This window comes from Chiloscyllium plagiosum, unplaced genomic scaffold (assembly GCF_037043375.1).
Source record: "Chiloscyllium plagiosum isolate Xiang-an unplaced genomic scaffold, Cpla_swu_hap1 HiC_scaffold_17, whole genome shotgun sequence".
Classification (NCBI taxonomy): domain Eukaryota; kingdom Metazoa; phylum Chordata; class Chondrichthyes; order Orectolobiformes; family Hemiscylliidae; genus Chiloscyllium; species Chiloscyllium plagiosum.
Genome location: NW_028270155.1, coordinates 47,963,043 through 48,035,131, shown reverse-complemented (window position 1 = coordinate 48,035,131; position 72,089 = coordinate 47,963,043). Strand labels below are relative to the sequence as shown.

Genomic DNA, 72,089 nt, shown 5'->3' with positions numbered 1-72,089 from the left:
CACAGTAAATAGAGATAGCTTTTTCTACAATAATAATATGCTTGAACACCACGAAAATCACATGAGAGCTATGCCAACAGAATGCTAATAATGTCTCTCCACAATGAGATTCACTTTCACAAAGGAGCCATTGTTGTGCTTCCTTCCAGCTATTTAAAACATTTAGTTAACTTCAATTTCTATTTCATGCATAATAAAAGCATTAAAGTTAATATTTTTACAAATACTGGCCATGGCTTCAGTCTTTCTGTTTTGACATTACCTCAGTCACTCTGAAAATTGAAATAATAATTCATTTCTGTTTTAAAACTGTGCTTCAGTTTTAGATAACACAAATGTGCTTTCGCACTTTGATAAATCAACCACAAGGTTCCTCACAAGTGCAATTCAAAGCGTTCTTCGATGAATTGTTAATAGAGTTCTACAATCTGGATTTCTTGTGAGGCCAAATAAACAATATGTGATCAGAAAACCAATCCAGCAGATTTGCAGTGTTTTAAGGGTTTATAGGAGGCTGAAGATAGTGTTCCCTTAAAATTAGATAAATCAAGACCTACACAAATTGTTGTTGTGATAACTCCTTGCTTAATTGAATGTAGTTTTATTTTGTGTCATGTACATGTGAAGCTTTTATTAAATCAAATCCAGTATAGGGTCACCAGAAATGATTTGCGGTGCACTTCTTTCAGTCATCTTCAGATTCAGAATCTGCTCCCCTGATTTATGATAATACCAGAATTGTATTACAATGTCACAGTCTGCTAAATATCCCAATTGTATAAGTAATTTGAACATCATTTAGCAGTCTCAGGACCACTGCTGTCTTTCTTTCTACAAAAAAATAGTAAGAACCTACGTCCCATTTAACTTGCACCTATTTTCTGGATGAACATCCCATCCTCTAAACTAATGTGTGCACTCTCGTCCAGGATGATAAGATGATAACAAAGCATATATCAATTTGCCTCAGATGTGAAAAAAAACACAACACACAATGCAGGATATTGCAGAATTATTGCAAAACAAAAACAACACACCATGCAGAATGTACAAACGTTCACTTAAAAAGTAGTCATTTTGCCTTTTCATGAGAGAAAATATTTCAAATGTCCCCTTTTTTTTCAAGATAGCTATTCTGTCTTTTAGTTATTTCAAACTGACTTTTTAGTTTCTTTAATCCGCTTATCTAAGTAGGAGTTACATGAGCATATAACTGGCGATTGGCTCGTAGTACAGTATAATTGCTTTCCAACAGTGCCCTAATTTAAGTTCATTGTACATATGCTGCTTTACAAGAGATGAAAAGGACCACAATTTGTGCAGAGCAATTAGAAGGACTTGAATATGCAATTTGGAAAATAACTAGCAAATTAACCTCTAATGCTGATAAGCACACCATCATCTGTGAAAAATGTCTCCTTGTCATTAGCACAGTAGACAGACTTAAATATGCAGTTCACTGATATTATAATATTTGATGTGTGTAATTTTGCAGGAAATTGTTATGCCCGTTCTTCAAATTTTCGTATAGTATTTAATGAGAAATAAGAAGCAGCAATCATCATATATGCCATTCCGAATTAATCTAAATGGATGTTAATTTTGATGCTTGTTAAATAGAATTGAGAGTACATGAAAATATATGTTTTTAGCAGGAAAATATTTGCCATCTTTTAAATAAAATGTATAATGCAAATATCATGAACTGAATATTTCACTGACATCCGTGTGATGTAATATTTGGAATAAGTGAAGCAATTGCTTAATTGATAAATGGCAGAAATGAATTCTGCTCAGCAATTGATGAAAAATAATGCTGATAGATGGATCTCAGAAATAGATCAACAATTACATGTGTGTGTTTCAGAAAATAATTTTAAACAATTGCATTCATAATTTAGCCATGATTGCTATAAATTAATTTCATATTTTGCTGATACTCATTTTAAATGTGTACTTTTTCTTATATACTGATTTTCTTTCTCAGGAAAGGGCAACAAACCTATGGGGCTAAGACGGGTAAATGTAATATGTACAGATCAGCCAAGATGCAATTGAATGACTGAGCAGATTCAAGAAGCTGAATGCCTGACTTCCAGTCCTTTGTTCCTGCAAAGAAATACTGTAAACATGGGATTTATCGTACTCCCTGTTACTCCCAGAAATAGTTGCAAACCATAACCAAGCTTAAAAATGGGTGATCAATCTTTGCTAATCCACACCCATTTATATGTAGTCAGTATTTTTAGCATGTTTTGGACAGGGAACAGAAACTCTAGTCTGAAAATGGTAGAGGTTTTATTTACATATGAAAATAGGACAGGATAAACACGATCTGTTGGCACTCTGTACAAACAGTGTTGAAACATCTGTGAAGAGAAAGCAGAGTTAATGTCTTTGGGTTTGGACCTTGAACTGACAGTAGCTAGGAAAAGCTCATATACAATGCTGAAGACAAAAGGTAGTGGTAGGTGTGGAGGAGTAAGTGATAGGTGAAATATACCAGCTTCTCTGACCTACCATCAGTTTTGATGAAGGGTCATTGGATCTGAACCGTTAATTCTGCTTTCTGTCCACAAATGCTGCCAGACCTGCTGAGTTTCTCCAGCAATTTCTGTTTTTGTTTCAGTCTTCCAACCTCCGCAGTTTTTTGTTTAGTATTGGTATGAGGGAAGGATGTTTAGCAGCTTTTCTCATCATTTAACTTTTGTTGGGATTTTGATTCTTCTAGGATTTTACATCAGTTTTTCACAAAAAAAAAGCAATTGCCCCTGTGGCAATTCCCCGACTTGAATTTTTGAGAAGATGGGAAAAGACCACTAGAGAATGCTTGCGAGTTCATCCACATCTGAAATTTTATATTCTCTTTTGCCAGTACCCATACACTATATTAGCAGGTATTCTTTTACAGAGGTTCTTGTTTCTAAAGATACTAAGGAAGCAGACTCAATTTTGCTACCACAAGACATTCACACTGCTACGAGGCAAAGACTATAAACAATACTTATAGGTTCTAGTTATCACAAAACTAAAGTCATGCTTGGACTTAAAAGACTCATATAGCTACAATGCTATACCGGCATAGTTAGCCAATGGCAAGAGCAGTTAGCTGTGATATTGTTTGCCCCCATTGTCTTGCAGGCATATTGCAATGTTGCTATGTTAATGACATCACAGAATAACCAATAGTGTACTCTCAGCACAACCACCTCCTATGACACCATTGCCACTTTAGCAGCTAGGAAACGTGTCTCAGTGCTAGTGCATTGTATCATTTACCTACAGACTAAATTGCTGTTTCTTGCCTTTCATTTTTTCTTATTATTTTTTATCCATTTCCCCATCAGCTTTAGCTGAGGTTGCTATTAGTTGCATTGTCCTACAAGATTTTCCAAAGAGTATAAGAATTTCTGCCCATTTAGTCTACTACATTTCCTTTAGCTTACAATTCACTGACGTTCAGTTTTCGCAACTAAGACCAGTGTGCTCCCTGCAATTCTCCAAATTTGAACAGGAAATTATGAATGATTATGAAAATAAGGGCATTATAATGCATTTGCATTCTGGCAGGATTTTCACAACTCCATAACAATTTAGAAATAATTTGCGCCAGTGTGCAGAATCAGAAATCTTTTTTCAATGCGCAGAGAGTCAATATTTTGTCAATTCTAACATAGGAATATGCTGGCTATAAAACTCAAAAGGCAATGTCTACTTCACTAAAGAAATAGGTCACAGATTCAATTACAATCGCTGAAGCATGGACTCAATCTATCATGGCAAATTAAGTACATTTTAGTAACCTACTTTCCTCCTCTGACCAAAAGTAAAGAACATCCACAGGCAGAATAAACTCAAGCTGTTTGCATTTTAATTACTGCAAAGTCATTTATAAAGCATTTTGATATTCCTGTAAGAATTGTAGATTTTACATTTGATTGCCTAGAGAAGCTTATTATCATTAAGACTGACCTTGATTTTGTTAAATTTGTTCTGAAGAGATCCAAATCCAATGAACCTAAAGCCAGAATTGAACCACTAAAATGTTATTTCAGTCGTAGAAATGGATAGGAAAGGTACAAGCCTTTCAGCTAATATTATTATATCAATGTTTTACTTAAATGTATCTCACTGTCTGCCTGCTCTGTACTGCTACAATTCAACCTTTTGTTATAGTGCCCTCTGCCAGTTTCATAAGACTGTGATCACTGATTGTAGGCTTTCATATACAGTGCTGTTGAGAAGGAGCTAATTATGAAATGACATCATAATATGCAATATTACAAATTGTGTAATTTGATGTTAGTCCTTGGAAAATATTTCAATGTGAGTTAATTTCTCTTATTAGTTAACAATAACAAACAGTGATTATCTCCACTTAGTTTTCAATATAGATCAAGACCCATTAATAATCATTGAGCAAACACTCAGGCAAAATGGAAGATAAGGATTAGATCATGCAACATATTAGAAATGTACAAAATGAATACTATTTAAAATTGTGACGTGATCATGTCTATCACATTTGGTCATTGTATCAAGCTTTAGGTAAGTAGTGGAGTAGAGTAAGGAACAAACAATAATGAAATATCATAATGGGAAGAGGGCTGAATTCAATGGGATGTGAACAGAAACAAATAATGCAAAAAACTCTAATGATACAACAGGATTTTTTTACTGGAGGAAATGCGTGGAGATATGGACTAAATGCATTTCACGAGGGAAGAGAAGTAGCAAAATGGAGGGCAGGACCCGATTCATAATAAAGGAGATAGAGATTATGAGGAAACAAAAGAAGATAAATGAATGATGCATGCCAGCTTCATTCTTTAAATTAGAACCAGGCCAAATATGTAAACTTGAGAGAAAATGTGAAGAGAAAATAAGACTGTCAAAGAGAAGATATGAAAACAAAATGGCAGTTATCAGATTAGGGCAAATCCAGAAATATTCTACTGGCAAATACTATGTAATTAGAGAGGTGAGGTGGGTCCTTCTGGGATGAAGTATGTGATATATGTTCAGAGGCACTATAATTATTTGGTATGGTCTTTAGCAAGGAAGAAAATACTGACAAAGTATTGATAGAAGGTGAGACAGCAGAGACAATAGTATGAAAACAAATAGGTGAAATTAATTGGAAATTATAGCAATACTTAGAGTGGATAAATCATCTGATCTGGATGGCATGCATTTCAAGTTGATAATGGAAATGGGGTGGGGGAAGCTGAGATCTTGGAAAACTTGCCATAATCTTCTAATCTTTTTTAGTTATAGTGTGTGTTCCAGAGGATTAAAGAGTGGCAAAAATGGCACCCTTATTCAAGAAGAGTTTAAATTCATGCCACGTAACTATAGGTTGGACAGTTTAACATCACTGATGGGCAAAGATTTGAAAACAGTAATGAGAAGAAAGAAAAAACAGACACTTGGAGAGGTCTGATTTAATCATGAATAGCCAGCATGGATTTGTGAAAGGGCGATCATGCTTGATTATTTTCATTTTTTATATAATGAAGTTACAGAGAAGATTAGTAAAGGGAATGCAATGGATGTTGTCTCTATGGATTTTAAGAAAATGATAAAGTACCACATAAGACACTGGTTGACAAAATCAGGGTTCTGAGGAGTGGCAAACAGTGAGGATGACAGGATTAACTGCAAGAGGATATAGATATGGATAGCAAGATTGACCGACAAGTGGGAGATGAAACATAGAACATAGAACATAGAACATAGAAGAATACAGCGCAGTACAGGCCCTTCGGCCCTCGATGTTGCGCCGATCCAAGCCCACCTAACCTACACTAGCCCACTATCCTCCATATGCCTATCCAATGCCCGCTTAAATGCCCATAATGAGGGAGAGTCCACCACTGCTACTGGCAGGGCATTCCATGAACTCACGACTCGCTGAGTAAAGAAATTTCTTGAGAAAAATAATTCACAGGGTTTGGGAAGAGAAGCATTTATTGTCCATACCAATTTCCCCTGAAGAAGCTGGTGGTATGCTGTAGGCTGTCTGTTGAAAGCACTTTTACAAAGTTGTTAGATGTGAAGTTCCATGCTTTGAAGCCAGTGTTGACATTTTGATTGGATTTGATTTGAATTATTGTTGTCACTTTACTAAGTACAGTGAAAAGTTTTGTTTTGTGTGCAGTACAGGCAGATTATAACATACATGGAAAGTAGAGTGATTGACCAGAATGAGGAATACAAAGTTACAGTTGCAAAGAAGGTGCACAAAAAACAAGATCAATGTTAGATTTGTAATTTGAGAGATCCATTCAGAAGTCTAATAACAGCAGGAAAGAAGCTGTTTTTGAACCTGTCAGTACGTATGTTTAAAGTTTTGTATATTCTGCCTGATGGAAGAGGTTGGATGAGATTCTAACCTGGATGGAAGGGGTCTTCGATTATATTGGCTGCCTTTTGAGGCATCGAGAAGTATAGATGGAGTCAAAGGATGGAAAGTTGGCTTGCATAATGTTCACTTTTTTTTACAGTTTCTTAGGTCCAGGGCAGAACAGTTGCGATACCAAGCCGTGATGCATCCAGATAGAATGTTATCTGTGGTGCATCTATAAAAGGTGTGGATGGAGGATACCACATGAGCTGTTATTCCTGGACTACACATCCTGTTCCATGGGAGCTCCAGGACGTTTAGATAACCATTCATGCTGGAAGTGACATCTCTGCAACAACTTGAACTCTGGATTACAGAGATTGACCAGCAGCTGCTATTACCACGATGCATTCATCAGATTAAGAACTTTGTGAACAGTATGTTTATAAACGTGGTTATGCTGCAGTTTAACAGCATGCTGGGAGAGAGAAAGTAAGTAATCATTGCAATAGTTACTAACCCATTATGAGGAGCATTTGGAAATGGTTGATCCCAGTTGACACTGGTCGACTTCTCCACCCTTTGGGTGTAGTTGGTAGCATTCTGCTTCTCTATTATTGATTAGAAATAGTTGTTGTGGTTACTGGGCAGTTGGCTATTGCTCGCATTAAGCTTGTGAGGAGACAACACTGGGGCACTGCATTGGTGCTGTTACGTTTTTAATTTAATTGCATCCGCAATATGATTTTAAGCTTTATTTACATTGATGAAGTCCACTCATAAAAAGGGAAATAAAATTAGGCATGACCAGAATGGAGTAGACTTGCATGTGCATCATATACAATTATGGAAAACCTCAAGGAATTCAAGGAGACACCAACTTTATTGGTCAGAAAACAAAATAAACACACAAATAAACACCAAAATGTGAGTGCACAAATTAAATCATAAATGAAAGCACACATAAATCAATTAAACGCTTCTTTTCACAACATTTACATACAATTCATTTCCAAGAAAAGTTACTTCTTGTTGAGATTTTGACTTTATACTGGAGATAATGTGACATTCACTGCAATTAGACTTTGTGTTATATGGATGAAGCAATCTGATGGATAGGGACAATAAAAGAATTAAGGAAGGTTCCACTGAATAACCAAGCAAAAATAAGTTCCAACAGAAAAACTCAGTTGAGCAGGAGTAAATCAAGGATACAGCAGCAAATTTGTCACCTAACTTAATTACTCTCACTACCGTTTCTCTATTTCTCCACCAATTTTTGCAAAGTAAAATAGCAAACAAATTTCAATACAGGTCCAAAGACTTAGTGAAAATCTTGATGTTGACTGTTGGCTGAAATCTCACTCTCTCTTGTCTCCAGCATGCATATTGCATGTACTTCACTCAATATTTTGTGCACATATATCTGCAAAGAAAATACGATAAAATCAAAAGAAATTCCAATGCGGGCCCAGAGATATGCCTGCAGATTTTGAATGCTGATTGTAGGCTGCAATTGCTTTTCAGCTCTTTCTTCTTCTCCCATGTCTCCAGTAGTCACACAGCAATTGACTAGTTCCTTGTAAGCTTTGATTCAAACTAACCATCTGTGCGGAGCACTGTTCACACAGATGAATGGGCCCTTAGCTTCACTGAGCGCTGCTGGCCAGTCAACACATGCAGGGTCCAGACATCCAGTTTCAAACTGTGAGTATCAAGAAGGAACAAACAGGTTTTGCTGGAGTCCTCTGAGTGAATCTCATTCTCCATTGGTATCTCATTCTGAATATTGATAAAAGTGAAGATCCATCTGCAGAATACAGCCAAAGTCCCTGGCACAATGGCAAACGCGCTTTACCAAAGAAAACTGGGAAAGCAATAGTGGTAAGAGATTTGATAGCTACGGGACGTAAAGGTAATTCTGTGGCTGCAGATGCAAATCAGGATGGTATGTCGCTTCCCTGGTACCAGACTGAAATATGTCCCTGAATGGCTGCAGAATATCCTGAGGGAGGAGGGTGAACAGCTGTAGTTATAATCCAAATTAGTACCAAAGCTTTAACCAGAAAGAGGAATGTGGTCCTGCAGTCAGAATTTAGGGCACTAGATAGGAAATGAGCAAGCAGGGTTATAAAAGCAATAACCTCCAGTGTATTCTCAGAAACATGTGCGAGTGAACATGTAAATAGAGTTATAGTGCTAAAGATTCTCCAGTCATTGGGCTCAGAAGAGCAAGGCTGAAAAGAAGGGCTTATGCCCGAAACGTCGATTCTCCTGTTCCCTGGATGCTGCCTGACCTGCTGCGCTTTTCCAGCAACACATTTTCAGCTCTGATCTCCAGCATCTGCAGACCTCACTTTCTCCCCTCAGAAGAGCAGGGCCTATTGTGGTCAGACCCGCTGCACCTGAAGTGATCCAGGACCAATTTCCTAGTCAGGGAGGAGAAAGTGAGGACTGTAGATGCTGGAGATCAGAGCTGAAAATGTGTTGCTGGAAAAGCGCAGCAGGTCAGGCAGCATCCAAGGAACAGGAGAATCGACATTTCGGGCATAAGCCCTTCTTCAGGAATGCCTGAAGAAGGGCTTATGCCCGAAACGTCGATTCTCCTGTTCCTTGGATGCTGCCTGACCTGCTGTGTCAATTTCCTTGTCAGGCAATTTGCCAGTGATATCAGGGAGCGATAAATCAAGCTTAAAAAAAAGACGTAATCGTGAAGAGCAAGATAACATTGCAAATAATATTTGGAGAGGCAGATAGTACTAGAATAGGAAACAGCAAGATATTATAGAGCTCATATTCTAGAGAAAGTGAAAAGACTGGTTCATTAGGATGGTGAGGTGTTCCATTCCATCCCCCACCTGAAGTGTCAAAGAGAGAATATGAGAACAGACTGGCAACTAACTTTGAAGAGATTCCTCAAGTCTTTCAAAGGGATGTATGTAGTAAAAGGGTGGCAAGAGGAGGAGAGGACAACTTGGGACCAAAAAGTGGATTTATCGATGGAGACAGGGTGTACAGCTGAGGTATTAAATGAATATCTTGCATTTGTATTTTCTAAGAAAGAAGATGACGTGCAGGCCCTGGTAAAGGAGGAGGTTATTTAGATGGTCAAAATTATTTAAATTGGTAAGGGAGAAATTTAGGTGAGACTGTCTGTATTTAAGGTGGTAAGGCACCAAGAATGAATGAGATACATCCAAATGAAAAGAAATGAGAGTGGATGTTGCACAGGCACTGGTAATAATTTTTGATTCTTCATTAGACTGAATGGTAGTGTCAGAGGACTGTAAAATAGCACATCTTACACACTTATTTAACAGTAGTCAGCCAGGCAGATGAGATGAGACTGTCTGCTCTTGAATTCAATGCTACATTTGCCCAAGTTGGCCACCAAGGATCCCGAGCTAAACTGGAGCTAATGGGAATGGGGCTGGGGCAGGCGGAATATCTCCATTCGTTGGGTCATACATGGTACAAATGAAGATGCATGTGATTGTAGGAGGTCAGTCATCTTGCTTGCAGGATATCTCTGCCAGAGTTCCTCAAGGGAGTGTCCTAGACCAAACATCTTCAGCTGCTTCATCAATGATCTTCACTCCACCATAAGTTTAAAATTGAAAATGTTTGCTGACAATTGCACAATATTCAGCAGCATTGGTAACTCCTCAGATATTGAAACAGTCTGTAGCCAAAGACATATTAGCAAGACCAGGACAATATTCAGGTTTGAACTGGCGAATAGCAAGTAACATTCACACAACACAAGTGCCAGGCAATGGTCATTATAGTGATTGGAACAAAGTCAGCCAAGTAGGCTTTATAGAATATGAGTTCCCTGATTGGGACTGTTAGCAGATATAAATTGAAGTGTCAGGGGTTCTGTTCACTCTAGGAGCCAGTTCTGAGCTAGCTGGGTCAGTGTCATGTACTATGCATGTGTAAATAAAGGGTGACTTAATGATGGGAAATAGGCCTTTTTGGAGTTATGCCAGACATGCCCAACAAAAGAGAATCTAACCATCGTCACTTAACATTCAATGGCAGTACCATCACTGAATTCCCCTACTATCATCACCCTGGGGCTTAAAATTGACCAGAATTTGAAGGGTTGAAACTTTATTGCTGGAACAGCACAGCAGGTCAGGCAGCATCCAGGGAACAGGAGATTCGACGTTTCGGGCACAGGCCCTTCTTTAGGAATGAGCAGAGAGTGTTCAGCAGGAGAAGATAAAAGGTAGGGAGGAGGGACTTGGAGGAGGGGCGTTGGAAATGTGATAGGTGGAAAGAGGTCAAGGTGAGGGTGATAGGTCGGAGTAGGATGGAGGCGGAGAGGTCAAGAAGAAGACTGCAGGTCAGGAAGGCGGTGCCGGGCTGGAGGGATTCGGCTGAGACAAGGTGGGGGGAGGGGGGATGAAGAAACTGGTGAAGTCCAAGTTCATCCCCTGTGGTTGGAGGGTTCCCAGTCGGAAGATAAGACGCTCCTCCTCCGACCGTCGCGTTGTTGTGGTTTGGCGGTGGATGAGTCCAATGACCTGCATATCCTCGGTGGAGTGGGAGGGGGAGTTGAAATGCTGTGCTACAGGGTGGTTGGGTTGGTTCGTCCGGGTGGCCCAGAGGGGCTCTCTGAATCGCTCCGCAAGTAGGCGGCCTGTCTCCCCAATATAGAATTTGAATTTGAAGGGGACTAATCATTTTGGAACTGCAGCTACAAGAGCAGATATAGGAATCCTGCCTGTCCATTGTCTGCAAGGTGTGAGTCACCACTGTGATAGAAGTCTACTAAGAGCCTGGATAAGTATAGTTACAACCACACTCAAGGAGATTGACAGCATCCAGGATGAAGCAACCCATAACCACAAGCATTCACTCTCTCTGTCACCAATGCTCAATAGCAGCAATGTGTACCATTTACAAGATGCACTGCAAAAATTCAGCAAGCCTCCTGAGATAGCACCTTATAAACCCATGATCACCAGCATTTAGAAGGAGAAGGGCAGCAGACATATGGGAATACCACCATCTGCAAGTACGCCTCCAACCTACTTACCATACTGACTTGGAAATATATAGCTTCAAGTTTAAACTGAGGGTTGTACTGTAGAGAACAGGAAGCTTCTGCTGGGGTGAACAACAGATCATCCTTCAGTGTCTTCCTTTGTCTGTGTCTGTATCCCTGTTACTTGTTTCCAATTCTAACCTGCTCAGTTAGTTGAAAACTATTCAGCCTCACTCCTGATCATCTGTACTTTGCAGGAACCTATCGTCAATTAACAGAGTTCTTTCTCCTTGCAACCTACAGTTTATAAAGATACATAAAACTCTTACAACTTGTTAAGAAGATATCATGTATCACAAGCTAGTTTGAATTTGAGAGAGAGTCAGTGAGAGTAATGCAGTTGATATTGGATACTTTGATTTGCAACAGGCATTTGACACAGTGCCACACAAAAGGCTTGTCAACAAACTGTTCAGATGCCATCTGATGTTATTACTTGACGAGTCAGATCCCAGATCATTTCACATTTTGTTTTTTTCTTTTTAACAAGGCAGTCTTTCATTGAAACACAAAAATCCATGCTAAAATTTTGGTTTTAACAATAAACAGAAGTTCATAATGCAAAAGAAACAAAGATAAAATAGAATAAAAACAGCTATTTACATATAACACATGTTTAAACATTTCAAAACACAAAGTGAAAGTACTATCCAATAAATCCCAGCAGCATCCTATTATAGTACACATACAGCAGAACGTGCTGGATCTACATGCTAACTTTTGTGACTCATGCACTACAACAACTACATTCCTCTGCACTTTGGAATTCCACAGTCATTCAGCATTTAAGTAACACTGTACCTTTTCATTCTTTTTCACACAAACTGAACAATTTCATATTTTCCTATATTATGTTCCAACTCCAGACTTTTGCCCCATTACTCAATCTGTCCATTTCCTTCCTGAATGTTCTCATGTCCTTTCACAAATATACTGTCCTACTTGTCCTCATGTTGTCTGTGAACTTAGTTAACCATGCCTTCACTCCCCAATATAGTGATTGCGGGATTAGGCTAGGCTTTGTTCTGATGAAAAACCTGATCATTAACTCTGTCAATCTCCCTCCAGATGTGCTCCTGACCAGTAGAATATTTCCAGCAACCTCTGTTTTTACTTGTGCTTTCCAGAACCATCCATGTTTTGCATTTGTCACTTGATTCTCATTGTTCATACTGTCAAATAGTCTGATTAAAAAGGTGTTCACTCGAGGACTGCACCTGAAATCTGCTACACCAGTGAAAAACATAAAATATTGGTAATTAAGGAAATAAAAGGGTGCAAAACATTCCAGAATGTGGAAATGTGTTTGTGTGCACACAAAACGATATCGAAGGAAACTAAAAATATACAATGAATAATAAAAATGAATACTATAGTTCTTTAAGTATTTGTAAATAATCTAGAATTGCTTACATTGATTAATTATATATTTTGAATTCAGTTCAGCATTAATTCCTAGATAATAATGCAAGATATGCTGTAATGTACATTTCATGTAACAGTCGAACTGCAAAAGACCAACACATGAGAGGCAATCTTTTTACTCAGAGTTCGTCTGTGGAATGGACTTCCAGAGAAAGTGGTGGATGCGGGTACAGTTGCAATATTTAAAAGACATTTCGATAACGACACAAGTAAGAAGGGATACCAGACAAGAGCGGGCAGGCAGGACTAGTTTAGTTTGGGATTATGGTCGGCATGGACTGGTTTGACTAAAGAATCTCTTTCTTTGCTGTCCGACTCTATGACTCCATAAGTATAAAATACAATGTCTCTATAACAATCCATTACATTTTAAAACATAAGACAGTTTTTTTTGTGAGTGAATTTCCTGTATTACCCAACCATGAGGACTGGTACTGCTTCCACTTCACATACAGTACCATTTTAATAAATGATGTTAAATGCCTTAAAGAGTCACTAAAAGATTGACTGTGGAGTCATTGATGTTAAGTTTGAATTCTCTGCATGCCACAATTTCTAAAACAGATTGATGCCAGCTCGGGGTAGACATTCCAATCAATGTAGGTCCTACATGAATATCTGACATGGTCCTGCTACATTCCTGTGAGCACTATTCTGAGATAACATCTTTGCAAAAGTAACTTGACAGGATTGTGGAACGTTGTTTGGAATTGCTATCCTCTTCATATATATTGACTGGACTGGCTTTAAATTTCACTGGTTAGTTGGTTCTAAGCAAATTGAATTGCATTTAAAGAACATGAAACTGCATGTTCTCTGAAGTTGCTTTGCTGTCATTAATTTGCAACAAGTATACCACATTTGATGAAAAGTTGACTCGTAGCTCATCTCTGACACCGGGTGACCAGGATTTTCTCTGCTAAAATCATCATAGCAGCATGCACAGTCGACTGACTGTAAAACTTGATGTAAACCTTACCATTAAAAAAAACACATAGGAATTAGCAAGACAAAATAGTGACAATCTTTGAAAATACAGTAAATGAACCTTTTCTGGAAGTTGAGTTCAAACTGAAGAGATTTTACATGCCATTTGGCTTGAATCTAAGTTGTTTTGATGTACTAGATCTTACATAATTCAGTGCATATAAGCTATTTATAACAACATATTTTGCAAAACCCATATCTATTCACAAGCTTTTCTTGTGAAAGTTTGCTTTCTCTGCACTAATCTATTTTATAACTCCCATTTTCAGACAAGGTCAAGAAAATAATACTTTGTTGTGAAGCAGGCTGCCTTTGCATATGATTACACACATGACTGAACTTTCACTGAAGCTGAATAAATAGGCAGTTATTTGCAGATTTAATCGCTTTTAAGCTTGAAATCCCTGAAGCATACAAATAGTCTTCTTTGCACTGCCAAGAAAATAAACTAAAATGTTTCTGTTACTAATTAGCTAATAAGGCTAGGATTTTGATTGAACCACCATTTGTGTAGTGGGTATCTCTAAAATTGTCAGTGTTGTTTGTTTCAAAGTAGTAGCTGATGGTGCAAGTTGTGTGGTTTCCTGAAAAGATGATGGACTTTTATAATATTCTTTATCAGTCATGGTATATACATCATCTGATGTTGGTTCAAGTCATGTTGACATGTTTTCGTATGATGACTTAGCCTTGTAGTTATAAGAGTTCAAGCACTGAAAACATTTGCCTGAAATTACTTTGTCACCTATTATCATTAAAAGAATGTATTAGCCCATTTGAGAGCACAGTATTTCAGCTATTCTTTCTATTAGTGCATTTTTGAAGCCGGATTCCAGATTAATCTCAGCTCAATATTGCCCAGAACATTAGGACCATTCCAAACAGGTACAACCACATACATTTAACTCAAGTCTTCTGTTGCCAGGCCTGTCAAAATTCAATCTCAAAGGCACCACTAAATAAAACCCAAGGAAAATACTTACTTGTTGGTCATTAGACAGTTGATAAGAATCAAAGTTCAAAATCACACAATACCAGGTTATTGTTCCAACAGGAGCGTCTCTCCTTCATCAGGGCTCAATCCTAACACACAGAATTTATAGTAGAAACTTACAGTGTGATGTAACTGAAATTATACATTGAAAAATTGATTGTCTGTTAAGTCAATTTTTCAATGTATAATTTCAGTTACATCACACTGTAAATTTCTGCTATAAATTCTGTGTGTTAGGATTGAGCCCTCCACTATCACCTGATGAAGGAGCGACGCTCCGAGAGCTAGTGTGCTTCCAATTAAACCTGTTGGACTATAACCTGGTGTTGTGTGATTTTTAACTTTGTACACCCCAGTCCAACACTGGCATCTCCAAATCATGATAAGAATCAATACAGATTTGAAATCTTGTTCGGCAGACAGCTATCAATATTCACTGCAAATAAAGTGATCTCCTGTACATTGGAGAGATCAAGCACAAATCAGGTAGTAATTTTTCTTGTACACATATGCAATTTGCTTGAGTTTCTGGTTGCTTGCCGTTTTAACTCCCACCCCACTCCCAATTTGTCCTCTCTGCCCTTGGTCTCCACAACGTTCCTATGAAGCACAGTAGAAGGTCAAGAAACACCATTTCATCCACCAGTAAGACACTGTACAACCTTATCATTGAATTCATCAATTTCAAATCACAAGTGTATTTCCTTGTTTGTTTTATATGGTAGTGCTAATAATGGTTCTTGCATTCGCTATTTGGTCAGAATTAAAAAGCAACACAGGAATTATTCTGCTTCTTTCCAGATTTATTTTAGGCCACAAACAATGGGAAGAAAATAGAGAAACAAATTTGCAGTAAATGGTGTTCTTGTACACCAGTCAATGAAGGCAAGCATGCAGGTACAGCAGGTAGTGAAGAAAGCTAATAGCATGCTGGCCTTCATAACAAGAGGAATTGAGAATAGAAGCAAAGAGGTTCTTCTGAAGCTGTACAGGGCTCTGGTGAGACCGCACCTGGAATATTGTGTGCAGTTCTGGTCTCCAAATTTGAGGAAAGACATTCTGGCTATTGAGGGAGTGCAGCGTAAGTTCACGAGGTCAATTCCTGGAATGGCGGGACTATCTTATGTTGAAAGACTGGAGTGACTGGGCTTGTATACCCTTGAGTTTAGAAGAGTGAGAGACGTATTGAGACGTATAAGATTATTAAAGGATTGGACATTCTGGAGACAGGAAACATGTTTCTGCTGATGGGAGAGTCCCGAACCAGAGGACACAGCTTAAAAATAAGGAGTAGGCCATTTAGGACAAAGATGAGGCGAAACTTCTTCATCCAGAGAGTGGTGGGTGTGTGGAATGCTCTGCCCCAGAGGGCAGTGGAGGCCCAGTCTCTGGATTTGTTTAAGAAAGAGTTGGATAGAGCTCTCAAGGATGCTGTGGTTCTGTTCGCCGAGCTGGAAGTTTTTGTTGCAAACGTTTCGTCCCCTGTCTAGGTGACATCCTCAGTGCTTGGGAGCCTCCTGTGAAGCGCTTCTGTGGTGTTTCCTCCGGCATTTATAGTGACCTGTCCCTGCCGCTTCCGGTTGTCAGTTTCAGCTGTCCGCTGTAGTGGCCGGTATATTGGTCCAGGTCGATGTGTTTGTTGATGAAGTTTGTGGATAAGTGCCATACTTCTAGGAATTCCCTGGCTGTTCTTTGTTTGGCTTGCCCTATAATGGTAGTGTTGTCCCAGTCGAATTCATGTTGCTTGTCGTCTGCGTGTGTGGCTACTAGGGATAGCTGGTCGTGTCGTTTCGTGGCTAGTTGATGTTCGTGGATGCGGATCGTTAGCTGTCTTCCTGTTTGTCCTATATAGTGTTTTGTGCAGTCCTTGCATGGGATTTTGTACACTACATTAGTTTTGCTCATGCTGGGTATCGGGTCCTTCGTTCTGGTGAGTTGTTGTCTGAGTGTGGCTGTTGGTTTGTGTGCTGTTATGAGTCCTAGTGGTCGCAGTAGTCTGGCTGTCAGTTCAGAGATGTTCTTGATGTATGGTAGTGTGGCTAGTCCTTTGGGTTGCAGCATGTCCTCATTCCGTTGTCTTTCCCTTAGGCATCTGTTGATGAAATTGCGAGGATATCCGTTTTTGGCGAATACCTTGTATAGGTGTTCCTCTTCCTCTTTTTGCAGTTCTGGTGTGCTGCAGTGTGTTGTGGCCCTTTTGAATAGTGTCTTGATGCAACTTCGTTTGTGTGTATTGGACAGCTGAAACTGACAACCGGAAGCGGCAGGGACAGGCCACTATAAATGCCGGAGGAAACACCACAGAAGCGCTTCACAGGAGGCTCCCAAGCACTGAGGATGTCACCTTGACAGGGGACGAAACGTTTGCAACAAAAACTTCCAGCTCGGTGATCAGAACCACAGCAACGAGCACCCGACCTACAAATCTTCTCAAGGATAGTGGAATCAAGGGTTATGGAGATAAGGCAGGAACAGGATACTGATTAAGGATGATCAGCCATGATCATAGTGAATGGTGGTGCAGGCTCGAAGGGCAGAATGGCCTATTCCTGCACCTATTGTCTATAAAATTATGGAGAGACGTAAAAACCATAAATCTCCAGGTATGGGACAGTGATTGTGTTAAGGGCAGAGAAGAAGAGGAATTTCAAAAGACTGTTGAGGAGATGTTTCACGATTACTATGTCTCCTGCCCGACAGGAGAGGATGAATTGACAGATCTAATGCTGGAGAAAGAAATGGGTTACATGGAGATGGAGAAGCATATTTCACAAATTTCTTCTTCATATTATAAGGTTTAGATTGATTAGGGAGAAACACAAGGAACAATTGAGAATGAAAATATTTAAAGTGATAGAGAACCAATTTCAGCAAATTGTGCATGGATCTGGTCCATGTGAGTCTGAGTCGAAGGGTGGCAGAAAGCCATGTAATGGTGAACTGTGGTCATCAAAGGGGAAGTCACTCCATTAGGATGAAGTAGAAGAGGGGATGTGTAGCAAGGGAGAATAAGGCTGAACATAAAAGGTATAGTCATACAGTTATAGAGCCATAGAGATGTACAGCAGGGAAACAGATCCTCTGGTCCAACTCATCCATGCCGACTGGATACCCTAAATTAATCTAGTGCCATTTACCGGCACTTGGCCCATATCCCTCCAAACCTTCCTAACCATGTACCCAGCCAGATGCCTTTTAAATGTTGCAATTGTATCAGCCTCCACCACTTTCTCTGGCAGCTCATTCCATACACGTACCACACTTTGTGTGAAAACCTTGCTCCTTAGGTCTCTTTTATAACTTTCCCCTATCACCCTAAACCTATGCCCTCTAATTCTGGATTCCCTCACCCCAGGGAAAAAAAATTGTCTATTTACTCTTTCCGTGCCCTTCATGATTTTATAAATCTCCATAAGGTCACCCCTCAGCCTCCAATGCTCCAGGGAAAACAGCCCCAGCCTATTCAACCTCTCCCTATAGCTCAAACCCTCCAACCCTAGCAACATCCTTGTAAATCTTTTCTGAACCCTTTCAAGTTTCACAACATCCTTCCTATAGGAGGGAGACCAGAATTGCACACAATATTCCAAACATGGCCTAACCAATGTTCTGTATAGCCACAACATGACCTCCGAACTCCTATAATCAATGCTCTGAAAGCGTACCAAACACCTTCTTCAGTGTCCTATCTATCTGAGAGTACACTTTCAAGGAACTATGTACCTGCATTCCAAGGTCTCTTTGTTCAGTAATACTCCCCAGAACCTTACCACTAAATGTATAAGGCCTGGTCTTTCCAAAGTGCAGCACCTCACATTTATCTAAATTAAACTCCATCTGCCACTCCTCGGCCCATTAACCCATTTGACCAAGATCCCGTTGTACTCTGAGGTAACCTCCTTCGCTGTCCACTGCACCTCTAATTTGGTGTTAATCTGCAAACTTACTAACTTATACCTCTTATGCTCATATTCAAATCCTTTATGTAAATGACAAAAGGTAGTGGATCCAGCACCAATCTTTGTGGTGCAGAATTTTAAAAAAAACTTAAGGTAGTCGAGACAGCACATGAATAGCTTTTGGCTGACAGAAGAGGGAGTCTGGAGGTAACCCATAGGCTTAACAGTGAAAGGTTGCATCGTCAAAGGAATGGTCAGATCTATTAGAGTAAAACGTTGTGGAACTAGGCTCAACTGAGGTACTAAATGAATGCTTTGTATTGATGTTTGTCAGGAGCGATAAAGTGACAATAAGTGAGGGTGGTGCCAGAGAAATGGGTAAGATAAAAACAAATAAGGAGGAGATACTAGAGAGGCTGGTAGTACTTTAAACAGATAAGTCAGCCTAGGAGTGAGGAAAGGAACGATCTCCTAATAATCCTCAGAAACAGCGGACTAGGAAGTTGTGAGTGTTATGCCTTTGTTCTCAGATGAGTGAAGGGTAAAACTGTCAATTATGTTTCAGTCATTTTAATGTTGAGAATGAGGAAGCTTTCAGAAATAATATTCAGGTCGAAAATTAACTTTGACAAGTCTAGCCTAACAAAAGAGAGCCAACATTGATGTGTTAAGGGAAAATCATGTTTGACTAACCTGATTCAATTTTTTGATGAGATTGGGAACAGGCAATGAATGAAGCCAGAGCAGTTGATAGCGTGCATGAACTTTAGTAAAGTATCAGATATTAGGTTTGTTAGCAAACTAGTGCCCATGAGATAAAAAGATGCAATAGTAACATGAATGCTAAATTAACAAAAGGATAGAAAACTGATCTTGTGTTGATTAGTTGTCCTTTGGACTTATGGGAAGTACAGTTGTTAACAGGAGCAGTAATTCCAAAAATAACACCTTTGCATTCAAATCAATGCTACAAGTTGACTGGTGTCACAATCTGCTTACTCTGTATTTTGCCAGAACACAATCTCTCTGTCTGTACTGTAGTGCCTTACTAACATGGCACCTGAAATGGCCAACACCACAAATATGTGTGGCCCTCCTGGATGCCAGTTTGGATCTAAAATGGCACCAATAGCACCATCAATGCAAATTGTCTACATTCAAATTTTGTGGCTCATGTCCTTTACTTCTGTTGCAAAAGAATGAAACATTTCATAAATCCTTTTTCATGGGAGGTGAACTTCACAGTTCAATACTTATTGTCAATCTCAAGTTGCTCTTCAGAAGGTTGTCATTGTTGTTTTATTGATCTGCTGCAGTCCACATGGTATAGGTACACTCACAGTGTTTCAGTATGTTGACCTGGCGATTATGAAGGAAAGACAATATAGTTCTGAATCAGAATGGTGTGTGACTTGGGGAGAGATTTGTAGCTTGTCCGATTATGTAAAATGTGGACTATTGATCTTTGAATTCCATTAATTAATTTAATAGATGGGGCTTTTCTGGTTGGGGACTGTTTTAAAATAAGACCAAATTGTTGACTTAAAGTGGCCTCAGGTTGGCCAAGTTTCATAAAACCAGCATGGACTGGAGCAAGGACAGTCTGAGGTTACTGTTGTCTCCACAGGCAATGAAACCAGTCAGCTAGACTCCATTGGAAACTGGAAAAAGTCCCAATTTCCTACTTGATTTACACTATCCTCACACGTTGGAGATAAAATACTTCCTAAAATTATCAACCCTGAAACGTAACCTCAACAATCAAAGAGTAGACAAGCGACCTACTAATTTAAGGGGCTCTTTTTGTCAGACTAGTAGAGATGAATTTACGAATGCAGAACTGAACCCAGGCTGAGAAGGTGCTCTGACTCAAGAAGCAAGCACCCCATTTAATAGCACTGTTTGGAATGAAGCATCAAGTAACTGAGAATTTTTAAAAAATAACATTTTAAAATAATTCATTACTCATTCGAGAAACCAACTGACCAATTGTCTTCTCAGATCAAAATCTTGTGCCTTAAATACACCCAAAGGCCTCTATGCTGTGTGCTCTTTAATTTTCTTTATACTGAATATTATTCTATTTCAACTTAGTGCCTATGTCAGTGTTTGTATGTTTGTGAGGGACCAAATTACTGCACAAATGCCATATGTTTGGCGCAATGTTTTTACTATTTTTAGCAAGTAATAAAATTACTCTTTCTTTCAGTTAAGAAAACCTTGTGATTAGCTTCTTATCAGGAGAAAGTGAGAACTGCAGATGCTGGAGATCAGTATCGAGGGGGGGTGTTGGAAAAGCACAGCAGGTCAGACAGCATCCGAGGAGCAGGAGAATCAATATTTCAAGCATAAGCTCTTCATCAGGAGTTCATTCTTGATGCCCTTCATTCCTGATGAAGAGTTTATACCCAAAATATCGACTCTCCTGCTTCTCGAATGCTGCCTGACCTGCTGTGCTCATTAGCTTCTTATTGTTTGCAGTAAAAATAGTTAACTACATTTCACTTGGCAAAAGCTATGTCTTCCTGCTAAAAAGAGTGCAAACTTTTGTTGTGACCAACAGAGAACGTTCAAAAGAGGGCAGCTGATTCACCTCTTTTCACCTGTTCACACGATTGTGGTGTTCCCTTGAGCCTTGTTCCTCGAGATGATAGCAGCCACAAGTTAGAAGATCATATTGAAAGAAGCTTGGTGAGATGCTGCAGTACATCTTATAGTTGGAAGACGCTACACCTTGGCGACGATAGGAGTGAATATCTATGGCAATGGATGGGGTATCAATCATGTGTGGAATTAATTAAGCTTATTAATTGTTATATTCCATCACATTCAAGATTTATGCCTTTTAAATGGTGGAGAAGAATTGTTAGACATTGAGTCACTCGCCACAAATACTCGGGTTTCTGACCTGCCCTTGTAGCCACGGTATTTATATGACTGATGCGGTTCAGTGCTAATCTCTGGATGTTGACGACAAGGTTGCAAAGGGGTGTTATTTATTAAAATGATTGTCATTTCTCCTGCTCACTTCTGGTGTAATTTCAGCAAAGTTTAACATTCCTGAAATAAAATTCAAAGTGGCTAAATTTGATTTTTTTTTGGTTATGGAGGCAGGTTTGTTCACTGAATGATTTCACATCCACAGCATGACTTTTTATGCTAATTTATTTCTACTTAACTTCACATTGGCGAAAATGAAATTGTTCTTTTCACCATTAAGGCTATTTCAGCAAATGCTGAGGCTTCTGCTCTGATGCAGGTTCAGAAACATTGACCTCCAACATCATCAAAAATGTTCAATCACAGGAGTGACTGCCAGACCAGAACAAATGATGCCAGAGAATAAGGATATTGAAGTCATAATAGAGATGTTTCATTGCACCAAAAGACGAAATGTAAAACATGTCCCAAATTGAATTCAGTTAATAAAATGCTGGAAACATTCAGCAAGCCAGGCAGTATCTGTTTCCCTATCCACAGATACTGTCTCTGCTGAATATTTACACCATTTATTTCATATTTCCAACACCTGTAGTATCTGTCTTTTTGTTTCTTAATGGAGAAAGTGAGGTCTGCAGATGCTGGAGATCAAAGTTGAAACTTTATTGCTGGAACAGCACAGCAGGTCAGGCAGCATCCAGGGAACAGGAGATTCGACGTTTCGGGCACAGGCCCTTCTTCAGGAATTGAGAAGAATGAAAGATGATCTTATGGAAATATACAAGATCCTGAAGGAACTTGACAGGATGCTGTGAGAATATTCCTCCTCATGGGAGTGGTTTGAACTAAAGGCACAATTTAAAAAATAAGCTGCCTCCCATTTAAAATTGAGATAAGAACAAGTCCTCCTCTCAACGGTCACGATCCTGCAGAATTCTCTTCCCAGAGAGTGGTGAATGCAAGGCCATTGATTATTTTTTAAGGTTGAATTAGATAGATTCTTAATTGACAAAGAAGCCAAAGGACATTGGCATGGATAAGCCGGTAGAAAAATGGAGTTAAGGCCATAATCAGATCAGCCAAGACCTTATCAATAGCGCAGACTTGAGGGGCAAAATGGCCTACTCCTCTCCTAATTCAGATCGTTGTATATATGTTCATATAACATTCAATGTGGACTTGACTTCTATAGTAAAACATATTCCATTTTAAATCATCAAATTTTAATTCTTTTATAGTTAAAAAAACCTCAGATTCCAGATTTCTTACATTTAAAAAAGGTGACTGGTCTCTTTTGAGATCATAATATCTCCAAGGGTGGACTCTTGTGTCTTCCCCTATGGCGAGTTGGGTACCAGGGCATTTAATTGATTAGGACATTTGCAGCCATTCCCACCTCTACCTCCAATTAGATCTGAGGTGGGAAAGCCCATAGATGGTCTTTTCATCATACCACTCATTGAGCACTTTAACTCAATGAGTGGTATGATGAAAAGATAAAGGGTAGCGGGGAGGGAATTTGGGGAGGGGCGCTGGGAATATGATAGGTGGAAGCAGGTGAGGGTGAGAGTGATAGGCCAGAGAGGGGGTGGGGGCGGAGAGGTCGGGAAGAAGATTGCAGGTCAGAGGGCGGTGCTGAATCCGGGGGTTGGGACTGATATAAGGTGGGGGGAGGGGAAATGAGGAAGCTGGAAAAATCTACATTCATCTCGCGTGGTTGGAGGGTTCCTAAACGGAAGATGAGGCACTCTTCCTCCAAGCGTCGTGTGGTCAGGGTCTGGCGATGGAGGAGGCCAAGGACCTGCATGTCCTTGGCGGAGTGGGAGGGGGAGTTAAAGTGTTCAGCCACGGGGCGGTTGGGTTGATTGGTGCGGGTGTCCCAGAGGTGTTCCTGAAACGTTCCGCAAGTAGGCGGCCTGTCTCCCCAATGTAGAGGAGACCCCATTGGGTGCAACGGATGTATGGAGGTGCAGGTGAATTTGTGACAGATATGGAAGGATCCATTGGGGCCTTGGATGGAGGTAAGGGGGGAGGTGTGGGTGCAAGTTTTGCACTTCTTGCGGTTGCAGGGGAAAGTGCCGGGAGTGGAGGTTGGGTTGGTGGGGTATGTGGACCTGACGAGGGAGTCGCAGAAGGAGTGGTCTCTCCGGAACGCTGATAGGGATGGGGAGGGAAATATATCCCTGTTGGTGGGGTCTGTTGGAGGTGGCGGAAATGACGGAGGATGATACGATGTATCCGGAGGTTGGTGGGGTGGTAGGTGAGGACCAGTGAAGTTCTGTCCTGGTGGCGATTGGAGGGGCGGGGTTCAAGGGCGGAGGAGCGGGAAGTGGAGGAGATGTGGTGGAGAGCATCGTCAACCATGTCGGAGGGGAAATTGCGGTCTTTGAAGAAGGAGGCCGTTTGGGTAGTTCGGTAGTGGAACTGGTCCTCCTGGGAGCAGATGCGGCGGAGGCAAAGGAATTGGGAATATGGGATGGAGTTTTTACAGGGGGCAGGGTGAGAGGAGGTGTAATCAAGGTAACTGTGGGAGTCGGTCGGTTTGTAGTAAATGTCTGTGTTGAGTCGGTCGGCCGAGATAGAAATGGAGAGGTCTAGGAAGGGGAGGGAGGAGTCTGAGACGGTCCAGGTAAATTTGAGGTCAGGGTGGAAGGTGGTAGTAAAGTGGATGAACTGTTCAACCTCCTCGTGGGAGCACGAGGTAGCGCCAGTACAATCATCGATGTAGCGGAGGAAAAGGTGGGGGGTGGTGCCAGTGTAGCTGAGGGTATTACATCCACCTCGAGCTGAGGATCAAGGAAAGATCCACACTAACATGTCAGCATTTTCTTCTTATATGGTGAGCCTCCTGTATCCCATCGGGTTTGTACCAGTGGCAACACGATGTGACCCTTAATTAATTAATTCTCTATTTAAAGTGCTCAATGAGTGGTATGATGAAAAGACCATCTATGGGCTTTCCCACCTCAGATCTAATTGGAGGTAGAGGTGGGAATGGCTGCAAATGTCCTAATCAATTAAATGCCCTGGTACCCAACTCGCCATAGGGGAAGACACAAGAGTCCACCCTTGGAGATATTATGATCTCAAAAGAGACCAGTCACCTTTTTTAAATGTAAGAAATCTGGAATCTGAGGTTTTTTTAACTATAAAAGAATTAAAATTTGATGATTTAAAATGGAATATGTTTTACTATAGAAGTCAAGTCCACATTGAATGTTATATGAACATATATACAACGATCTGAATTAGGAGAGGAGTAGGCCATTTTGCCCCTCAAGTCTGCGCTATTGATAAGGTCTTGGCTGATCTGATTATGGCCTTAACTCCATTTTTCTACCGGCTTATCCATGCCAATGTCCTTTGGCTTCTTTGTCAATTAAGAATCTATCTAATTCAACCTTAAAAAATAATCAATGGCCTTGCATTCACCACTCTCTGGGAAGAGAATTCTGCAGGATCGTGACCGTTGAGAGGAGGAATTGTTCTTATCTCAATTTTAAATGGGAGGCAGCTTATTTTTTAAATTGTGCCTTTAGTTCAAACCACTCCCATGAGGAGGAATATTCTCACAGCATCCTGTCAAGTTCCTTCAGGATCTTGTATATTTCCATAAGATCATCTTTCATTCTTCTCAATACCAATAGTTACAGTCTAATCTTTCCTCATTAGGTATCCAGCCCTATGCAGGGAATCCATTGACTGAACCTTCTCTGAACATCTTAACAATGTCCTTTCTTAAATAAAGAGACGTAAACTGTAAACCATAGTGTGGCATGACCAAAGCCCTGTACAACTGCAGCTATTCACCCCTAATTTTATATTAGCATTTCCCTTGCAGTTGGCAAAGATGTTCCACTTGCCTTTCTAATTAATCCCCACATACGAATATTTTTGTGATCCATGATCCAGGACATCCAAATCAGTTTGATCTCCTAGTTCTGCAATCTCTCTCCATTTAAAAAAAATGCTGCTTTTCTATTCTTTCTGTCAAAATGGACAAGTTCACGTTTTCCCACATATGCTCCATCTGACAAATTTTGCACTGTCGCGTAACCTATACCTCTTTGCAATCTCCTTACATCCCATTCATAATTTACTTTCCTGGTTTTCTTTATGTCATTAGCAAATTTGGCAAGCTTAGCTTCTACTCTTTATCAAAGGCATTCACGTAGATTGTAAATAGTTGAGGCCCCAGCCCTAATCTTGTGGCACTCCACACATTACAACTTGCCAACAAGAAAATTACCTTTTTATTCTGACCTGCTTCTTCCTATTATTTAACCAATCCTTTATCCACACCAATAAACCCTATGCCAGGAGTTCCCTTTAGATGCAGTAATATTGAAGAGGTACATCATTGAATGCAGGTTGGAAATTCAAGTCCCCATTCTCCATCCTTTTTGTTACTTCCTCAAACAAATCTAATATATTAGTAAGACATAATTCCCCTTTCATAAAACTATGTAGACTCTGCTTGATTCCAGCATTCTTCCATGGACAGATATTAAACTAACTGGCCTTCAGCTTGCCAGTACTGTGCCACTGGATTCATCAACTACAATTGCCCAGTGTGGATTGATTTGTATCCTTGTACATCTTTTGGTCAGGTTCAGTCTGTCCATAAGTTTTAGTTATCAAATCTCTGTTTGTACCCGTTTCCTTATAAACCAGAAGGGTAAGTGTTCTTTCCCTGTTTCCCTTTTCAGTTTCCCTTTTCACTTTGCATTTCATTTAGGGTCTGTCTAATGAATTACAGACTTTAAAAGCACAGGATCCTTCATGAGGTTGCAGTGGAAAATACACCCTGGGAAAATAAACTGTTGTGCAATTCTGTTTGGAGGTTCCCAAATTATATAAAATCACAGTTATTTCCATTCAGTGAAAATAAGCTTTGCAGCTCATGCAGCTGGATAATCTTACTGCATTGTCCTTTCAAATGTGTTTGTGTGTGTATTACTGAAGGATATGAATAATTCACTGAGTTTTTTTCCATTCCATGATATCAGCGGTATTGCTTTCTGAACTGTTGACAGCCTTGAAAATCCATAGGATCTAATCTCAGCAGGCGGAATGGTTTTGAGCTGACTGTTTCTGCTTGCCCCATCCCACCAACTCACCCACCATCTCGAAAACACAAAGCTCTTTCTGCTACAATTGACAAGGTAGCGGAAAGGCACCTAGTTTGGAGCAGTGAGTTGAAAGCATTACAACTGCAGATAGTACTCCTGCAAGACCCTTCACCACTTAACAGGAAACAAGGTCTGGTGGTATTATCACTGAACTGTTAATTCTGAGACCCAGGTAATGTTCTAGGGTCACAGTTGAAATCCTGCCGTGGTAGATGATGGATTTTGAATTCATTGAAAAAGTCTGGAATTATGAATCTAATATTGACCATGAAAACATTATTGATTGTTTGGGAAAAACCCAACTGGTCCACTGATGCCCTATTGGAAGGAAACTACCATCCTTACTCGGTCTGGCCTATATGTGGCTCCAGATCCACATCAATGTGGTTGACCCTTAATTGCTCTCTGGGCAATAAGGGATGGACAGTAAATACCGGGCTAGCCAGTTACGCCCTTATCTGGTGAATGGGCAAAGGGAGCAAACAGGCATATGTTTAGAAACCTTAGCTATTCCCCAGAGGCCAAGAGTGCTAGCTCAGTCTTGATCATCTTGTGAGAAGTCTTCCTACCCTACCAGAAGCACCTAGTTCTGTTCCCTAATAATATTCACCTTGTAAGGGGTGACTGGATGTTCTGTCCATCACCAACCAAACTGGAAAATTCCAGCAGATGAGTCACTTTAATGGGTCTTTGCTGATATTCTAGAACCCTTCATCAGCAGTGGTTCATGTATTTTTCTCAATACTTCATAAACCTGTTATATTGCTTGATAATTTTTGCTGGAATTACTGGTGCATGTAATAAAGTAACAAGTAACCGGAGAACATAAAGGTAAAAAAAAACACTTGGAAAACAGTGCTTAAAGATAAAAATATCCAAGTACAATAAATGTAAAAATAAATTCATGGAAAAGGAACTGCTATTTTTCTGACACTGTACCTCGACTTTGCCCAGTTAAGTTCAATTTTAAAATATCCCATAGGAATGGGACTTTCCCTTTGAGTGAGTGAGAACAGTGGCAAGTATGGTAACAAAATAGAGATGAATGAAAAAAATCAGATCTGGAAGTCTCGAAAAATGTTTCGAATTTTCCCCTTTACCCTTTATGAAGGAAATTGTCGCAATAACTGTTAGTGGTCATAGATAAGCAGGAGAAGTGGTGGGATGTCAACTGAGCTGTTAGTCATGTTTCTTGGGAAATAGCATGGCCAGAGAGGTGGGAGTGCTGACCTTCTGTGAGTAAAGAACTGATGGTATGAAGGGTTAGTCACCTTGGAGAATGGAATGGGTGTGAGCTCCTGAGTCTACATGATGCATGGAATACTGAGAGTTATCCTTGAGCCTTGGCAAGGTGAGTGTGCAGCGGCAGAATCAAAGTGAGTGCTGGTCCTGTCAGTTTGAGATAACAAAGAGAAGATGGATACAATTACCCTTATGGAGCACAGAAAATTATTGACCTTCTTGTAGTATTGCCCTAAATCCTTTTGACTGGGGGCACAGCACTGACCCATACTGTAATGTCAGCCAGGCTGGTTCGAACCAATAATGTGGCTTCCTTTGACATTCAGCAGGGTAAGAATAGTTCTTCCCTCCACAGTCTGTCCACTAGCATCTCTAGATCCTTGTCCTGGAACATGGAGCTAGTTTATCTTTCCTTTGAGAAACTTTCAGGCTAGCTTGCAGCATTTTATGTGAAATGCAGCTGGGCTATAAATACATTGCCAGTGCATGTAAGCTGCTCAATAGCAGCAGGGTGTACCACCTACAGGATGCATAGCAGAAATTATCTAAGATTCCTTTAATGGCACCTTGCAAACCTATGACCACTACAATCTAGGAGGACAAGTGCAGCAGATGCATGGGAACACCACCACCATTTGCAAGCTGTTCTCCAAGTCTTTCATCATGCTGACTTAGAAATATACCGCTGTTCCTTTAGTGTCGGTGTGTCAAAATTCTGGAGCTCCCTCCCTAATATCATTGTGGATGCACCTGCAGAACATGGACTGCAGCGGTTCAAGGGCAACTAGGGATGTACAAAAAATGCTGGCCATCCAATGACATTCACATCCCATGAATAAAAAAAAATCAAAAGTCAGCACTTTTGTGATTTCCCAAGAAATGTCTTCAACAGCTCAGTTGCCTAATTAATGTGGTGAGCAGTCGGAGATTGATTCAGAAAATGTGCCCCAGGCGATGACGGACTGGACACCATGAAACTCACTCACCACCACACTTTAAGTGCAAATGAATAAAAAATATCACGTCCTATTTTCCAGAACCACTTAATTTCTCGAACCTTCTGCTACCATTGAAAGTAGTGTTTATTGTTAAAATCTTGATCTTTAGTTGCCTTGCTATTATATGTTCTTATTCTAACGTATGTGTTAATGTGACAAGGAAAAAGATGTACATAGTTATTTGGAGGTGGGGTGAGGAAAGTGTACCTTTGTTGTGGTTTAGCATTTAATTGATGTATAGGTTTGTGTTTTACCAGAGATTCTGAGATGGAGATCATAGTGCTGGTGTTGACTGCAGGTTTAGCTTCCTGCAAAGAATTTGACTTATGGAGCATAGACCATTTCATTTCAGGTTACCACTCATGGTGTTAAAAGCAACATGTTTGTTGGGAAAGCTATTATTTTTGAGAGAATGCATTTGTGCAACTATGGAGCCATGAAGATTGAACTAAATTGAGAAAGATCGAGAACAAATCAAGTGAGCAGGCAGAAGACCAAGTGACATGGAGCTAAGCAGTTTGCACTTCTTCTGGTCTTTTTACTTTTTTTGCAATTCAGCCACACAGCTGCTTCCTCTGCCATCATCACATTATCTTCTTTGGTGGCTTAAATACTTTAATACTTTGATCTTGATTTTTGACTGTGCAGAACCTCCACACTCAAATAAATAGGATTCAATTTTCTTGTTCAAATTTGATTCAAAAGACAGTGTAATTGATTATGGCAGCTTTGTGCTCATGCTTTGTGTAAAGAAATGGTGGTTATCTGTAGCGACTTGGAACAAACAAATAACCATACTAAATTTAAAGGTTACATTTGGTGAAATGTTTTCTGTCACCTTGAAAACGTCTTTGAGATTTTAGCTATTCAGCCTGAGATCTGCAGGATATGTTTAATCCCATTTTAGTTGGTCTATATAAATACGTTCGCAAATTTTTAAAAAGAATTTAGTAGCTAGAACCTGTACAACATAAATCAAAAGGTGGTATATTGAAGGAATATTTTTACTCCTTCTATTGTTTTTATATATTTAAGACCAAAGTTAATTTTAATCATTTTAAAGTAACAGTAGCTATACCACAGTGTTACTTACAGCATATTGAGGTTATGTCAAAGAGGGTTGCAGTGAGGAGAGTATTTGTTAGCAGAAAGATATGGATAGATGTTTATGAGAAATATGATTTGAGGCATTCAATTATTTTTTATTAGGCCCTGGGAAATTTGGATTCTATAATTCCTTTAATAATGTACATTTGTTATGATGGTGATAAAAACAGGCCATCAATTTTTGGCTTCTATGATCTGATTTTTTTAATACCTGGGAACCTTTATCATCTAAAATGGTTTCAGATAAAGGGAAAAGCATTGACTTACATAGCCACAATGATTATCTGACCACAGGTTGAGCCGAGCTCACAAAAACATTAATAAACAAGGCTCAGTCTAAACTGAATTGAACGTGCCATCGAAATGACTGGAATCAGATCGGTATCTTCTGTTCAATTCACACCTTTCTGGAAGTTTCGCATGATTGTATAAAAAAATCACCCGTGAATTGTCCAGTTTGGAAATAAAAGCATTGAAGCTGGACTGTGGCACGGTGGCTCAGTGGTTAGCACTGCTGCCTCACAACGCCAGCGAACAGATACTACCCTCTGTTGACTGCCTATGTGGAATTTGCAAATTCTTCCCATGACTCCGTGGGTTTCCTCTGGGTGTTCCGGTATCCTCCCACAATCCAAAGTTGTGCAGGTTAGGTGAATTGGCCAAGCTAAATTTCCCATAGTGTTCAGGAATGTGTAGTTTAGGTGTATTAGTCAGGAGTAAATATAGAGTAATAGGGGAATGGGTCTGGGTGGGTCACTCTTTGGCGGGTCAGTGTGGATTTGTTGGGCTGAAGAGCCTGTTTCCACACTGTAGGAATTCTATGATTGTGGGGAGTGAGCATCACTGGTTGTTAAGCTTTCATTGACGGTCCATAGTTGCCCTTGAGAAAGTGGTGGTGAGCTACCTTATTGAATGACATGTGCTGTAGGTGGTCCCACAATACCCTTTGGGAGGGAATTTCAGGATTTTGACCCAAAATAATGAAGGAACGGTGATATATTTCCAAGTCAGGATGGGCAGTGGTTTGGAGGGGGACTTCAGATGGTGATATTCCCATGTATCTGCTGCCCTTCCCTTGTCCTTCTAGTTGAAAATGGTTGTGGGTTTGAAAGGTGCTGTCTATGGATCTTTGGTGAATTTCTGCAATACATGTTGTAGATAGTGCACACTGCTGTTACTGAATGTGGGTAATGGAGGGAGTGGGTGTTTGTGGCTGTGGCACCAATCAAGTGGACTGCTTTGGTCTGACTTGTTCAAGCTTTTTGAGTGTTATTGAAGCTTCACTCATCCAGGCAACTGGAAGTATTCCATCACATTCCTGACTTGAGCCTTGAATGAATGAATGACTGAATGAATAAATGAATGAATGAACGAATGATTTTATTTTACATGTTTTTGGGAAAATACAGAGAAACGTATTTTGTCACCACAATCCGGTACCAATTTGGATCACAAAATGCAATAAAAGAAATTACTTAAACAGAGTTTCATCTTCTGTTCAATTGACAGAAAAATAAAAAGGCAGAGAAAAAGGAAATAATGTTCGACTTTACAATCTTTCTTGTCAAACATGGCTCTGGGTTTTCTTAAGGTCCCCAATACTTCTATAAGGTGTTCCGGTTTCCAGGCAGCAATGACTCCCTGTTCCAAGTGCAGCCCATGGCCTGGGAGGCCCCAGCTCCTCTGCCCCATCTTGCCAACATCACTGGGAGTCCCGATCTGGGTCCAGCACGCAGCCAAAGTTGCAGTTGTCGCCTAGCCAACTCTCTAGTTGAGCTGGCTAAGGGAGTGACAAATTCAGGAACACAAATCGTCAGTGCCATTACCGTAATGTTGTAAAGATCCATTGCCTTTGCAGTATCCATTGCCTCCAAACGTTTTGTGATAGCACGTAGAGTGAACAGAATCAGCTGAAGACTGGTACTTGTGATGCTGGGGACCACTGGATAAGGCGGACATGGATCATCCACTTGAAGATTGCTCCAAATGCTTACACCAAAATACTGCCTCTTCTATCATTGAGGACGGAGATATTTGTGGAGCCTCCTCCTGTGAGGACATGTAATAACATCTACATTTAATTGACCATTATCACCTAAACAATAATACTTGAGTCATCTTATACACCTGTCTAATAGCAACCTTTCAATTTCAAGCACCATTTTAAACATTCCAGTTTTTGCTAAATTTCCTTCAAATTTTATATTAAAACAATATAAATAATATATTGTTTTATAAATTTGATGAAATGGAACTGCAACCTATAAAGGCAAGTTATATGACTTTGTTTTAAGTCTGAGTTTTCTTTAGTGAGACTGAGCTGTGTAGAATGAGTTTTGTTGCCTTCCAAATGTATTCACAACAGAAATTTCCTTTTTAAATATATTTGCTTAAATAAACATGTTTAAGTTCATGTATGAGGCAATAGAATTTCAATTTACAGAATGCATCTCTGCAACTCATTCGGGTTACTTTGTCAACAGTTCATTTCCTTGTGAAATTGACCTCAAGATAAAAGACAGGAGGAGCCATGCTGTGGGCCATTATCTTCAAATTTCCCAATAAGTTGCACATGTTTGGTGACTTAGATATATGTCCCCATTCGTTCATTACCATTCAATAAATGTCCCTAAATTCCTTATCCGACACCACGGTGGAAGCATCGTCATGGTAAGGACTGTGGCAGTTCCAGCAGGAGGTCTTCCATCACACTCTAAGGACAAATCAGGACAGACAATGAAGGGGGGTTCAAGAGGATTGTGAGATAACACTCCAGTCTAGTGACAAAATTCAAGTCCTCTGATTCCATTGTGGTCCTTGGGAGAGTGAAATTTCCTGAATACATTTTCAAAAGAACACTAAATTTGACGGTAGGTGGCCAGTAGTTATTTGGCTGGTATATACTTTGTATGTGTTTCTTAAGATCTGTATGCAATTTTCTAAATACTGAAAAGATTTTGAAGGTAAGTAGAACACTTTCATGGGTAGCTTTTGCTGATGCTTTGTGGTCATTTCCATATGTCCTCAGTGGTTTTTCATTGGAAATCCATGTACCTCATTTAATGTTTCATGTGTTCATTCTAAGTCTACTCAATTTCAATTAACTGAAAAATTAACAGAAACTTTAAACTAGCCAGCTGAGAATGTGAGGGCAAAATGTTCTTACATACAGATGTGCTATCCAAAATGTGACACCAAAGTGGAATATTTGAACGTGATTGTTCAACACAATGGAATCACTGAAAAGGTTTGAAAAATATTGGTGTGCAAATGATCTCCTCACTCGTCATATAGATAAAATATTTTTCATTGCTTTCTGATAAATAAATATTGTTTCCTAACTACTGATAGGTAAGTAATGGAATAACATACTAAAAGATATCGCATTTCATGCATGCTTCCAGCTCACCTGTAACTTTTATGAATATCTCATGACTTTGAGTTGTCATATATTGTTGAAGAGGAATGGCAGAACGGCTGACCTTAATACTAAACAGTCAGATCCCAGACTGAACTCTGGCTTGATAACTTTTTTGTTTGTCAATAAGGTCAACTTTCACTGAAGCATAAGCATGCAATGCTGCAGATTCAATTTCAACAATAAGGCAGAAGTTCACGACAAAACAAATCAAGATAAAATGAGCAAAAAATGAAGATAAAATAGATCAAATAAAATTATTTACAGGTGTCATAGTTTGACAGTTTTTGAAACATACAGCAGAATAAAATCCATCTATCGTGACATAAATTAAACTGCATTTATTTCAATGTAAGGGGCCTAACAGGGAAGGCAGATGAGCTCAGGGCATGGTTAGGAACATGGGACTGGGATATCATAGCAATTACGGAAACATGACTCAGGGATGGGCAGGACTGGCAGTTTAATGTTCCAGGATACAAATGCTACAGGAAGGATAGAAAGGGAGGCAAGAGAGGAGGGGGAGTGGCATTTTTGATAAGGGGTAGCATTACAGCTGTGCTGAGGGAGGATATTCCCGGAAATACATCCAGGGAAGTTATTTGGGTGGAACTGAGAAATAAGAAAGGGATGATCACATTATTGGGATTGTATTATAGATCCCCCAATAGTCAGAGGAAAATTGAGAAACAAACTTGTATGGAGATCTCAGCTATCTGTAAGAATAATAGGGTAGTCATGGTAGGGGATTTTAACTTTCCAAACATAGACTGGGACTGACATAATGTTAAAGTGTCAGATGGAGAGGAATTTCGTAAGTGTGTACAAGACAATTTTCTGATTCAGTATGTGGATGTACCTACTAGAGAAGGTGAAAAACTTGACCTACTCTTGGGAAATAAGGCAGGGCAGGTGACTGGGGTGTCAGTGCGGGAGCACTTTGGGGCCAGCGACCATAATTCTATTCATTTTAAAATAGTGATGGAAAAGGATAGACCAGATCTAAAAGTTGAAGTTCTAAATTGGAGAAAGGCCAATTTTGAAAGCTGATTGGAGGCAGGTAAAGGGATGGTTGGAAAATGGGAAGGCTTCAGAAATGAGATAACAAGAATCCAGAGAAAGTATATTCCTGTCAGGGTGAAAGGGAAGGCTGGTAGGTATAGAGAATGCTGGATGACTAAAGAAATTGAGCGTTTGGTTAAGAAAAAGAAGGAAGCATATGTCAGGTATAGACAGGATAGATCGAGTGAATCCTCAGAAGAGTGTAAAGGAAGAGGAAGTATACTTAAGAGGGAAATCAGGAGAGCAAAAAGGGGACATGAGATACCGTTGGCAAATAGAATTAAGGAGAATCTAAAGGGTTTTTACAAATATATTAAGGACAAAAGGGTAACTAGGGAGAGAATAGGGCCCCTTAAAGATCAGCAAGATGGCCTTTGTGTGGAGCCACAGAAAATGGGGGAGATACTAAATGAATATTTTGCACCAGTATTTACGGTGGAAAAGAATATGGCAGATATAGACTATAGGGAAATAGATGGTGACATCTTGCAAAATGTCCAGATTACAGAGGAGGAAGTGCTGGATGTCTTGAAACGGTTAAATGTGGATAAATCCCCAGGACCTGATCAGGTGTACCCGAGAACTCTGTGGGACTCTAGAGAAGTGATTGCTGGGCCTCTTGCTGAGATATTTGTATCATCGATAGTCACAGGTGAGGTGCCAGAAGACTGGAGGTTGGCAAATGTGGTGCCACTGTTTAAGAAGGGCGATAAAGACAAGCCAGGGAACTATAGACCGGTGAGCCTGACCTCACTGGTGGGCAAGTTGTTGGAGGGAATCCTGAGGGACAGGATGTACATGTACTTGGAAAGGCAAGGACTGATTCGGGATAGTCAACATGGCTTTGTGCGTGGGAAAGCATGTCTCACAAACTTGATTGAGTTTTTTGAAGAAGTAACAAAGAAGATTGATGAAGGCAGAGCAGTAGATGTGATCTATATGGACTTCAGTAAGGCGTTCAACAAGCTTCCCCATGGGAGACTGGTTAGCAAGGTTAGATCTCATGGAATACATGGAGAACTAGCCATTTGGATACAGAACTCGCTCAAAGGTAGAAGACAGAGTGTGATGGTGGAGGGTTGTTTTTCAGACTGGAGGCCTGTGACCAGTGGAGTGCCACAAGGATCGGTGCTGGGCCCTCTACCTTTTGTCATTGACATAAATGATTTGGATGCGAGCATAAGAGGTACAGTTAGTAAGTTTGCAGATGAACCAAAATTGGAGGTATAATGGACAGTGAAGAGGGTTATCTCAGATTACAACAGGATCTGGACCAGATGGGCCAATGGGCTGAGAAGTGGCAGATGGAGTTTAATTCAGATAAATGCGAGGTGCTGCATTTTGTGAAAGCAAATCTTAGCAGGACTTATACACTTAATGGTAAGGTCCTAAGGAGTGTTGCTGAACAAAGAGACCTTGGAGTGCAGGTTCACAGCTCCTTGAAAGTGGAGTCACAGGTAGATAGGATAGTGAAGAAGGCATTTGGTATACTTTCCTTTATTGGTCAGAGTATTGAGTACAGGAGTTGGGAGGTCATGTTGTGGCTGTACAGGACATTGGTTAGGCCACTGTTGGAATATTGCGTGCAGTTCTGGTCTCCTTCCTATCGGAAAGACGTTGTGAAACTTGAAAAGATTCAGAGAAGATTTACAAGGATGTTGCCAGGGTTGGAGGATCTGAGCTACAGGGAGAGGCTGAACAGGCTGGGACTGTTTTCCCTGGAGCGTCGGAGGCTGAGGGGTGACCTTATAGAGGTTTACAAAATTATGAAGGGCATGGATTGGATAATAGTCAAAGTCTTTTCCCTGGGGTTGGGGAGTCCAGAACTAGAGAGTTTAGGGTGAGAGGGGAAAGATATAAAAGAGACCTAAGGGGCAACTTTTTCACGCAGAGGGTGGTACGTGTATGGAATGAGCTGCCAGAGGATGTGGTGGAGGCTGGTACAATTGCAACATTTGGATGAGTATATGAATAGGAAGGGTTTGGAGGGATATGGGCCGGGTGTTGGTAGGTGGGACTAGATTGGGTTGAGATATCTGGTTGGCATGGACGGGCTGGACCGAAGGGTCTGTTTCCATGCTGTACATCTCTATGAATCTATGACTATCATTTTGACAGTACTCAAATACTAGAGAGACAGGGAGTGACAGAGAGATAGAGCTTGTTCTCTATCTTATTTACAGGTTCGACTTAACTGTTTCTTTCAATTCCCAATTAGATTAGATTAGATTAGATTAGATTACTTACAGTGTGGAAACAGGCCCTTCGGCCCAACAAGTCCAAACCGCCCCGCCGAAGCGCAACCCACCCATACCCCTACATTTACCCCTTACCTTACACTACGGGCAATTTAGCATGGCCAATTCACCTGACCTGCACAACTTTGGACTGTGGGAGGAAACCGGAGCACCCGGAGGAAACCCACGCAGACACGGGGAGAACGTGCAAACTCCACACAGTCAGTCGCCTGAGGCGGGAATTGAACTCGGGTCTCTGGCGCTGTGAGGCAGCAGTGCTAACCACTGTGCCACCGTGCCGCCCAATCTTGAGAGCTTTTTCCTTAATTATACTAAACATTACCTTTCTGAACTTCAATTACCCCTCAGTATTCTAACCAAAGACTTTTGGTAGGGAATATTCAAACTAAAACCTTTTAATTTAAATAACCTATTTTTTAACTGTTCTGAACTAACTCATTCTCCAGGAGAAACTATTTTTCCAAACTATGGGATTTTCCAAAGAAAACAAAAGCATTATGATTCTTCTAAACCAAAAGCAAGCTAATTTCTTTCAAAGTTAAGAGTTTAAGACTCTCACAACACAAACAAACTCACATTATTCCCTCTGAAATGCCCTGTTGACCTGTTTGATCGTACACCTTTGTTTATAATCATGACTCCAGAAAGACTTCATACTCACAGGCCAAAAACCACATACCACAAGTTCAAAATCCAAACTCTCAAATAAAAGATACTATGTATAAATCAGATCCATTGCATCACAATGGAAACAGATCGCAAGTGATTGGATAAAGGGAACGTAAGCAAGGAAAATAAGTGGATTATTTTGCCATGGTTCCCTTGGCAAATAGAAAAGTCAAGGGAACTATGGCAAAATAATAGGGAGATAATTGATAAGTGAAAAGGAGAGGTGATGGTACCAGTAGGAAAAAGCCGATAATATTGATGAAGTTATGGGATTACAAGAAGCCATTCTATCCTGAGAAATTACATACTACAAGGTATGAAGGAAAAAAAGTAAGCAACTCAAGTATAAGACATAAATGATATGCTACAGCTGAACGTGAACAACCTCACAACAGGCTCACTACTCAATGAACAGATAAATATCTGCATATCAGAAAGGAAATCAGATTTTTGATTTCTCACCATTTAGGATGTGGGCTTTATAATGAAATTTAAGAAATGTTTCAATCTTAAAGCAATTGGGTGGACCCTTATAGGGATCTGAACAATGTGGTGTTTTAGTGGTAGAATCAATGAGGTCTTGGGAGCATCTCAGCTATCGACCTTATTGATATTGACAAGTGGCACAGTGAGTTTCTCATTGGGCAGCAGATAAGATTTTTGTTTGTTAAAAACATCATTAATGGGCCAATTCATTTTATCACCTTTCAACTTTACCAGAATTGCCAAGCAAGTTGCAAGCTAAGAAGTTTTCAGCATGAAAACCAGAGTAGGTACCTGGCAAATTCAGCTGCTAGCATGCTTTGAAGGACCTCTGTGTTGGACGCAGGGCATCAAGATTTCAGGGCATGCTCCATGGGCACAAGCCACATGCACTACAAGTCCATGGACATTGGCATCTGACATATGCCAGCTTCTAAGAATCCCCATGTCACATCTTTGATCTATTTATGGGAAGTCTCTGCACTTTAATTCTGCACCTTAAGCTGCACCAACAGTTTGAGAGAAGAAGGTTGAGAGGTGACTTCATTGAGATATGGAAGATAATCATAGGGTTAGATAGGTTGTACAGTGAGAGCCTTTTTCCTTGGATGGCGATGGCTAGCATGAGGGGACATAGCCTCAAATTGAGGGGTGGTAGATATAGGGCAGATGTCAGAGATAGTTTCTTTACTCAGAGAGTAGTAGGGCATGGAGTGCACTGCCCACAACAGTAGTAGACTCGCCAACTTTAAGGGCATTTAAATGGTCATTGGATAGGCAAATGGATGAGAATGGAAGAGTGTAGGTTAGATAGGCTTCAGATTGGTTCCACAGGTTGGCGAAACGTCGAGGGCCAAAGGGCCTGTACTGAGCTGTAACGTTCTATGTTCTATCATTGTAATGTTGCTGCAAGGACACTTTGTGCTCAGGGACACACAACCAGCTCATGAACTGGACCAGGCTGCGGCTCCGGGCTGTTTGCTTGCTTTCATAGTACTCACCCACTCTGAACCTACCTTCCTTTGCCATTTTGTCCTTTGTCCCCTCAGCCAGACATACCACGATCGTGTTACTTCTGATTTGCTTTGCTAGTTAGCTCAGACATAAAGGAAGGAAGCTTGACATGGCTGTCAGCAGGCCTCAGTCAAACAAAGGTGGATAGCCTTCAGTTAGGAGATCCCAGCACAGAAAATCAAAGGCAGCCTCCAGTAGCAATTCACAAACTTGGGCACAGTCAGTCATCGCTCAGACCTTTTCGAGTCAGGATCCTATAATAGGAGAGGAGCTGAATGTCTTAAGTATTTCTGCCCGAATTAGGACTGCTTTCCTGCTGGGATGAGAATGAGGCAGGTAATTAGGAATGGAATGGGTGGCAGAAACGTTACTGTTGGTGCAGTGAGGAGGTGAGGAGTGAATGAGTGTGCAGTGCAGAGGGCATTGCAGGATTGATAGCAGGTGATAGCGAGTAAGGGAGGATATTGCAGCTACGGCAGTATGAGAGAGCACGAGCATTGGTTGGAGGTTGGACTCCATAGTTGTAGAGGCAAATGGAATAGTCATAACCAGACTCAAAACCTTTCCCAGCATTCTCTGTTTTTGTTTTGGAATTGTGGCGGAGATAGAATGAGTGTGGGGTATCAGAGAGAAGATGTCAGCTCTGATGCCTTTGGGGTGCCCTTCTTCCTCCAGTGCTGTGCATTTCTCCGAATGGGCTGAGACTGCTGTAATCCGAGTGACAATCTTGCACCAGGTTGGCACAGTCTGCCGTAATGGCTGCCACCAGTGGTTCCTGGAGTGAAAGGAAGTTCTGCTTCTGCAGCATCCCGTCCAGCATGACCTCCAAGTTCCTATCCATACAGCGAGGCTCTGATTTCCCCTTGTCTGCCAAATCCAGGATAAATGTCAGATTGACAGGGCTTGTCCGGGTGCACAATAGGCTTTTAAAGATAGCGTGGGTGCGAAAATCCCTTCAAAAAACTCAATGCAACTCAGACTTAGCTGGAAAATGTAGCATTCTGCCTGCTATTGTAATTTGTAGTAGGTTATATTTTATAAGATACGTCCAAGAATAAAGCAAACTAAGAATTCATTGCTGTTCAGGCTAAAATAGTGATAACTTATTGGAAGTGGTGATATTTGCAATTTTTCTGCAAAATGAAAGGCTTCAGTGGAGTCATAAACCAACATTTTAAATCAAATATGTATTATATAAATTCATTGTTTTCTGATACCATGATCTTGTGTAAATAAATTTGAACGCAAGTTTGTGCACATTGCACCATCTAGTGGCAATAAAACAACTCTGTAAGGTATGACAAGGCCTGAGGATTTGTTTTTTTGCCCTCTTTGCTGCCCCTTCTGTTCATGAGGTGTAAATAAAGTTTTTTCTTTCATAGGATGGATAATAATGGCTGCCTAGTGGCAGGTTAGTCTTGATGTATTACACAACTGAAAGATGGCAATGATGAAAGGGTGGAATTTCACATTTACACTTCCTTCGAGTATCCTTGTGATGTAAGTTTTTGAATTTCCAAAGTTGATTTTGAGAGAAAATTTGAAAGACAGCTCCAAATATATACATTGTATTCGGGTACATGGTGAGTCAGCACAGAGCTTAATTGCAGAATGGCACTGAAGACATAATGGGAAAAAAGTGGACAAATTTAACCCTAACAAAGAGGAACTCCAGCAAAGTAGGGAACAAGTTGGGGGCATAACTACAAATTGAGGGGTGATAGATTTAAGACAGATGTCAGAGGCAGGTTCCTTACGCAGAGAGTGGTAAGGGCGTGGAATGCTAATGTAGTCAACTCAGCCACATTAGGGAGATTTAAACAATCTTTAGATAAGCACATGGATGATTTTGGGATAGTGTTGGGGGACAAGCTGAGAATAGTTCACAGGTCGGTGCAACATCGAGGGCCGAAGGGCCTGTTCTGCGCTGTATTGTTCTATGTTCTATATTCTATGTTCTATGATTGAGGTTGTCCTGAGAGTTGCATTCCATGAAAGGAAAAAAGTTGTTAAGTGAGACTCCTGCAAATTACGTTGTCAAATTAAAGAAACTCACTTTAATAGATATGGAGCTTGGCTCAAAATCTGCCTTGAATGTATGGTTGTAGGAGAAAGAACAAAACAAAAACTAAGACCAAGCTTTCGAGTAAAGAGAATACCTGAATGGAACGAGGCTTGGGAAGAGGATATAGCAGAAATCCATACTTGCAAATTGGAAGAGAATTCAATTCCTATGCCTCTGAGAAATTCCATCATATCCAGAGGACATTTAGGAGGAGTACTCCAGGTCAATGTCGTAGTAGACCAAATGCTAGTTCAGAACTAAATTTGCAAAAGTGAGGGTAATTTATCGAGGGCAAATTGTAGGGCAAGGTCAAGTGTTGCCAAGGGCAGCAAAAGTCAAGGGTCTAAGAGCCCCATCCTAACACTAAACGGGGAAATCATATTATTGGGAATATGTGGGTTTTATTGGAAATCTGTGTCTAACTTCAGTACAATTGCTGTACCTCTAACAGGATTGTTTCATAAACAAGAGAAGGTGTTATTGGGATATTTGCAGATGATCACTGTTCCTGACTCTTTGGATACTGAAGCATTCCATGCTCATATGTGTCATTCAAGAGCTAGGCAATAACCTTCTCCACCAAAATAGTATCTGGCCATCTCTTCGTGATATTACCAATACCCTTGTGGTCACTGTTGGCCATCCTGCACAAACTGGACCAGTCCCTATAAATACTGTGGTTGTACAGCATGTGACAAGTTGCAATGTTGAAGAAGCTCATCACCATTCAAGACAAAGCAGCCCGTGTAACTGACCAATTCAAATTTTCACTCATGTCACTATCAGTGCGCAGTGATTGTTGTGCATTTTCTATAAGATGCACTGCAGGAACTCACTGCAGTTTCTCCAAAAGCACCTCCCAAGCATGTAACCTCTGCCACTCAGAAATTCTAAGGCAATGGATCACCTGCACGTTTCCCTACAAGCCACAGACCACTGGAACTTTTTAATCATTATTCCATCACTGCTGAAAAGGTAAACTGAGCTGGTTTATTGTGACACAGTCACAACCAAAATTAAACATAAATCATGCATAGTAACTAAGACACCAAGTGTAATTTACTTGCTACATATTGAAATGCTGTTTCCAATACTCTAAGTAATAAAAATAATGTCAATAGATGTTCAGATTAGAAATAATGTTATACTGACATCTATTGGCTAAACATTGAATATGGTTTGCTTTAGCTATAAACATGAGTCATGATTTTTTCTGTCTTTTCCCCCTCTCTTTATTCATAATGTTAGGTATATTTGTATCAGTTCAAGTCTTCAATATTTTCTCTCCCCTCCATACTTTGATACATATAAGAAACTTCAATTTGTGTCAGCATTATCTCTGCCTTGGCAGTTATTTCAGTCTCTGACCAGAGAATGAGTTCATAGGTACCTGCATCTTGGCGAAAGTGAGGACTACAGATGCTGGAGATTAGAGTTGAGAGTGTGGTGCTGGAAAAACACAGCAGGTCAGGCAGCATCCAAGGAGCAGGAGAATCAACGTTTCAGGCAAAAGTCCTTCATCAGGAATTCTTTCATCAGCACCACACTCTCGACAGATACCTGCATCTAGCTAAGTCTCCTTTGACAGTTCCATCCAAAGAAAACCTCTCTCATCAACAAGAACAGTGGGAGCAGACACGGGGAAAACTAACACTTACAAGTTTTCCTCCGAAACTCACACCATTGGACAATATCATTGTTCCTTGACTGCTATGGAATCACACTTCCAGGACACACTTGTGACAGCACTGTGGGAGTATCAGTATCAGATTGACTGCTGTAGTTACAGGGGTATGCTGATGGAGTGTTGTAGGACCACCTGTTACTCATTGTGGTCATCAATAATACCAAGATGATGACATTGTTCAAATTAACATTGTTGGGGTTACATAGAATCCCTACAGCGTGGAAACAGGCCATTTGGCCCAACTAGTCCACACCAACCCTTTGAGGAGTAACCCACCCAGACCCATTTCACTCTATAATAACCCTGACTAATGCAACTAATCCACACATCCCTGAATACTGTGGGCAACTTAGCGTGGCCAATTCACCTAATCTGCACATCTTTGGATTGTGGGAGGAAACGGGAGCACCCGGAGGAAACCCACGCAGACACGGGGAGAATGTGCAAATTGTACACAATTGCCTGAGGCTGGAATCGAACCTATGGCGCTGTGAGGCAGCAGTACTAACCACCGAGCCCCAGTGCTGCCCTTTTTAATTTTTTTAAAGTTTATTTAATACTTTTCTTTTAAATTACTGAAAATTGTCTTAGCCAATAAATTGTAGTGCATCATTACTTCCTTCAAGTGGTACACTGTAATCTCCATTCCATCAAGCTTAAAGGACAGATAGGAGATTGAGGTGACTAAAGTGCTGAAGTTTTTATCCAAAGTTTTATATCTTATGTAATGAATAGAGGAAGAACAGAAGAGGACAAGATCTCAGGAACTGTGGCTACACTGGTGATGGAGGAGTTTTATAGCCTTTCCTGTATCTTGTAGATTTGAACGGATATTCTGATGGCTCAATATATTGCGCACATGATTTGTGTGTACACTTGAAGCCCTTCTAACACCTAGTATGTTGGAGTGGTCCTCTTCTTTGAGTGCAACCTGTTGCTGGATAAGATTGGATGAGTTCTTAAAAACCTTTCTACATTCAACACTGTCAAGAACTGTCACTTTTTTTCACAAGCAGAGCATAAATATGGCTTCTCTTCTGCATATGTATGGTGATGTTTTAACCTCAGGCAAGGGGAGAAACTGAGAAGTCAAGTCCTTCATAGTAATTTCAGCCAGTGTGGGAATTGAACCCATGCTGTTAGCGTCACCCATGCATTGCAAACCAGCTGGCCAGTCAATCCAACTAACCAATCCTCAGTACAGGTATAATGAACACTTGATTCCAATACTATTACTCTACAGTTACAGAATAGGAGACTTTTGGATTTCCTTTTATGCTAAATTAAATTTTTTTCACATATTCTCAATGCTTGTTTCTTTTTCACTTGCCTAATACTGCTGTAATTAGCCTTCTCCAAATTTAGCACTTTTACCCAAAGACCAGTCTTACATTTATCCATGACTATGTTAACAGTTACAGAATTATAATCACTGTTTCCAAAATGTCCTCTCCACTGAAACTTTGATCACCTGGTTAGGCTCATGCCCCAGTACAAGCCCTTTCTCTCATTGAACTATCTACATATTCTTTCAAGAAGCACCTGGATACACCTAACAAATTCTGCCCCATCTACGGCCCTCGTACTGTGGGATTTGCTCTCAATACTGGGGAAGTTAAAAACACCCCCTACAACAACCCTTTTGTTTTTACATCTTTCCATTGTATTCCTACATTTCTCTATCTTCTGCTGGCTGGGGAGTGTACCTTTCCTATTCTTGAGTTCTACCCATAGAACCTCACTGAATAAGACCTCCATGATGTCCCTGTTAGAGCAGCTGTGACATTCTCCTTAATTAACAATGCAGTAAGAAACAACTTCAGCACATCCCCTGCAAATTTTCTAGATTCAGTCTGTTCCTCACTTCAGTTATCAACCTGACTTCTGTCAGACTTTTTCTGCTTTGCCTTACTGTTTACTTGTTTTCTCATCAGGGAACTCTGAAAAGTCCTACATTTGTGGCCCTAATTCTCAGTATTTTTCTCAGCTCCTCTATCGCAGGACTTTCTTACTTTATTCATTTACAGGATGTTGGTGTCACTGGCTGGACCAGGCCTTATTGCTTATCTCTAATTACCCTTGAGACAGTGATGGTGAGCTACATTCTTGAACCCACATTGCTGCTGGGGAGGGAATTTTTAGATTAGATTGGATTAGATTACTTACAGTGTGGAAACAGGCCCTTCGGCCCAACAAGTCCACACCGACTCGCCGAAGCGCAACCCACCCAGACCCGTTCCCCTACATTTACCCCTTCACCTAACACTACTGGCAATTTAGCATGGCCAACTCACCTAACCTGCACATTTTTGGACTGTGGGAGGAAACCAGAGCACCCGGAGGAAACCCACGCAGACACGGGGAGAACGTGCAAACTCCACACAGTTCCAGAATTTTGACAGAGTGTCAAGAGAGAAAGAACAATATATTTCCAAGTAAGGGTGGTGTAAGGCTTGAAGAGGAACTTGCATGTCATGGTGTTCCTATGTATTTGCTGACTTTATCCTTCTACGTAACAGAGGCCAAGTATTTAGAAGATGCTATTCAAGGAGCCTTGGTGAGTTATTGCATTGCATCTTGTACACACTGCTGCCAATAAGTAGATAGGGAAAGGAGTGAATGTTGAAGGTAGTGGATGGTATACAAATCAACAAGCTACTCTGTCATGGATGGCGCTAAGCTCCTTGCATGTTGTTGGATTTACACTCAACTAGGCATGAGGAGAATATTCCATAATACTCCTGACTTGTGCCTTGTAGATGGCAAACAGGCATTGAGGAGACAGTGATGAATTACTTGCAGTTGAATTCCTAGCCTTTGACCTGCTCTTCAGTATTTATGTGGCTAGTCTAGTTCAGTTTGTGATCAGGATTTTGATTGCTGATTGAAATTCTATTGAATATCAAGTGACACTGGTTGGTTTTGCTATGCTTGGATATGAACATTGTCTGGCACTAATGTGGCATAAATGTATCTGACAGGTAACAGTACAAACCTGAATGTTGCCCTGGTCTTGCTGTACATGGACACAGACAGCTTCAGTATCAGAGGAGTTGGGAATGATGTTGAACATGAAGCGTCCACACTTTGAAACTCCTAATGATGGAAAAGTCATTGTTGAAGCAGCTTTAGCTGGTGGGTCTGGAGCACTCCCCTGAGGAATTCTGGCAGTGGTGTTCTTGGATGATTGACTTCCAGCAACCACAACATTGTGTGCTTGTGCTGTGTATGATTCTAACCATCAGAAAGGTTTCCCTCTATCCTTTTTCCCATTAGCTCTATTTTGCTCTAGCTCCTTGATGTCACAGATTATCAAATGCTGCTTCAATGTCAAAGGTAGTCATTCTCATCTCACCGCTAGAATTCAGCTCTTTTTTCCCTGTTTGTGCCAGGGTAGCAATGAATTCAGGAGCTGACTGGCCCTGGTGGAATATAAACTGAGCATCAACGAGCAGGTTATTCTGTTATAAATGCTTCTTGATATCACTGTCAACAATTCTTCCCATCACTTCACTGATGATCGAATGTAGACTGATGGCCAGATTGGATTTTTTCCAGATTGGTTTTTTTTGTGGCTTGGAGATGCCTGGGCAATTTTCCATATTTGTCAGGTAGATGCTCAGTGTTGCAACTATGCTGGAACAGTATGGTTAGAAGTGTGGCCAATTCTGGAGCGCAAGTCTTCACTACTATTGATGGACTATTGTCAGGTTCTATAACTGTTGCAATATCTGTGCCTTCAGCCGTTTCTTCTATATTCTCACTATACTACTTTAAAAGACTCCAAAGTTCCAAGTGTAGACTTACCTGCAAGAAGCTGCTCCCCAGATCCTGTCTAATGATATTGGTCTTCCTCAATTTAGATATTTAACTATCCTTATACGTTTCCATAATGACTTATAGTTATGATCACTATTCCCAAAATGCTCGCCCACTGACACTTCAACCACTTGATCTGGCGTCATTCCTTGGGATTTGGTCTAGCCACACACTGGCATAAAAGGCTCTCCAGGATGCACTTTAAAAATTCCACCCTGTCAAATCCTTTCACACCAAAGTGATTTCAGTCAATGTAAAGTTGAAATCCCCTAAAACTACAGCAATTGGAAGGCCATATTCAGCACACCATGTAGCTAAATGCTCAATATCATGGTGGAGTCTGCAGCAATCTGCTGCATCATCAGCATTGGAGCCAACGTGAAAAGTCAGAGAGTGATGGCATGGGTATCTCACGCTACCTGCCAACTCATGACTTTGGTGCACAACCCACAGACATTGTGAAACAGGTTTAAATTAAATCACAAGGCATTTTATATATATATCAGAAGCAAGAGCATAGCTAGGGAAAGGGTAAGTCCATTCAAGGATAAAGGAGGGAATTAATGCATGGAGCTGGAGGAAGTGGGTGAAGTCCTTAATGAATACTTTACATTGGTATTCATAAAGGAGAAGGACATGGTGGATGGTGAATCTTGTGATATTCTAGGGCCTGTCAAAATAAAAAAGGAGGAAGTGTTGTGTGTTTTGAAAAGTATTAAGGTAGACAAGTCCCCTGGACCTGATGGGATCTATCCCAGAATGCTGAAGGAGGCAGGTGAGGACTTTTCTGGAGCTTGTATGAAATTTCATATCCTCTTTAGTCACAGGCGAGGCCCCAGAGGACTGAAGAATAGGCAACATTGTTCCATTATTTAAGAAGGGCAACAGGGATAACCAGGGAAATTACAGACTGGTGAGCCTTATGTCAGTGATAAGGAAATTATTGGAGACGATTCTTCAGGATAAGATTTACTCACATTTGGAAAAATATAGACATATGAACAATAAGCTTTGTGTGGGCGGTCCTGTCTTACAAACTTGTTTGAGAGTTTTGAAGAAGGGACAAAGATGATTGATGAGGACAGGGTAGCAGATGTTGCCTACGTGGACTTTAGCAAGATCTTCGACAAAGTTCCTCATGACAGGCTGATACAAATGATAAAGTCACATGACATCAGTCGTGAGCTGGGGAGATGATACAGAACTGGCTTAGTCATAGGTGACAGAGAGTAGCTGTGGAAAGGTGTTTTCTGACTGGAGATCTGTGACAGTGGTGTTCTGCAGGGATCAGTGCTGTGACCCCTATAACTTGGAGGAGAATGTAGGTGGCTTGATTAGTAAGTTTGCAAATAACACAGAGGTTGGGCGGGCTGCAGATAATGAGGACAATTACCAGAGGATACAGTAGAATGTAAGTAGGCTGGAGACTTTGGCAGAGAAATAGCGAAAGGAGTTTCATCTAGATAAATGTGAGTTGATGCATTTTGGAAGATGTAATACAGGAAAGAAGTATACAACAAATGGCAGAATCCTTAGAAGCATTAACATACTGAGACGTACAGGTTCACAGTTCTCTGAAAGCAACAACGTGAATGGATAAGGTGGCCAAGAAGGCACATTGGCATACTTGTCTTCATTGGTCAGGCCATGGAGTATAAAAGTTGGCAAGTCATGTTGCATCTATATAAAACTTTATTTAAGCCATATTTGGAATATTGTGTACCGTTCTGATTGGAGAAGGTTCAGAAATGGTTTACCAGGATGGTTATTATCTGGTTTGAAGGTTATTAGCTATGAGGAGAGATTGTACAAACTTGGTTTGTTTTTACTTGAACACCAAAAGGTGAGGGTCAAACTGATAGAAGTTTAAAAAATTATTAAAAGTATGGATAAAATGGATAGTCAGAGTCTTTTCTCCAGGGTAGAAATGTCAATTACTAAGGACATAGGTTTAAGGTAAACGGGGGAAAGTTTAAAGGAAATGTGAATCGTAAAGCTTTTTACCCAGAGTTTGGTAAGAGCCTGGAATGCACTGAGGTGGTGCAGGTGGAGACAATAGCAAGTTTTAGGAGGCATCTTGACAGATATATGAATAGGAGGAAATTGAGGGATATGGACTGCATAGAAGCAAAACGTGTTTAATTTAGAAAGGTATTATGTGTTAGCACAGTCCTGTAAGACTGAAGGGCCAGATTGTACTGTCCTTTGGTCTTTTGTAAATCAAAGTACTGTTGATACTGGAGATCTTAACATAAAAGCAGAAAGCGCTGGAAGATCACAGGAGCTCTAGCAGCGTATTTGGAGAGAGAGTCTGATATGACTCTTGTTTGGATCTGAACGGACTGGCAGAAGGTAGTTTTTATGCTGCAGAGAATGGGGGTGCAGAATCATGTGGAACCGATGAGAAAAGTGTCCCAGAGCAAAAAGCAAAGAGACTGTCTATGATAGTAGAGATGACATACAGGTGAAGAATAGGGGTAGTGGTAGGTGTTAATCACAGAAATAGGTCAGTGCTGCTGAGATGCTCATGTTGAAAAGACACAGTGGAAACAAGGTTATAATTAAAATGGAACACTGAATGTAAGTTAATGAAGTCAATATTGAGTCCTGAACATTGCAATGTGTCTCAGCAGAAACTGAAGTGCTCTTCCTGAGTTTACATTGGTTTTGTTGGACCATTGCGGCGGGACAGAAAGGTAAGCATGAGCGTAGGTTGCTACATTGAAAAGGCAGAGTTGAAAAGTGTGGTGCTGGAAGAGCACAGCAGGTCAGGGAGCATCCAAGGAGCAGGAGAGTCGACGTTTCGGGCATAAGCCCTTCATCAGGAATGCTCTTTGAAAGGCAGTCTTGCAGACACAGAAAAGGTATTCCAGAAAGCAGTCACCCATTCTGTGTTTGTCTTGTCAATGTGTAGGAGACCATAGTGTTGGCAGCAAAAGCAATAAACTATAATGAGAAAAATAGAAGGAAATCACTGTTTCACCTGGAGGGTAAATTAAGATCATGGACTGTGTAGAGGGAGGAAGAAATGGGGCAAGTGTTACACCTTCTGTGATTGCATGGGTGTCATGAGCATTTGAAATGGTGTTGACAGTGAGACCAGAGTGTTGCAAAGGATATAGTCCCTCTAGAATGCACACAGTGAAGCAGCGAGGAAGATTTGTTTTGTTGGTGGCATCTTGCTAGAGGCAGAGGATATTGCAGAGGAAGATCCTGTTCCTTTTCTAGTCTGGCTATACACAATTGACCCATGCCCTAGGAGGCCTGGCTGTGGACTGCACCTCCTCAGCATGACCAGGAGTGGTTTGGTCTAGCTAGGTGCTGGGCAACAGCAAGGGCACTGGTGGAGTGGCAGTGGTCAAAAACAGATTCTGTAACTCTGAAGAAAGACAGTAGGCTTCTGCTCAATGAAGATTTTATCATTCTCCCAGGGTACCATCTCAACAATCCTCACAGTGTGTTGGAGGACAGATGGCTGCACTGCTGTGTAATGGTAGCGTTGTGTTTACACTACTGGGTTTGCAATCCAGAGGCCTGGACTAATTACATGGAAATATGAGTTAAAGTCCTGTCGTGACAGCAGGGGAATTTAAATTCAATCAAAAACATCTGGTATTAAGAAGCTACAATGGTGACTATAAAATTACCGATTGTCATAACAAAACTAAGTGACTCACTAATGCCCTTTAGGGAAACAAATCCTCCTTGTCCATACTGCACGTGAGTCCAGACCTACAGCAGGACATTTGACTCCTAACTGCCTTCTGAAGTGGGCTAGTAATCTACTCAGTTCTAATCCACAAGGTGGCACTTGGCCAACTTCTTGAGAATAATGAGGGTTGATGGGCGATAAATGGTTAGTCCATATTCCATGAATGAGTGGATACTTGTGATTGCAGCTTTCTAAGCATGCATGGCAATGTGCTCTGTTTGCATAATTGCAGTTAAAATTTACATAGCAGCCCTTCTTGGCCTTTTCTTTGGCTGAGACTTTAAACATCAGGAACTACTTCATGGCTGTGGCACAGGCCTGGTAATAGAGTTGGTTGCCATCTCCATGCTGGAAGGGAGGGCCTCCACGTTCTGCACCATTGCAAGGTTCATGCCTGGCTCCTCTATGCTGTGTTAGTGGCCACAAGTGTATAACAAGGACTCAACCAAGTTTACCCTGGCCTATGTACATTCTCTCTGTAACAGTGGTTTTTATCAGTAAATTTTCTTACAATGATATTTGTCCTTGTCCATTTTCAACAGGGCTAATCCTTTTTTTTAATCAGTTAGACATGACTTTCGAAACCACTGATTTCATGTCTGTATGAGATTTGCAAATATATGTTAGTATATGAGTGTAATGAGGAGTCACGTTCTGGTTTTCTATTCCGATCAGCTTTCACATAGAATAACAATGTCTAGCAGCTGTCACCATATTTAAATCCCAGCTGTGTACCAGGTCAAGCATATTCAGAGAGAAGCTGTTTTTTTCCCAGTCACCATGTGGGGAGAAATGCCCTGGGGAAATGGCCGATAGAGAGAAATCGGCCTTTGATTTCCTGACAAGGGCCTCCTGGAATTCCTAGCAGACATGGTAGCGGAGAGGAAGGACATCCTCTTTCCTGAGGACTGGCAGAAGTGACTAAGATATCAGACCTTGCCAGCCCGGTCTGAACTTGTCACCAGGGTCATTACAGTGTCATTGGTCCAGATGAATGCCAGGCAGCCACAGAAATAAACATAATAATCTTCTGCAGTCTTCAATGTTAAGGGCCACCATCCTTTTTCTGTTGCCTTACCCTCACTCTGGCTCTAATACTGTGTCTACCACCCACCAAACATCACATTTTCCCACTCTCGCTATTGCATGGAGCAAATTTGCTCTATCACTGTCTACCATCTGAATCCCTCAGACTAGTGCTGCTTACCCTCTGTGCTGCCTACTCACTTACTCAGGCTCCCCTGCACCATCATGAGGACACCTAGAGCTGGAGGCTTTGCAGTACATAGGTCAGGGTAAACTTGGTTAAGTCCTCTGCAGTACGGGTTGAATCCACCTCAGCAAGAGTTTGATGCTGCTCCTGGATTTTCAAACCTTCATGTTCCTTATCCATTTGTGTAGCAGCTCTTAGTGCATCAGCTTTGGAGAAAACTAGAGCCTCTATGTGTAGATCTATTGGGGATGCTTCCATTGAGTCTGTGTGGGCAATATCAGAAACAAAGTAGCTCCTCTGTAATGTCATCATTCAGCAATTGCAATTCACACAAGTAACATTTGACCAGCATCTCACACATCCACTCTCTCTCTCTCTGTCTCTCTCTCTCTGTCTGTCTCTCTCTCTCTCTTTGGTGTGGACTTCTGATAATTCAGGAGGTCAAGTGAGCAACCCTTGTACTTGTTGCAGTGTGTGGAACCTTCAAAGGTGATTGCACATTCTGCAGGTTGCAACCCATTAGACATTGCTTGTGTCTCACAGCCATTAGTCAGATTGATTTGCAACGTTGAATAATGAGGTTTAATAAGATTGTGGCTGGGATGTTTAGCTAACACAGTATATCAATGTATGATGTCACATACGCATTAAGGTTTACTACACCTGTACTGTGTTGGTGTCTGTGTAATACTATTGCCTTGTGAAGGAGTTCACATTGCAGAGTATGGACCTCCCAGCCCCAGCAAGTGGAACATTCACTTTGACCCACTGTGGGTCAGGTGCTGGTTACATGTCCATTGAATATTTGTAATCTGGATGAGGGTGGAAGGCTTCACAGGTCTCAGAGTGAGTCACAGACTCAGCCACTCAATTTAGATGATTTCACTCCCCACCTTGTTTTGCTCCTTTCTGCCTGTCAATGCCAGTGAATTTGATCTTCCCCATGTTCCCACCCATCCATTTATTTAACCGCTTCTCTCACCACTTTATCCCTGAGCCCTAGGCATTCAACTAAGTCATGATTAACACAGTCAGATACTGTTCTCCTATTGTGATGATCCAAAGTGGTGATGATGATGATGATGATGATGATGACGCAGCCTCCCTGCCCTATCATGCTCTGTGGTATTCCAACCCTATTTATTGTGTTGCCCCCCCCTCCCTCACAATTATTGTCCCCTCTGCATTACAGTGTGCTGCCTCAAATCCTCACAATTTACTTTCCTGTCTTCCCCGCCACAAAGCATCCCGTGATAACACTCCTAAACTTCCAGTGAACAGATCTCTGGACTGATAATGGCCCACTCCGCAGATTGTAGCAATAGAGACTCCCTGACCTGAACGTTCCACATGGCTGACTGATCAGGTCCAAACCCCAAGACTGAGATCACATGACACACTTGATTTACTGTTCTGGTACTATCTGACTGACAACAGTCCCCTTGACTTGGCTGAGGACACTCCTCTTAGACATGGAAACATAGCCATTCTGTTGAAGCACATGAAGTGTGTTTACCATGTACATTGCTGGCACATGGTGTCAGTGAGACATTGAAAGTGAGGCACCACAATAGACAATAGACAATAGGTGCAGGAGTAGGCCATTCTGCCCTTTGAGCCTGCACTACCATTCAATATGATCATGGCTGATCATCCTTAATCAGTATCCTGTTCCTGCCTTATCTCCATAACCCTTGATTCCACTATCCTTGAGAGCTCTATCCAACTCTTTCTTAAATGAATCCAGAGGCCTCTGCATTCCACACAGCCACCACTCTCTGGGTGAAGACGTTTCTCCTCATCTCTGTCCTAAATGGTCTACCCCGTATTTTTAAGCTGTGTCCTCTGGTACGGCACTCACCCATCAGCAGAAACATGCTTCCTGCCTCCAGAGTGTCCAATCCTTTAATAATCTTATATGTCTCAATCAGATTCCCTCTCAGTCTTCTAAACTCAAGGGTATACAAGCCCAGTCACTCCAGTCTTTCAGCGTAAGATAGTCCCGCCATTCCAGGAATTGACCTCATGAACCTACGCTGCACTCCCTCAATAGCCAGAATGTCTTTCCTCAAATTTGGAGACCATAACTGCACACAGTACTCCAGGTGTGGTCTCTCCAGGGCCATGTACAGCTGCAGAAGAACCTCTTTGCTTCTATACTCAACCCCTCTTGTTATGAAGGCCAGCATGCTATTAGCCTTTTTCACTACCTGCTGTACCTGCATGCCTACCTTCATTGACTGGTGTACAAGAACACCCAGACATAATAACATGTCACTTCCTTGGCTGCCCACTGCTGAAAACCATGATAAGCTGCATGGCTTTGGTTCTGGGCTAACAGACAAAACATGACAGAATAACTGAGAAACTGTAAGGTCTGAATGAGGTAGTAAAGTGCAAAAAAGCAAGACAAGGCATGGCACAGCAGAGATACTGTGAGCATCTAAGTAATCACAAAGTGTGTGAGTGCTAAGAGAACAGGTTAAGAACCCTGAGATATATCCTGCTCGAACCCATGAGTTGATTCTATCCCTGTGAACAAAGTGTCCTAGCAGCAGCATTCTAGTGAAAGATGTTGGTACACTCCAAGGTGAAATGCTGAAGTGGAGAACTGTATCCTCAATGAGCTGGGGATGTGGTGAGGCTGGTTTGTGTCCAACACCAATCTTATTGTCTGACTCTGTTGCTGGCCATGGACCATATGTTGAGATGATGATGACTACTGTCCAAGATGGAGACCTGGAAGACCAAGTGGTATCTGGTGCTACCAAACACCTGCTCAGACTTTCATGTCAGGATGTTTCACTGTCTATTTTTTTTGTAGTGCATCAGAGAATAGGAAACTGCATGTCAATGATGCAGAATTAAGTTCCATGAGGTGTTAATGTATGTAAATAAGCCTCTCACTGTTTCCTATCTCACCATTCAAACCTTGGTTGTAAAATTGGACTTATTTTCTCAATGTTGAAAATCTCAATTTTCTGATCTTGCCATATTTCCTCCCATTGCCTGTGCTATTCAGGGGCTGAGAAAATTCAGCAAAAAGTTGTTTGAATAAAACTCTTTGCAAACAGGATTGTCAAGTCATGATTCTGAAATATTGTAAGTGAGGAAATTCATCTTATCTAACCACAATATTTCTTGACCTCGGTGGAGACATTTTACCTTTTCCTGCCAGTCACATGGTGAACAAAGGTCCCAGTAAAGAGCACTCCTTTGGGGTCACATTAACCAGAGCAATGGCTTGATGGCTTGCTGCGATTAAGGTCTGCAAAGAATTGATCTAAGTTGGCTTTAATGATTTTCTAGTCAACAGGACTATCAATAGAAAGTGAAATCTAATTGTCCAGATAGAGAAAATATGTCATTTCAAAAGGGTGGAATTTTTTTCCACAGTGTAGTTGTATATAGTTCAGAAGGAACGACAAATAATTCTTTAAGAAAATCTTGGGTTTTTTTGCAAAATTGAACTTGCCAATGCAGCAATGTGTTTTGCCACTAGATGGCTGACAGATTGAGTTTCAATTTAAAACTTTCAAACTCCCCAACAAATAAAGTTTCCTCGGGCAAAAATACCTTTGAGAAATATTACTAGCTGACCATATTGTTGATGATTTTGTTTATTAAACAGATCATTTTTGCAATAAATAATGACATGTTAAATGCACTTATGAAATTTAATGCTCTATTGAAAAGGGAGCAAGTGTTTCAGTGAATTCATAAAAAATACATAAAAATCTCATTTACCTTATTGGCAGTTCTGACAACCATTACAAGATGTGAATCTTATGTGATGTATTATTGAAAAATCTGGTAAATGAAAACCATTACCAGTAATTTAATTAAATTGCTGTCATCTTTGAGTATGCATGATGCTCAAATCATTACTAATCTACTGCTTATTCAGTGAGAAGCAGTAGAATGAAAACCAACCCATCAAAGTTGTGGTTTGAATTGAAAGATTCTTTGTAATTGTGAGGTTGTGAAGAAATTGCAAACGTGGAGAATTTGAAATGCTTTGGGAAAGGCCATGTTATGTGTCAGAAAAAGAGCAGTTCATTTTTAAAATTTAAATTATTCAGCATATGTATGCTAACCAAAGTTGTTCATTGAATTAATCCATTTATAATAGATTTCAACATTCTTTGTTATACCTTCCATATTTGTATCTGTTCAGCTGGCACATTACACTATTTCTTATGGTACTTATAAAATTAATTTTCTTCTTTTTGCCAGTGTTCTCCCTCTCCTCTCCTCCTTCGGGCATTCACTTCTTTCTTTCCTCACCCAAGTGGTCATTACTCATATGTGTGCCTTGAAATTGAGTGTTAGCGGGTATCCTGACTGCAGAAGACACCACAGCTGAGCTCAGGTCTGTTCTCATTTATCTTCGATGCACTTTCAGCAGGGGTTGCCCCTGGGAGCAATCACTCATGGGAACCTAGACTGAGTTTACCCTGAGTAACTCAGGGCCATCATAGGCCAATGGTTGCAGTCTTGTGCTACCCATGCTGAGGACATCTAAATCTGGGCCACTGGAAAATCAAACCCTGTGCTACCTGTACAATTGTGTACTGTGTGGACATTCATTGGATTAACCCACCAGGCACTTTGAGACAATTTTGACAAAAGGATGACACAGCTACATTTACGGCCATTTTAACCTTTATGGCAAGGAAGTTTGCAAGATTTCTGGATGCAATATTCAACTTGATTTCCTCTTTCTTCACCAGTGACCAGCACCTTCACCGAAGGTATGTAGGAGACTGTTATCACATTCAAGTCAGGTTGTTAGGCCAGATTCATGGAGAGGTGAGAGTGTATACACATCGTATCTTTGTCCCATTTTCTACAGAAAAAATCCAGACTGAGGTCTTTAAAGAGAATGCTCACTATGGGTAAGACTTCTCTTTTTGAGAGGATATATAAGTCAAGATGAATATTCATGCTCCTTGGATTCCTCCAGCCTGCTGAGGAATGCTTATTCATATCTAAAGTGTGCTAAATTTAATATATCATTATGTTAATAGTTAGGTTATCACAGGAAGCAATGCAAATGTACATGATGCCATAGCCACCTTCGTTAGTTAGTCTGCGCTGTAGCAACAAGAAGAGGCGTCCATTAAAGATGTGCGCAACCTCTTTGACTGCCCAAAGAAGGGCTTATACCCGAAACATCGATTCTCCTGTTCCTTGGATGCTGCCTGACCTGCTGCGCTTTTCCAGCAACACATTTTCAGCTCTCAATCCGAATACAGTTTTCCAACAGACATGATCTCTTCCCTTGCATTCTCCCCACCAGCCCATAGGACTCACCCATTAGCCAACTTGGTGCAGATCAGAACAAAAGAAAAACTGCAGTACGGTTCTGAGGCAGGGTCACTTCACCCAGAACGTTAACTTGGATTTCTCTTAGCAAATGCTGCCAGACCTGCTGAGCCTTTCTAGCAATTTTTGTGTTTGTTTTTGAGGTGTTTACATATGCCCATAGCTGCTGGTCAATGTTAAATGAGGCCTTATGTGGAAACTTGAAATATTGCGAACATTCCAATCGTGGCTTCAGACCAACACCTTATTGATATTATTTACAGGGCCTAATAACAATGTCCTCCTTAATTTACATCTACATTCTGAACTAGAATTGGTCTTCTGGAGATTTTAATATTGCAATCTCTCCACTTCCCGTGTTTCAACATCAACATCAGTGTATGGTCTCACTATACACAAACAGGAGTACTGTAATCAGCCCCTAGAGCCTGCTCTGCCATTCAGTAAGATGAAAGATCATCCGATTGTAACCTCAAAATCCACATTCCAGCCTACTTTTGATAGATTTGTGGCAAGCAAGAAGATGAAAGGCTATCCACCTCTGCCTTAAATACATTCAGACAACACTGCTTCCACCACCATTTCGGGAAAATAATTCCAAAGAATAATGTGCAAGTACATAGCTCGTTATGTTTTTATATAGCCTCTCTACTTCACTTGTTCAAAGCATTTCATTATACAACATAACTAAGAGCATAGCCCCTAAAATGTCCACTGAGAATTAGACTGAGTTTTTCCTGAGATTTACCCATTATTTTATCCCGAGTCACTCTGTGTGAATGAATTGAAATACATCCTTGACTTGTCAATGGATGAGGCTATACTTTTATCAAAATTCTTTCAAAAATGTTGAACCCGAGGAGTGGGGAGTTTGTTTAAAACAAAGAGTACCTGTTAAAGTTGAAGCAAAAACAGAAGTAGTTAAATGACATCTGTATAAATGATTTCCATTTATAGCTCTGCAGTTATGTACCATAACATAGTCACAGGGGAATGGTATGATAAACAGTTAGAAGTATAGCATCATGTCATTTTTCATTCAAATAATTTAGAAGTTCATCTTTATTATTTTACATCAGGGCAATCACAAACGTAAATTTGCAATAAACAGAGAAACATGCCACCTAATATTCTGACTCAAGAATGTAAGGAATGAAGGAATATTCCTTTAAGTAAATACTCATGCAATCATCTGTCAGCAATTTAGAGTCATAGTGTTATGCAGCGCAGAAGCAGGCCCCTTGGTCCAACTTGTCTGTGCTGACCAGATATCCTGATCAGACCTAGTCCCATTTGCCAGCATTTGGTCCATATCCATCTAAACATGTATCCCTCTATTTATGTACATAAAATCCCTCCTTTCATGTACCTATCCAGATGCCTTTTAAATGCTGTAATTGTACCAGCCTCTATCACCTTCTCTGGCAGCTCATTCCATACATGCACCACCTTCTGCATGAAGAAATTGCCCTTTCGGATCCTTTTAAATCTTTCCCCTCTCACATTAAACCTGTGTCTCTAGTTTTGGACTCCCCTAACCTAGGAAAAAGACCTTGGCTATTTACCCTAACCGTGCCCCTCATGATTTTATAAGCCTCTGTAAGGTCACCCCTCAGCCTCCACGCTCCAGGGAAAATGGCCCCAGTCTATTCAGCCTCAACCTACAGATCAAACCCTCCAACCCTGGCAACAGCTTTATAAATATTTTCTGAACCCTTTAAGTTTAACAATATCCTTCCTATTGTAGGGAGATCAGAATTGAATGTAGTATACTAAAATGACTTCACCAATCTCCTATATAGTCACAATATGACATCCCAACTCCTATACTCGATGCACTGATCGATAAAGGCAAGCGTGCAAATGCTGCCTTCACCACACTATCTATTTGCGACTCCAACTTTCAAGGAACTGTGCAACTGCACTCCTAGGTCTCTTTGTTCAGCAAAACTCCACAGGGCCTTATCATGAACTGTATAAGTCCTGCCCTGGTTTACCTTACCAAAATGTAACACGTAATGTTTGTCTAGATTAACCTCCATCTACCGCCCTTCAGCCCATTGGCCTATCTGATCAAGGTCCTGTTGCATTGAGATAACCTTCTGCACTGTCCACTATACCATTTGCAAACATACCAACTATACCTCCTATATTCACATCCAAATAATTTAATAAATACAAAAAGCAGTAGACCCAGCACCAGTCCTTGTGGCATGCTGCTGGTCACAGGCCTCCAGTCTGAAAAACAATTCTCTGCCACCACTTTCTGCCTCATACCTTCAAACCAATTTTGCATCCAATTAGCTACCTCCCCCCGGATTCCATGTGATCTAACCTTACTAACCGGTTAACCATGTGACACCTTGTCAAACACCGTGCTGAAGTTCATATCGACAAAGTCTACTGCTCAGCCTTCATCAATCGTGTTTGTCACCTCTTCAAAAACTCAATCAAGTTAGTAAGACATGATTTCCCACATTCAAAGCCATGCTGACCATCTATAATCAGTCTTTGCCTTTCCCAATGCATGTAAACCCTGTCCTGCAGAATCCCCTCCAACAACTTACCCACCACTGACATCAGGCTCACCGGTCTTTAATACCTGGCTTTTCCTTCCAGCCTTTCTTAAAAAGTGGCATCGTGTTAGCCACCCTCCTGTCCTCCGGCACCTTATTCGTGGCTGCCGATGATACAAATATCTCAGCAAGGGTCCTAGCAATTTCTTCCCAATTTATCAAAATCAGATGAAAAGAAACTCAGGTAAAATAGATATTTTGAATAAATGTATATACAATGGACAGATAAATGGTTTTGAAAACATTGTATGTATCTCTTTTGAATTTGTCACTGAAATTTGGAGCACTGAATTCATACAAGCAACTCTTTTAGTTAAGGATAACAAAAGCTGACCTTGCACCTTGTTGAAATTTTCAAGTACATGATTAAATTATCCAGCAGAAGGCAGAGTAATACCAGAAATAGTATACTGTCTGACAAGTGAATCACTGAGCAGGAACCTGTTACTAAACAGCTCAATTCAGAAGACAAATAAAATGCCGTATCGTCTGGGATACAGGAGGTGGGTTCTCTCAGTTAATGGGCATCTTACTCGCATGACTTGATTCCCTACTCACTTTTGCAGACGATGACAGAGAGCAAGAAATATCTCTGGAACAAACACAAGTCGGATGGCAGCTGTATATTTGTTTTATGGAGTAGGCCGCATGTTGGTCTGCCCGCACTTAGTTGGTATTTGAGTTAATTTGGATCCTGCAAAAATTGCCAGCCCACTTAATAAGCCAGAGCAGTACTCTCAATGTGGTAGCACATGATTTAGCAAGGTTTTGTGAGAAGGTAATTGGCGCATATTGAATCACTGATGACACATTTGATACAAACCGAGGAGTATCTGTTCATATCTACACACAGCTATGTACTACTAAACATTCTGCATGCTTGTGTGAAGCTTGAAGCAAACTGACTGAATAAGAAAACAAGCTGAAGAGAGGCTTGCAACTTGTAATTGTTTTTGTTCTAATATAGAAGGCATTGCTTAATTCTGCAAAGGAACCTCCTTTCTAATTCAACAATAGCAATTGTTGCAGAGACGGTGCTAGTTTACGAGTTATTTCCCAGCATCAATTTTCTCTTATGGCAGTGAAAACAGGGTAAACAGATGCCAAAAGATGTTAATATAACTGCCCTTTTCTTAGTCCAGTTGGTTGTCTCCTATTAGAAATGATTTCCTTCACTAAAAATAAAGTCTGTTAGGAATTTAAAACAAAAATAAAAATTGCTGGAAAAACTCAGCAGGTCTGGCAGCATCTGTGGAGAGAAAACAAGGTTAACATTTTGTGTCCAGTGACTCTTCTTTAGAACTGATGGTAGCTTGGAAAAAGTGAGTTTTATGCAGAAGGTAGGACGGAGGTGTTGGGGTAAGGAGTAAAAGATAGAGCCCAAAGGAAGACAAGAGCAATTGGACAGACAGCAGAATGGATAATGGTCAGTCTAGAGAATGAATAGGTGCTAATGGGGACCATTAGTGGCTGACAATAGGTTGTGTGTAATAAGGGACCACGTGATAACAAGGCTTGGTCTGTGGAGGCTGGGGCAAGGACATGGAAGAAGGTACCTCAAACCCCAAAATTGTTGAACTCGATATTGAATCTAGAAGGCTGCAGGGTTCCCAAGTGGAAAATGAGGTGCTGTTCTTCCAGCTTGCACCAAGCTTCACTAGAGCACTGAAGCAAGCCTGAAATAGAGATGTTGGTCAGGCAATAGGGTGTTATGTTGAAGAGGCAGGCAACTGGAAGCTCAGGGTCATTTTTACAGACAGAATGTATCTAGTCTGCAAAGCTATACCCAGTCTTTGTTTCCCTGATGCAGAGAAGGTTTGATCAATTCATTACAAGAATTGAAACAATCACTCAAAGTGGGATGTCGCCCAAGCACTCCTCTGAATCTGTTGATGGCTGATTTTCATTGCAACTGGTCTGCAAGAAACAATGAGAGTTTCAAAGAATTGTGATGATTTGTATTGTTCACCATTGGTAACAGCATCTGACAAAGATGAAATTGAATGTTTCTTGGATAAGTTAAATGATAGGATTTCCTATGAAAATATATATTTCTGATCTTGATTATTCTAACAATATTCCATAATGTGAATGTATTAAAATGCATGATACATTTCTATCTTTGTATACAAGTCTCACATTAGACTTGAGATGCAGGATATTGACCAACAAAGAAGAATGAGAGAGCATGATGATTGTAGTTTTTCTGAGTCTATAGGGTTCCATTCAAGTCATGAAGTCACATATAAAACATATAGATTTCCTGCTGATTATGTGCATATTGCATTCATGTGTTAGCTAATTTATAGAACTCAATACAAATGGGAAACTAATATTCTGCTTAAAAGGTCTGAAATGTAAGGAAGTACTTGTGGAGTAGATCAGAGATAACTTTATGAATGTAATACTCCAGGAGCTAAAAGCTTGAAAAATATTAACATTTCAATTATTCACTTTGAGCAAGAAAATCATTCTGTATCTCTAAAATGCCAGGTGACAGGAATCAGTTTAGTTTGCAATTAATTGTTTGAAGGAAACCTGACAGTAAATGAAGTGAAAAAAAAAAGAGAAATTGCTGGAAAAACTCAGCGCGTCTGACAGTATCTGTGGATAGAAATCAGAGTTAATATTTCGGGTCCAGTGACCCTTCTTCAGAACTGATGGTAGCTTGGAAAAAGTCCGTTTTTATGCAGAGGATTGGGTGGGGTTAGTTGGTGAGGAGTAAACGTTAAATGGAGCTATAGCCCAAAGAGAGAGAAGAACAGTTGGACAGACAAAGAAGTGGATAACAATCAGCCCAGGGGAAATGAATAGCTGCTAATGAGGGTTATTAGTGGCAAACAATAGGTAGTATGTAACAGCAGACCGTGTGATAACAAGGCCTGGTGTGTGGGGGTTGAGGTAAGGACGTTACAGAAGGTGCCTCAAGTCCGAAAATGGTTGAACCCGATATTGAGTCAAAGAGTCACAGAGTTATAGAGATGTACAGCACGGAAACAGACCCTTCAGTCCAACCCGTCCATGCCGACCAGATATCTCAACCCAATCTAGTCCCACGTGCCAGCACCCGGCCCATATCCCTCCAAACCCTTCCTATTCATACACCCATCCAGATACCTCTTAAATTTTGCAATTGTACCAGCCTCCACCACATCCTCTAGCAGCTCATTCCATACCCGCACCACCCTCTGCATGAAACAATTACCCCTTAGGTCTCTTTTATATCTTTCCCCTCTCACCCTAAACCTATGTCCTCTAGTTCTGGATTCTCCCACCCCACGGAAATGATTTTGTTTATTTATCCTACCCAGGCCCTTCATGATTTGATAAACCTCTACAAAGTCACCCCTCAGCCTCCGCTGCTCCAGGGAAAACAGGTCTCGCCTATTCAACCTCTCCCTATAGCTCAAATCCTCCAACCCTGGCAACATCCTTGTAAATCTTTTCTGAACCCTTTCAAGTTTCACAACATCTTTCCGATAGGAAGGAGACTAGAATTGCATGGAATATTTCAAAAATGGCTTAACCAACATCCTGTACAGCCACAACATGACCTCCCAACTCCGATACTCAATGCTCTGCCCAATAAAGGAAAGCATACCAAATGCCTACTTCAATATCCTGTCTACCTGCCACTCTACTTTCAAGGAGCTATGAACCTGCACTCCAAAGTCTCTTTGTAGTCTGGAAGGCTTCAGAGTTCCTGGGTGGAAAATGAGGTGCAGGAGCACTACAGCAAGTCAGAGATAGAGATGTTGGCTAAAGAATAAGGTGGTGTGTTGAACATAGGTGTTCTGCCAAGCACTCACCCAGTCTATGCTTTGTTTCCTAGGAGAAAGTGAGGACTGCAGATGCTGGAGATCGGAGCTGAAAATGTGTTGCTGGAAAAGCGCAGCAGGTCAGGCAGCATCCAAGAAGCAGGACTGAGACAAGGTGGGGGGAGGGGAAATGAGGAAACTGGAGAAGTCTGAGTTCATCTCTTGTGGTTAGAGGGTTCCGAGGTGGAAGATGAGCTGCTCTTCCTCCAGCCGTCGTGTTGCTATGATCTGGCGATGGAGGAGTCCAAGGACCTGCATGTCCCTTGGTGGAGTGGGAGGGGGAGTTGAAGTGTTGAGCCGCAGGGTGGTTGGGTTGGTTGGTCCGGGTGTCCCAGAGGTGTTCTCTGAAACGTTCCGCAATATAGAGGAGGCCACATCGGGTGCAGCGGATGCAGTAAATGATGTGTGTGGAGGTGCAGGTGAATTTATGGCGGATATGGAAGGATCCCTTGGGGCCTTGGAGGGAAGTAAAGGGGGGGTGTGGGCGCAAGTTTTGCATTTCTTGCGGTTGCAGGAGAAGGTGCCGGGAGTGGAGGCTGGGTTGATGGGGGGTGTGGACCTGACGAGGGAGTCATGGAGGGAGTGGTCTTTTCGGAACGCTGATAGGGGAGGGGAGGGAAATATATCCCTGGTGGTGGGGTCCGTTTGGAGGTGGCAGAAATGGCGACGGATGATATGATGTATATGGAGGTTGGTGGGGTGGTAGGTGAGAACCAGTGGGGTTCTGTCCTGGTGGCGATTGCAGGGGCGGGGTTCAAGGGCGGAGGAGCGGGAAGTGGAGGAGATGCGTTGGAGAGCATCGTCGATTATGTCTGGGGGGAAATTGCGGTCTTTGAAGAAGGAGGCCGTCAGGGTTGTACGGTATTGGAAATGGTCCTCCTGGGAGCAGATGCGGTGGAGACGAAGGAATTGGGAATATGGGATGGCATTTTTACTAGGGGCAGGGTGGGAGGAGGTGTAGTCTAGGTAGCTGTGGGAGTCGGTCGGTTTATAGTAAATGTCCGTGTTGATTCGGTCGCCCGAGATAGAAATGGAGAGGTCTAGGAAGGGGAGGGAGGAGTCTGAGACGGTCCAGGTAAATTTGAGGTCTGGGTAGGAGGTGTTGGTAAAGTGAACTGTTCAACCTCCTCGTGGGAGCACGAGGCAGCGCCGATACAGTCATTGATGTAGCGGAGGAAAAGATGGGGGGTGATGCCAGTGTAGCTGCAGAGGATGGACTGTTCCACATGTCCTATGAAGAGGCAGGCATAGCTGGGGCCCATGCGCGTGCCCATGGCTAGTCCTTTGGTTTGGAGGAAGTGGGAGGATTGGAAAGAGAAGTTGTTCAGAGTGAGGACCAGTTCAGTCAGTCGAAGGAGGGTGTCAGTGGAAGGGTACTGGTTGGTACGGCGGGAAAGGAAGAAGCGGAGGGCTTTGAGCCCTTCGTGATGTGGGATGGAGGTGTACAGGGACTGGATGTCCATGATGAAAATAAGGCGTTGGGGACCGGGGAAGTGAAAATCATGGAGGAGATGGAGGGCGTGGGTGGTGTCCCGAATGTAGGTGGGGAGTTCTTGGACTAAGGGGGACAGGACCGTGTCGAGATATGCAGAGATGAGTTCGGTGGGGCAGGAGCAGGCTGAGACAATGGGTCGGCTGGGGCAGTCAGGTTTGTGGATTTTGGGCAGAAGGTAGAAACAGGCGGTGTGGAGATGTGGGACTATGTGGTTGGAGGCAGTGGATGGGAGATACCCTGAGGTGATGAGGTTATGGATGGTCTGGGAGATGATGGTTTGGTGGTGGGAGGTGGGGTCATGGTCAAGGGGGCAGTAGGAGCAGGTGTCCGCGAGCTGGCGTTTAGCCTCAGCGGTGTAAAGGTCGGTGTGCCAAACTACTACCGCGCCTCCTTTGTCTGCTGGTTTGATAGTGAGGTTGGGGTTGGAACAGAGGGAGTGGAGGGCTGCACGTTCCGAGGGTGAGAGGTTGGAGTGGTTGAGAGGGGTGGAGAGGTTGAGGTGGTTAATGTTGCGGCGGCAGTTGGCTATGAAGAGATCGAGGGCAGGTAAGAGGCCAGCACGGGGTGTCCAGGTGGATGGGGTGTGTTGGAGGCATGAGAAGGGGTCGTCAGAGGGTGGGCACGGTGATTGAAGAAGTAGGCACGGAGGCGAAGGCAGCGGAAGAATTGTTTGATGTCTCGCCACATGTTGAACTCGTGAATCTGAGAGCGTAGGGGAATGAAGGTGAGGCCTCTGCTGAGGACTGACCTTTCATCCTCAGAGAGGGGTAGTTCTGGAGGGATGGTGAAAACAAGGCAGGGCTGGGAGCTAGGACCTGATGTGGGGTTGGAGCTGGGAGTGGGGATGGGGTTAGGCGTGGGGGTTGGAATCGGGGTGGGGACGGAGATTGGGGCGGGGATGGGGTTCAGCGTGGGGATGGAGATCGGTGTGGGGGCGGGGTTAGGCATGGGGACAGAGATCGGCGTGGGGGCGGGTTTAGGCGTGGTGACAGAGATCGGCATGGGGGCAAGGTTAGGTGTGCGGACGGTGATTGGCAATGGGGGCGGGGTTAGGCGCGGTGACAGAGATCGTCGTGGGGGCAGAGATGCATGCGGCGTGGTCGTTGTGCAGGTGAGTGATGTCACTGGGGGCGGACGTGGCTGCGGTGACGGCAACCCAGGGGGCAGAATTGACTGTGGCGACGGCAGAAACGGTGTTGTCCCCGATAGCCGTGCACCCGGTGGAGGCCGCGAATCTGTCGGCGATGGTCTTCCTGGCGATCGTGGAGGCGGTTGTCTGGGCGGCGATCGCGCAGGCTGCAAGGTCGGTGGGGGCAGAAGTGACATCATGGTTCGTATCAACAGTTGCTGCCGCGGGCGCTGCAGCGGCCACGTGGTTAATGGCGCCCGAGTGATTTCGGAGGCCGATGGAAGATTCTGGAACAGTTGAGGAATACAGAGTGTGGGGGTAAGTACATGAAAGTTTTTGGTACTTACTGTCTTTAATTTCCGATATGGCTAGGAAGAACTGTTTGTTCAGTGTATGGATTCTTCTGTGGATGAAGAACAGCAGAGGTCCTTTGCAAGTCTGTGAGAGTGTTGTCCTGAGCTGGGGTAGAGCTAATTGCAGGGAATGTAGGTAGCGGCGCATGGCTGCAAGCGTGGAGCGGAGGATCTGGAGGGAGGTCTGATGCTGGGGCCTTCGGATTTTTTGTAGGTACAGTCCTCACCTACCACCCCACCAACCTCCATAAACATCTTATCATCCGTCACTATTTCCGCCAAACAGACCCCACCACCAGGGATGTATTTCCCTCCCCACCCCTATCAGCGTTCCGAAAAGACCACTCCCTCCGTGACTCCCTCGTCAGGTCCACACCCCCCATCAACCCAACCTCCACTCCCGGCACCTTCCCCTGCAACCGCAAGAAATGCAAAACTTGCGCCCACACCTCCCCCCTTACTTCCCTCCAAGGCCCCAAGGGATCCTTCCATATCTGCCATAAATTCACCTGCACCTCCACACACATCATTTACTGCATCCGCTGCACCCGATGTGGCCTCCTCTATATTGGGGAGACAAGCCGCCTACTTGCGGAACGTTTCAGAGAACACCTCTGGGACACCCGGACCAACCAACCCAACCACTCCGCGGCTCAACACTTCAACTCCCCCTCCCACTCCACCAAGGGACATGCAGGTCCTTGGACTCCTCTATCGCCAGACCATAGCAACACGACGGCTGGAGGAAGAGCGCCTCATCTTCCACCTCGGAACCCTCCAACCACAAGAGATGAACTCAGACTTCTCCAGTTTCCTCATTTCCCCTCCCCCCACCTTGTCTCAGTCCCAACCCTTGAACTCAGCACCACCTTCCTAACCTGCAATTTTCTTCCTGACCTCTCCGCCCCCACCCCCACTTCGGCCTATTACCCTCACCTTGATCTCCTTCCACCTATCGCATTTCCAACGCCCCTCCTCCAAGTCCCTCCTCCCTACCTTTTATCTTAGCCTGCTGGACACACTTTCCTCATTCCTGAAGACGGGCTCATGCCTGAAATATCAATTCTCCTGCTCCTTGGATGTTGCCTGACCTGCTGTGCTTTTCCAGGAACACATTTTCAGCTATGCTTTGTTTCTCCAGTGTAGAGGAGACCTCTACATAGAGACGTCAAAGAATATTTGAGGCCTGGAGGCTGTGCAGAAAAGATTCATGATATCAGTTCCTCATATCAGAATAAAGAGTTAATTGAAGAAATTGATGCGGTTTCTTATTTAAATAATACTGTGATATGATCTGAGTGTTGACCCTAATAATCGCTTATGTAACGTGTACCACAAATAATGTTGAGATAGATGTCTTGAAAGTTATTGACAACATCAACAGTTTACACTGTTACGATATCACTCATGACACATAGTGTGGATTCTGTGCTTACTGCTGTTGCTGTACATTACATGCACATAACTGACTTACTGAACACACTACTAATTATTGACTCCATTCCACAGACAGCCTGTCTGCAGTTAAGTACCTTTATAGCAGAACATCAAATACTGTGATGTTATGTATTCAATAGTCCGAGGAGGGATGGGGCCATATTGGACCTGGTACTGGGGAATGAGCCAGGCCAGGTGGTGGAAGTTGCGGCGGGGGATTTCTTTGGGAACAGTGACCACAATTCTGTAAGTTTTAGAATACTCATCGATAAAGAAGAGAGTGGTCCTCAAGGAAGAGTGCTAAACTGGGTCAAGGCCAATTATATCGAAATTAGGCAGGAGATCGGAAATGTGGATTGGACACAGCTATTTGAAGGGAAGTCCACATTTGAGATGTGGGAGGCTTTCAAAGATAGGTTAATGGCAGTGCAGGATAGGCATGTCCCATTGACGGTAAAGGATAGGAAGGGCAAGATTCATGAACCGTGGATGACAGGAGAAATTGTATGACTACCCAAGAGGAAAAGGGAAGTGTACTTAAGGTCTAGGCAGCTAAGAACAGAATAGGCCCTGGAAGAATATCGAAAGAGTAGGACAAGTCTTAAACGAGGAATCAAGTGGGCTAAAAGGGGTCAATAGGAAGGAGACTAAAATTGCATGGAGTATTTCAAAAATGGCCTAACCAACATCCTATACAGCCACAACATGACCTCCTAACTCCGATACTCAATGCTCTGACCAATAAAGGAAATAGCTTTAACAAGCAGAATTAAGGAGAATCCCAAAGCATTCTATTCTTACATAAGAAGCAAGCGGGTAACTAGAGAAAGGATTGGTCCACTAAAGGATAATGAAGGAAGGCTATGTGTCGATCCTGAGAGAATGGGTGAGATTCTGAATGATTATTTTCCATCAGTGTTCACTGAGGAGACGAACATAATGAAAGTTGAGATTAAAGATCGAACTTTGATTAGTTTGGATCACGTTGACATAAGTAGGGAAGATGTGTTGGGTAGGCTAGAGGTTATTAAGGTGGACAAATCCCCAGGACCGGATTGGATCTATCCCAGGTCGCTGAGGAAGGCGAGAGAGGAAATAGCTGGGGCCCTGACAGATATCTTTGTGGCATCCTTAAATACAGGTGAGGTACCGGAGGACTGGAGGATTGCTCATGTTGTCCTCCTATACAAGAAGGGTAGTAGGGATATTCCAGGTAACTACAGACCAGTGAGCCTGACGTCGGTGGTGGGGAAGTTGCTGGAGAAGGTACTGAGGGATAGAATCTATTTATATTTAGAAAAGAATGGGCTTATCAGTGATAGGCAACATGATTTTGTGTGGGGGAGATCGTGCCTCACCAACTTAATAGAGTTCTTCGAGGAAGGGGAGTTCAAGAAGGGGAGTAGGGATAACCCTAGTAACTATAGGCCGGTGAGTCTCACTTCTGCTGTGGGCAAAATCTTAGAGAGAATTGTAAGGGATAGGATTTATGAACATCTGGATGGGAATAATGTGATCAAGGATAGTCAGCATGGTTTTGTGAAGGGCAGGTCGTGCCTCACAAACCTTATTGAATTCTTTGAGAAGGTGACTAAGGAGGTGGACGAGGGGAAAGCGGTAGATGTAGTGTATATGGATTTTAGTAAGGCGTTTGATAAGGTTCCCCATGGTAGACTACTGCAAAAAATACAGAGGTATGGCATTGAGGGTGAGTTGGAGGTTTGGATTAGGAGTTGGTTGGCCGGAAGAAGACAGAGGGTAGTAGTTGATGGCAAAGGTTCATCTTGGAGTGCCGTCACTAGCGGTGTTCCGCAAGGATCTGTTTTGGGACCATTGCTGTTTGTCATTTTTATAAATGACCTGGAGGAGGGGTTAGAAGGTTGGGTGAGCAAGTTTGCGGATGATACGAAAGTCGGAGGAGTTGTAGACAGTGAGGAAGGACGTGGCAGGTTACAGCGGGATATAGATAAGCTGCTGAACTGGGCAGAAAGGTGGCAAATGGAGTTCAATGTAGCTAAGTGTGAGGTGATTCACTTTGGTAAGAGTAACAAAAAGATGGGGTACTGGGCTAATGGTCGGATACTTGGTAGTGTGGATGAGCAGAGGGATCTTGGTGTCCATGTACACAGATCTTTGAAAGTTGCCACCCAGGTAAATAATGCGGTGAAGAAGGCATATGGCGTACTGGCTTTTATTGGTAGAGGAATTGAGTTCCGGAGTACTGAGGTCATGTTGCAGTTGTATAAGACTCTGGTGCGGCCGCATCTGGAGTATTGTGTGCAGTTTTGGTCGCCATACTATAGGAAGGATGTGGAGGCACTGGAACGGGTGCAGAGGAGGTTTACCAGGATGTTGCCTGGTATGGTAGAAAGATCGTATGAGGAAAGGCTGAGGCACTTGGGGCTGTTTTCATTGGAGAAAAGAAGGTTTAGGGGTGACTTGATAGAGGTGTACAAGATGATTAGGGGTTTAGATAGGGTCGACAGTGAGAATCTTTTTCCACGTATGGAGTCAGCTATTACAAGGGGGCATAGATTTAAATTAAGGAGGGGTAGGTATAGGACAGATGTTAGGGGTAGGTTCTTTACTCAGCGAGTCGTGAGTTCATGGAATGCCCTGCCAGTAGCAGTGGTGGACTCTCCCTCATTATGGGCATTTACGCGGGCATTGGATAGGCATATGGAGGATAGTGGGCTAGTGTAGGTTAGGTGGGCTTGGATCGGCGCAACATCGAGGGCCGAAGGGCCTGTACTGCGCTGTATTCTTCTATGTTCTATGTTCTATAAGTGACCAAGTTGATAGATGAAGGAAAGGCTGTTGATATCATATACATGGACTTTAGTAAGGCATTTGATAAGGTTCCCCATGGTAGACTAATGGAGAAAGTGAAGTCATATGGTGTGCAGGGTGTTCTAGCTAGGTGGATAAAGAACTGGTTGAGCAACAGGAGACAGAGAGTAGTAGTTGAAGGGAGTTTCTCGAAATGGAGAAAGGTGACCAGTGGTGTTCCACAGGGGTCAGTGCTGGGGCCATTGTTGTTTGTAATATACATAAATGATCTGGAAGAGGGCACTGTTGGTATGATCAGCAAGTTTGCAGATGACACGAAGATTGGTGGAGTAGCAGAAAGCATAAGGGACTGTCAAAGAATACAGGAGGACATAGACTGGAGAGTTGGGTGGAAAAGTGGCAGATGGTTTTCAATCCAGACAAATGTGAGGTGATGCATTTAGGCAAGACTAAGTCTAGAGTGAATTATACAATGAATGGAAGAGCCTTGGGAAAAGTTGATGGGCAGAGAGATCTGGGAGCGCAGGTCCATTGTACCCTGAAGGTTGCTGCACAGGTGGATAGAGTGGTCAAGGAGGCCTTCATTGGGCAGGGTATTGAGTATAAGAACTGGAAAGTCATGTTAACATTGGTTCGGCTGCATTTACAATACTGTGTACAGTTCTGGTCGCCACATTACCAAAAGGATGTAGACACTTTGGAGAGGGTGCAGAGAAGGTTTACGAGGATGTTGCCTGGTATGGAAGGTGCTAGCTATGAAGAAAGGTTGAGTAGGTTAGGTTTATTTTCATTAGAAAAAAGGAGATTGAGGGGGGACCTGATTGAGGTTTATAAAATCATGAAGGGTATAGACAGGATGGATAGAGACAAGCTTTTTCCCAGGGTGAAGGATTCAATAACGAGAGGTCATGCTTTCAAAGTGAGAGGTGGAAAGTTTAAGGGGGATACACGCAGCAAGTACTTCACACTTGCATTTGGAATGTCATGGGCATTTGGAACGCGTTGCCAGCAGAGGTGGTAGAGGCAGGCACGGTAGATTCATTTAAGATGCGTCTGGATAAATGCATGAGTAGGTTGGGAGTAGAGGGATACAGATGCTTAGAAATTGACTGACAGGTTTAGACAGGACATTTGGATCGGATCAGGCTTGGAGGGCTGAAGGGCCTGTTCCTGGGCTGTAAATTTTTATTGTTCTTTGTTCTTCTTTGTTCTTTGTCTTCAAGGTATACTGCTACCTATAAGATCAATGAATTCTGTGAGACCTTCCAAATATGGGTAGTGAGAAGAGACAATATGTTGATCACCCCATTTTCTGCACATAGTTTGGAAGGGCTGGTCATGAGTATACTGCAGACCATTGTCAGAGATCATTTGTTGAGGAACACCAAACATACTGAACATTGAAGTCAATATGTCACCAGTTGTTGTGCAAGAGGTTAGAGTTCGGGTTTTGTTGCACAAAAGGCATTTTGGTGAAATAGTCAGGCACCAGCATACGATTGTGTCTTTGGAAACAGAAAACATCAGTCGCAACCTTGCACCACAGGACAGAAGGACTTTGTGTGGGATGCATTGTTCCCTTGATTGTTGATTTTTGTTTCCATTTAATCAATTTCCTTCTGAATGTGTTTGGCGAT

General features: G+C 41.8%; 1 long non-coding RNA gene across 1 annotated transcript; it reads right to left on the bottom strand.

Annotated features, from left to right (window-relative positions):
* Positions 1-32,140: 32,140 nt before the first annotated feature.
* On the bottom strand, positions 32,141-60,003 carry LOC148147326 (uncharacterized). The gene is made up of 3 exons (XR_015759873.1): positions 59,989-60,003; positions 32,740-32,839; positions 32,141-32,175 (listed from the first exon to the last, which is right to left on the bottom strand). It is a non-coding gene; the product is annotated as an uncharacterized LOC148147326 (long non-coding RNA).
* Between the last annotated feature and the right edge of the window lie 12,086 nt (positions 60,004-72,089).